At 33.1% G+C, this 72089-nt stretch overlaps 2 protein-coding genes and 1 long non-coding RNA gene across 5 annotated transcripts in view; 1 reads left to right on the top strand and 2 right to left on the bottom strand.

Moving 5' to 3' along the window:
- LOC127718001 (sodium/hydrogen exchanger 9B2-like) overlaps positions 1-10859 on the bottom strand; it is a 17416-nt gene extending 6557 nt beyond the window's left edge. Inside the window, exons 1-6 of the mRNA XM_052223883.1 lie at positions 10779-10859; positions 3712-4167; positions 2631-2721; positions 2101-2283; positions 1225-1400; positions 5-111 (exon numbers count right to left, since the gene is read on the bottom strand). Of these exons, the coding sequence (XP_052079843.1) occupies positions 5-111; positions 1225-1400; positions 2101-2283; positions 2631-2721; positions 3712-4150 (996 nt within the window). The 5' untranslated portion in view covers positions 4151-4167; positions 10779-10859. The remainder of the gene's footprint in view (positions 1-4; positions 112-1224; positions 1401-2100; positions 2284-2630; positions 2722-3711; positions 4168-10778) is intronic.
- A 4867-nt stretch (positions 10860-15726) lies between these two features.
- LOC127718000 (uncharacterized) lies at positions 15727-47769 on the bottom strand. The gene is made up of 17 exons (XM_052223882.1): positions 47568-47769; positions 46068-46276; positions 45624-45701; positions 40401-40545; positions 38980-39082; positions 38223-38316; positions 37136-37213; positions 35750-35901; positions 34216-34253; positions 33468-33573; positions 32234-32398; positions 29806-29950; positions 26865-26981; positions 26352-26403; positions 18075-18806; positions 17150-17298; positions 15727-15970 (listed from the first exon to the last, which is right to left on the bottom strand). The coding sequence occupies exons 1-17, from the start codon at positions 47656-47658 to the stop codon at positions 15740-15742; spliced, it is 2685 nt and encodes an 894-aa protein (XP_052079842.1). The 5' UTR covers positions 47659-47769; the 3' UTR covers positions 15727-15739.
- An 8712-nt stretch (positions 47770-56481) lies between these two features.
- Positions 56482-62797, top strand: LOC127717998 (uncharacterized). 3 transcript variants are annotated; one of them, XR_007989516.1, is made up of 6 exons: positions 56482-57116; positions 57678-57785; positions 58720-58795; positions 59357-59464; positions 59839-60207; positions 62047-62797. It is a non-coding gene; the product is annotated as an uncharacterized LOC127717998 (long non-coding RNA). The 3 variants fall into 3 exon arrangements; XR_007989517.1 differs by lacking the exons at positions 57678-57785; positions 58720-58795; positions 59357-59464 and having other exon boundaries at positions 56482-56856; XR_007989518.1 differs by lacking the exons at positions 56482-57116; positions 57678-57785; positions 58720-58795; positions 59357-59464 and adding an exon at positions 59104-59280.
- The last annotated feature ends 9292 nt before the right edge of the window (positions 62798-72089 follow it).

Below are 72089 nucleotides of genomic sequence, written 5' to 3'. Positions count from 1 at the left end.
TTACGCTGTCTTTCGAAGGAATGTACCATAGAAATACCCCGGCTACAAATCCATACACTATGCCTACAAATACCCCTAAAGGACCTTTCACAATGGTCACAGCTAGATCACCTAAAATAAGAATTAATTGTTTTAACCTTTTTGGTTTATTAATAAGTTATTTAAGGAATGACTGTTATATTTTTTCTGTCTATGAAGAAATAACATAAAAAATGTGGTGCACACTGAATAACCCGCGTAGCGGGTTATTTCAAAGTGTGCACAACATTTTTTATGTTATTTCGAATAGACAGAAAAAATATTACAGTCATTCCTTATTATTTAATTCTAAATTGCATTTTTAACCGGAGTAAATCATGAAAAAACGTTGATGACGTCACGGTCACATGACAAAATTATGTCTATTTGAGCTGATAGACAAAACACTGTCAGCCAATCAGAAGACGCGTTACATCCAAAATTAAATTATTTGTCTACATTTTCATTTTCATTTTTGTATTATTGAGTACTATGCCATAAAAAATATATGGATAAATTCTTTTGGTCATTGTATTTACGCATCTCGTCTATGCGGGTTCCTTGTGACGGTGAATCAAGGAAAATGCGTCGATAGCAGCAAAAACAAAATAAGAAAATGGTTGTCTTATGTCATATGTATTTCTTTTTGTTATTTTTAAAAAAAAAATCGGAGTTGATGGAAGATCGTTGATATTTGATGCTTAACCTATTCTCATTTTGCTATAGAGTTGACTATCTAGAGTTTTAGATATGGTATTGTCAACTATCATCGTTTTATACTGTATGCTCCCTCTAGATATATTTAGGATATTTCTGTCGTTGGGTTGCTGTCTCATTGACGTATGCCCTACACCTCCTTTTATCATCCTATTTATATTCAAGAAAGACAGCGGACGAATTTCTGAATTTAATTGTCGAAATATTCGATATAATGATAGTTTAACTCTCGTTTGGCAAAAGGCTAATGAGTTCGGCTGTTGAGGGCTATCTTTCGTTTAGTATTTCACCCACAACCGACAGTTCAGCCTTCGCTTAAACGGAATCGACACGGACTGTTATTGTATCACGTTTTGCAATTATTTATTGCAAGACCCATACGAAACATGGTAGCGTCGCTGCTTGTACATCTGAATTAAATTTAAGACTTTGATAATTTAGAAAAAATATTAAATATGAACTTATTATTTTGACAGTTGTGGTTCCTACCTTCAGAAAATATAATTCCCATGAAGACAGAAAAACCTGTGACACACAGGACATTGTCAAGTCCTCCAGCAGCCAATAGCATTGTTGGAATTCCCTTTGCAACTCCGTACTGACGATCTTGTAAATTCACGAGGGAGGGTACTGTTACAGCTGGTGACAAAGCTCCCAGAATGCATCTTGAATAAATAAAAAGTAATTCGTTGAATACCAAAATCGAATCATCTTTTTTAAATCAAAGGCAGATATGAATACTAGATATTATTCGAGCATTAGTGTGGTGGAGGTAGAATAGTAATAAATGATCAAGACCCTTAAAAACCTGCAACAACGAAACATTGACGGATTTTTTTTTTGTATAAAAAAACAAAACAAATAAAAATAATTGATAATAACGATGACATTCTCAATGGTATTTGCTTCAAAGGTAATGTGTTCTCTCGAAGAATATAATTATAATATCATATTCATACAAAATTGTAATTGACTTTTACAATTGTTTTAGAATAAAGAGGGCATGCACTTCAGCTAGGACAGTAAAATGCGATACTGGATGACAAAGTATAAGTGAGGGTCTAGATAAGAGGGGCCGGGGGGGGGGGGGGGGGGGGGGGGGGTATTTCCGTCTTGTTTGATTTTTTTTAGTCATTTTTCTGTATTCTTTATGTTTGTGTCCACTTTTTTCTTTTCCTATTTTTTTCTCTCAGTCATTGTTCTCCATTGTTTGCCTGTTCTGTAAACTCCATCTACACCCTCATAAGTTGGAATGAAATTACCGTAGAAATATGATATTCGAATAAAACTCCGAAACAGTGGTAATTTTTTTTCTGCAGCGGTTTCGGATTTTAATTCGAATGAAAACCGTCCATGTTGACCTACCCTAACATGAGGCTCCATATCCATGGAAACCCGAGGATAAAGTGTGATGCTATTCCCACTGTTATTATCTCACAAGTACATGGTAAGAATGCCAATCGTATAACAGCCCATGATAACTTTCGTAACTTCACAATATCTAGACCAAGTCCTGCCCTGGTTAATATGACAGTTAAGGCAATTTTTCTACAAATATATAAGTAAAACATTATTCATATTGATTAGTTTTGACTCATGGAATGAAAACGACTATTATATGTTAAAATTAAATGAATAAGTATGAAATCAATTAATTTAGCTCATTGTAGGCGTTTATCAACTTGAGAAAAATATACTTAATATACTCAAAAGCACTTACAATAAAAATCAGAAAGCAAAAGCACTTAACTCTTAAATAACGGAATAAAAGATAGTGTGAGCATATTATTGTCCTTCAAAATAAGATGTTACACGAAATAAACATATTTATAAGAACACGTATACAGTTTGTATATCAATCTCTACAAATCAATGTTATTTTTATCAAAACTTGCCTGAGTGCACCTGACCATTTAGAGTCGATACTTTCACCAATCGTGTTGACGCCTGGTATATTTCTAAGCAATACTCCAACAATTAACATACCTAAATGCACAATACAGTAAAATCATTATCAACAAAACTATACTGTTAGTATCCTATAAACGAGAGACTGGGATAGAGCGTATTCTTTCATAAGCAATCTACAGTCTTCTTTTTTGTTCAATTTAATTAAGGAATGACTGTAATATTTTTTCTGTCTATGAAGAAATAACATCAAAAATGTGGTGCACACTGAATAACCCGCGTAGCTGGTTATTTTAAAGTGTGCACCATATTTTTTATGTTATTTCGAATAGACAGAAAAAATATTACAGTCATTTCTTATAATTTAATTCTAAATTCCATTTTAAACCTGAGTAAACCATGAAAAAACGTTGATGACGTCACGGTCACATGACAAAATTATGTCTATGAGCTGATAAACAAAACAACGTCAGCCAATTAGAAGACGCGTTACATCCAAAATTAAATTATTTTGGTATAACCAGTATTTTCTTCTGTGCTAAAGTGTAAAGCGCAATGACCATTCATCTTTTTTAAGGGATTCGAGCATATTTTCTTTAAATGCATTATTAATTTTTAATTTCTTGGGGGAAAAAGTTTCAGATTAGAAGTTTAAATGATGTCGCTTTACTTCGACAGTCAAAAATAGACAACATAACTGTCAGATAATTTCAGGTACACTCGGAGACAGTGGCTAGCAATTACCATAGATCGACTAAGATACAATTGTAAGCCATACACTGCCTTTTCTATTCCTTATCCAACTTTGTATTTAAAAAGACCCCTTCATTTCAGTATGCCAATGTCATGTTATTATATATAAAAATTAAGAAGATGTGGTATGATTGCCAATGAGACAACTCCACCAGAGACCAAATGACGTAGAAGTTATTATACATTTTTCTCATACATTTATCAAATTCGTTTTTTTACACAATATGCCATTTTTATTAGTTTTACAAGGATAAAGTTTATTAGGGTTAAATAAAAGGAAATAAATTATAAAAAAAACTTATTTAGTTATCTTACCTAACAAAGGAGGAAGTCGAATAAGAGAAATAAAATAGCCTCCAATAGCACAACCAATAAACAGTATCAATAAAGAAAATAAATTTCCTCCTGGAAGTGCTTGCCCGTGAGTTAACGAATAGATGATAATCCACAACTGGACGCAGACGACAGTAAACTGGAGGTAAGTGGCCACATTTCCATGAAGAGGTAACATGAATGCATGTTTGAATCGCTGTCCTCGTGATGGATTCTCAGGCAGGGGGTTGTGGCTTGTAAGACATGGTATACAGCACGTGGTACATGTATCTTGTATCTGGTCTATTTTACTTGGTGTTTTCTTTGATTCATGGTCTTTTTTGTTCGGAATGTCAACTTCATCTTCATGTCCGTTTGGAATCTTTCCGTTTCCGGTACCATGTTTTACGTCTCGTTGGCGTATATCAGATGTTCCGTTCATTGTTATTGCATTTGTTTCTGAAAAATATGGGTTTCGTGTTAATACTACACTCCTGATGAATGATATTGTCATATGCTGTATTTGCATAGATATTATATGAATACGAAAAAGGACATAGTCCTATATGAGGCTTATGGGTATACGTTTGTGATAGAAACAACCTCAAAACAATAAAAAAAATAAAAAAAGACATCTAGAAGTCAAAAATATAATTATATTATTTTTAAATTGTTCAACTACAGGATGTTTTAATTTTATTATAATTAGACAGGTCTTTTTTATGTATATTACCAGAGACATATGTATTATGTGTCTCTGATATTACGTTTGAGGAAACAACTATATTTTGCTAGGGAGGAGTCTATGTTTGTATAAAAAACAATCTGTCCTTATTTTTGAAGATTATATTGACAAAAAATTGTAAAGTTTCAAAATTCGTTGAAAAATTTGATTCTAAGATTCAAAAAAATAAAAAAAAATTACTAGTATTTCAGATAAAACAATTTGTTAACAAATATGTGTCACTTCAATGTCAATCTAACACAGGATGGACCAATGTGTTAACTAGTATATCGGTCACTTGCCAATCTAACACGGACGGGACCAATGTGTTAACAAGTATCGGTTTCTTACAAGCTTGTCACTCAAACACGGAATGGACGAATTTGTTTACAAATATGGGTCATTTGTTAATCTTTTGTAGAACTCATTGTGGAAAAATTGAAAAATCCCCTGAAATTCCGTGTGACGTTATAATTTAATGTTTATGGGGGCATGAAGATTATTTATAGTACATCGGCGACCGTCAATCACTACACATATAGTATACAATGAATGCTTATAAAATATTCAAAAAAATAAGTGTATGAACTTTACAATGAAAATATACCTCGAGGCATATTGTTGTCTCTTACATGGTGTTATTATAATGTCAACAAAAACAAAAATAAAGCGTACTGGTTTAATTTTGTCATAGTCTTGTGAATGAATACATGTAAAGTTCTAAAAAAAACATATGCATAGTTACAGAGAATATAATATTACGATGAGAACAATTATTGAAAATGCAATGAGCTGAGCGAAATACAAATGATTAATAAATACTATTATAAAATAAGATATTGAACAAAAGACATATATTATTATGGTATTAATATGCATATATTGGTTTTGTTTAACCAGGATCATATATTTTAGCTTAAATAAATAGTATTCACATTGTTAATTTGGCATTATTTTAGGTATTTGTTTCTTTTCAAAAGTACCATGGCATAACATAATAATATTCGTCACCGATTTCAGATGAGTCGAAAAGGTGACACAATCAATCAGTTCTTGGTATAGTTTACCATCTTTTCGGTTCAGTTTGCAAACGGTTATTCCAACATTTACTGACTTACATATAGCAGCTTATATAATAAACATGGTATTTTGCTCTCTTTTCCTTCTTGTAAGCCACACCAGAAATTGATAAGACGTTACTTGACGGTTACATGAGATAAAGTATCTTCCCAATTACCCACTGCATCATGAAATTCGGGTTTAGTTGCATCAGACGTAATATATTATGTTTGCAGAACGCAAATGGACTTATTGTATCTAAAATTTCCAATCCCCACATTTTAGTATATAGGTTCAATTATAATAGCTTTACCAAACATATCGTGTTGACAGTCGAAACATGTGCCTTTTGAACCTTTCTTTGATTTGTGAAAAAGGTTATGTTGAAGGACAGGAAAGCTTTAGTCTTTTTTCTCTTTCACATCAAAATGCAATAGTTTAAACCACCTAGTGAGTGTATATATTCCAGTATAATGTAAAACACAGGTCTCAACTGATATGAATGTTAAAAGTCTTAGCATTGCATACGCTTGTCTTTATTACCCATTAAGTTATAGACCAACCGCCCAGTTTAGAAAATAAACACTTGAGCTACCAATTTAATGTGTTTCCCCTGACAACAGATTCGTACATCGTGGTTTTCTAAATGTACTATGATAAATTCTCTTTAAAGCATCACCCCCTTTTGAAATAAAAAAAATCGTTCGACACTATGTATCCGAGTTTTATAAAATGTATTTGGTCTGCAAAAGAGACTAATCTCTACCCTTTTAACTTTGAGATATACAACTTACTTACCCATGTAACCCCATGCAAGTTTTATTCCTTAAACTACTTTTTTTTAAATTCATCATTTTTCATTCTCCAATGAGATTAAAAAAATCTCGCTTGACCTTGTACGGGTTATCATCCCCGATAAATACATACGTCCAAAATTTGAACCTTAATTTTGGATAAAAGTTCATGGTTCATCATTCTTGACTTTAAACTGTTAAAGTAATCTAACATCACCAAACATGCGTGATATTGATGATATCTCCAATAGTTTATTTATATTTAACTTGCTGTAATTCCTGACGGGTGCCACTAGCGGAGCTGGAACTTCTGACGGGTGCCACTAGCGGAGCTGGAACTTCTGACGGGTGCCACTAGCGGAGCTGGAACTACTTTCACTTCCGGAGAACCTGATTTCACTTGCAGTGTGTGTTGGGATCGTGTTGCTAAAACTTTATATTTCTGTTTAGTGTTTTGTGAACTGGTATTTATCTGTTCGTTTTTTTTTCTTTTTGACATGTCGTCTTTTTCAACCTATGGTTTTTTATTGCCTTTTTTGTATTTTATCCTTCCTCCCTCCCCCTTTTTTAAAAAACTTTCCAACATATAAGTAAAGATAAAAAATATTATAATAGTGTCCTTGGGGGACAGCCTTGGTCTGTTGAAATAAGTGAATCTAATTTCTTCGGGATAAATTCCGTTTACTGAACCCGTTCAATCACGAACGAATAAGCATCAGTACACTCCGGGAATTTAAATTTTTTTTTTTTTAACTATTTGGTCATTTGATTTGAAAATATACCTTTGAAGACCCTATATACGCACCGGTGCATTACAACTGCGCGCAGCTTTTGGTTACATTTGCGCGCATTCATTTTTACAAAAATACATGGATGTGCTGAATGAAATTGCTCATTGTAGTGAGCAAGGAATTATTCCGGGCCATTTGTAGAAATTCAATATGAAAAATATGTAATTTAAAATTATAGATATGTTCAAAATTGATAACTATCGACATATCTATTATGAAGTATCTTTATATTTATCTGTGTTACCTGTAAAATGAATGCGCACAAACGCAAAAGAAATAATCCCCAAATGCACGCAAATGTAATGCGCCCATGCGCACACATAGTGAAGAACAATATTTTGGTTTATATTGCGCAGAAATATACTAGACGTAAGCCAGCATGTTGTTTATATGGTAACAGCATCTTCTAAAACTCTTTAGATAACATAAAAAAATCAGTTATGAATTCGAACTTAAGACAAACCGTCTAACATTCAACTTAAAAAAATAATCGAAGATTAAGGGGTTAAAGTCCATGAGACAGAAGCAAGACAATACAAAAAAAAGAGATAAAAAAAACCAAAAGACATCAAGAGGTTGCAATTAATTTCATTTTGACTAAATTTTTTTTATTTTAGAATAACATTGTAGGTTAAAATATACATGACTTTTTTGTACTAGATTTTGAAATGCCTGTGGTATTTCCTTATTTAAATAATTTAACCACTAGATTGCTGTACAAAAATTGTGACATATTATCAAATAATGCATACAAGTCAAGTATGTTTTATATTTAAGAGTGACAACATTCTGTTACAGAATTCTGAGGTCTGGGTTACAGGGCTTTTTAGTCAGTTTTATTAATGAAAACTGTAAAATTGTAAGAGTTAATATAATTACTTAATATGTAACATATCTTTTCGTTATAATTGCATGTTTAAAATATTAATTATCTGTAGTTTTTGTCTTTTACAAGGTTAAAACACTACTACATTTACTGTCCTAAGGCACGATGGCATGCAACGACATTTAAAATAACACGTGACGTTTAGCCCTTATTCATTTGATGGTACACAATTACTATGTACAACATGACCACAACAACCTTATTGGTGTGTAGTTGAAAATTGCAGTATTTTTCATTTGTTAATGATGTCAAACTTAAGGAAAAATTGTTAAAACTATATTTATAAACCTATAATGGGTTACTTGTATAAATTGTAACGGCTTGGATGGAGAGTTGTCTCATTGGCACTCATACCACATCTTCCTATATCTGTTTGCTTAAAAATATCGTTGTTGGATTAGAATTCTAGATTAGTAATCACAATGCTTAATCAAAAAGAGGAAAGGGGGAAAAGATACCAAGGAGGCACTAAAAATCAAAAGTTGTAGAAAGCCTTAATAAGTATAAGGCATTTATACCAAAGTTTTCTCCATAAGTCCAAACGAAACTAGCTACTTTGCCGGTTGTTTTTTAAACTTTTTATTCATTTTCATTGATCAATGTCTACTCAAAGCAGTTTATTTCAGTTGAAAATGAAGCAACATTCTAGAGCACATTTCTAAAATCGATTTTAAACCTTTAAAGCTATTCCAATTTGTGGTCTATAAAGTTATATAATTGCGAAAACAAAGAACACACCCTATTACCGGTTATCGGTACGGCAGATGCAATAGATTAGGTGTTCTCGATTGCTATTCAAATCTGTTTTACCTATTATATCTGCCGTTCCGAAAGTAATAGGGTGTGGAGAATTTGATAATTGATATAAAACAGCATTTCGTTTTATAATATTTACTAATAGATATGACATGTAAAGGTCCAACACTTAGTGTCCTGGCTGATGATGTTGTTCTCTTTTATTGTATGTATAATTGACAATTTTCATTGTAGCTTTTGACCCTATTGTGATCTATATTTGTAAAAAAGTTAGTATCATTATGTTATAATTGCACATACATGTATGCAATACTGGTAGGGACATCCTATTTTGAATTATCTAATTTCCAAATTTCTAACTTGGAAGTTAGAAATATAAACCTGGAACTGAGAAATGTCAAGTTCTTGAAGCTAAGAAATGTCTCCTTGAAATTGAGAACTGTCAAGTTTGAAATGAATAATTTTAACAACAGAATGTCCCTACCGGTTTTTTCGTACACATGTTATTGATGTAAAAAGTAAATTATAAATCGAAGAAAGATGCATGCAAAATAAAATAGTAACTGGAGTACGAAATACATTGTAATTAGATGCTATTTGATGAAAATATAGAAAACAGAAAAAGATATAGAAAGACAGAACGAATTAAGGAAACCATTTACAAGGGGAGTGGTTTTCATTAAGGACTAATTAAGAAATGAAAAAAACATGGAGGTGATGTCCCCCGGTATGACGTATTAATTTGACATGTGGTAAAAATAATGTCCGAGCAAAACAAATTTATGATGTTTTGTGTCGGATAAGTGAAAAACTAGACAAGAATAGTTGTAACATATCTATCAACCATTTATGGACAAATGTCAAAAATGTCATATACGTGCCAGCCAATTTTACATCGTCTCAGTTTGGGTATTATTTTCATTTCAATAAAAAAAAAACGTTATTTATCTTAATTTAAAAGACAAAAAAATTGACAAAATATCAGATTTTGAAACGGTTCCCACTCCTTAGTGTACTGCAACCAGGGAAGATTCCAAAAGATTTTTAGGAAGGTTGCGGGGCCACGAGGCGAAATCCCCCTTATGACTGAATTTTCAGTCTGACTTTTGCCGGTTGACTACACCATATTTTTGTGGGTCCTTACGGACCCCCTTTTGAAAGTCCTGGTTCCACCACTAACAACCCATAACAGGTTTGGTTTACTGACAAAAATAGAAAAATGTTTGGAAAATTAAGATCGCATGAGATTTTGACAAACATGTGCATACAAGATAAAATTTCCCTGATTAATTCACTAGAAAGATGAAGAAGAGAAAGTGCTTTATTACAAATACAAAAAAACATATACACTCAAATAAAAAGTATGTTTAATTATAAGAAATAACATCGCAGGCAATGGAGATGTACATGTGTGCTTCATTCGACAGTTCCCACAAATATTTGAAGACATACCCTTTTAAAACGAGATAGGTATGTAATTGTCTGGCACGTTAGTGTTCTGATAAGTTTGTATAGGATTTCAAAATTTTTATGTTATTTTTTCACCCTTCAATCCTTGAGATTTTCCTTGGCCATTTCTATTATCGGAATCTGTTCTTCAACTTTATATATAGCATGGAAAGCTTACATTCATTGCAACCGTATTAAAATGCAGAATAAAAATTTTCATGTGTATGTAATTAATTAATAAGTTATTTGATTTCTGCTTCGAACTAATGGTTGCTGCACTATTTACGTGCACCCGTATCACACAAAAAATAAAAAGATGTTCATTTGTATGTAATATATTATGGAATTTGATGACTGCTTCGAACTATTGGTTGCGGCACTATATGTATGTAATGTTAATATGCATACATTAACATATAAACAAAATTAAATAAAACATTTAAATTCATACCTGATTCCGACATTCTGATGCCTCTATTTCAAAACAAACAAAATCCCAACACAATTAAATAAAATATTTAAAGTCGTACCTGTTTCCTCAATTTCGAAGCTTCTATTTCAAAACAAACAAAATTCCAATGCACACTTAAATAAAATATTAAAATTCTTACCTGTTTCCGCAATTCAGATGCCTCTTTTTCAAAACAAACAAAATTCCAACTGACAAAAAAATATATCTTAATGGTCCTGCCTGTCACTCTAACATGTGACAACCGTAAGATGGCAATGCATCAATGGACGTATGTATGTCAAAAGCGTAATTGTTTAGAATACAGAATTTTATGTCTGTTATATTAAGTTGTTCTTTATTTCGTCACTTTACGTTACACAAAACGATAAATAAAAAAGGTGTGACAAGATATAAAATACGATTTATTACAGTGGTCAACCTTGAGTCATATTGATGAGGGACACCTAGAGACGTAACTAGACACGGAACAGAGTAAAGGCACTACATTGGGATTTAAGGATCGCGGATACCACGTCTTAGTAGGACTGTGGGAAGATGTGGGGAACCGCTCTCCATCCAACGAATCTAGTATTGAATTTATTGGCAATGAATAGAAAGCTATAATAACGTGCAGAGGCTGATTTCGGTGGGACCCAGGGGGCCTAGACCCCATTTATGGAGCTACATATATAGTTTATGCATGGCATGTCAACTTGTCCCATTCCTAACGTTTGCTCGTTTATGGCCCCCCTTTTCAAAATCCTGGACTCGTATCTGATGTGTTGGCTTTGCTTCGAAAAATATACAGGTTTCCTACTAACAGCGAAATTCAAAAATAAAGCTTCTTCACAGAGGTATCTTAAATTTTCAGTGTATCATAACATTTGGTTCAACACCGCGCTCCCTCCTCAACGATGCAAATCTCGCAAATAAACATTTAATAAGAAGTTTTAAAATGTAAGCAAGGGGATCTCGAGATATAGGATATATCTAGCTCCCTGAGTTTGAACAAACTAAGAATAAATTCAAAAATGACTATCAAAGAATTAGAATTAACGCCAAACTATTTTTAAAGACGAAACAGAAAAAAAAAAGAAAAAAACTAGAGGCTCTCAAGAACCTGTGTCGCTCACCTGTCTCTACTGTGGTTTTTGAAATAATGCAAAATAAGGTTAAAATCATAATAAATAGTATTAGATACCCTAATAATGATTGAGGCCAAGTTTGGTTTAATTTGGTCAAGTAGTTGAATTAAAAGCAGGTCATCCCATTGTAGTCTTACAATAGTTACTGACGACCCCTTATCATTATATAAATTAGTTTTCAAGTTGTGACCATCTGAAAATGGGTTTTTTTACAATCTTCCCATAAATTTCTATAGTAAACCCCTATGTTCTATTTTTAGCCATGGCGGCCTCAGGGTTGGATGACAGGGTCATCGGATACATGTTTCAATCAAGATACCCTATTGAAAATTGTGGCTAAGTTTAATTCTATTTGGCCCAGTAGATTAAGTGGAGAAGATTTTTGTAAAAGATTACGAAAAATTTAAGCAAAATTGTTAAAAATTGACTATACAGGCAATAACTCCTTAAGGGGTCAATTGACAATTTTGGTCATTCGACTTATTTGTCAATCTTACTTTGCTGAACATTTAACTGTTTACAGTTTTTCTCTATCTATAATAATATTGAAGATAATAACTAAAAACTGCAAAATTTTCTTAAATTACCAATTCAGGGGCAGCAACCCAACAACGGGTTGTCTGATTCGTCTGAAAATTGTAGGGCAAATAGATCTTGACCTGATGAAGAATTTTACCTCAGATATAAGCCAAAATCTACATTTTATCCCTATGTTCTATTTTTAGCCGTTGCTGCCATGTTGGTTTGCAGGCGGGGTCATCGGACACATTTTTAAACTAGATACCCTAGTGATGATTGTGGCCGAGTTTGGTTAAATTTGGCCCAGTAGTTTCAGAGGAGAAGATTTTTGTAAAAGTTAACGGACGATGGCTGACGACGGACGACGGACGACGGACGACGACCGCCAAGTGATGAAAAATGCTCACTTGGCCCATTGGGCCAGGTGAGCTAAAATTACAAGTATTCCACAAGGTTCTAGATTTAGGACATTCATATTCATTGATTCATTAACCTGTTATGCTTTTCCTTAAACATACTACTGATCTATAGAGATTGCCCGAATTTCAACATTCAATGCATCATCTTGCAATTGCCATTCATGGCCTTTAATGATTGACTGCTGGTTAGGAATAAAAATAAAGAGTGCCATAATTTAGGTGCCATAATTTCTTTTTGTATGAATAACACTAAAAAAGTATTTTTCGATTAAAATAAAACTATTTTCGTCCTTACCATGCACTAACCACCACGTACAGTAGTGCATATTCTATACTGGAGGCATGAAGAAAGGTAACTATGCTAGACTATTTTCAAAGCAACAGAAAATAACAAACGTAACAACTTCGACTGGAACCAGCAGAATCTTTTAATCGAAATATAAACTAACTGAATCTTTAAATCGAAATATAATAACACAACCTTCGAAAATCAAGTAATTCCAAAATAAGTTAGGAAGAAGGTCACGGGGTATGCGGTTATGCTGACTGTTGAATTATTTGGTAAGATCTCCCTGTAACTGCTTTATATTTCAAACTTATTTTTTTTATTACAGACTATAGTTTGAATTCCAAAAAAAAAACAATTCCGGTTATAATATAAAACGAATGCTCCATATGGTGTTTCATTATCTTATTCTGATAATACATCTTAAACAGCAAGTTTAAAGCCATTTTTAGCCACTCGTGGTCCCGTCTCGAATGCCGGATGTCGAGCCGGGCCAAACTAAAGAATTGAAAATTGAAATGTGCTTCTTCTACGCTTAGCATGCGGCATTAAGGAATAAGAGCAAAGAGTCTTTGTCCTGGAATCAGACTAATGTGTCCAGTCCAGATATATCTTCCGTTAACATTAAAGATAAAGACAAAACTTATGAAGGTCGATCATGTGCAAAATCTGAAAATGAAAAAAAAAAATATATTTTTGTGTTAGGGAAAGTTAAATCCAGTCACTTTGTATTTGCTTTTGAAATGAATCTTCAGCATACATTGATATATACCTAGGTCAAAGTTGCGTTAAGTCTTTTGACAAGAAAGAATTCAGGATTTTCAAGAGGCTTTTCACTGACGTTATATATCATGAATGTATGTCTCTAATCATTATGTGTAGTTGTTTAATAAACATTGATAAAGAAAGAATGATTTTGACGTTGAAAATATTGTCAAGTTTTATTAGAATGTTATTCTTCGGTCGCTTTTTATATATACGTGTGGTTTTCTTTCTGACTATCTTGTAAGTTTTAAAAACTTTACTTGACACTTTACACCTATGCTTCCTTGAAGAGCTAGTAATATTTAGTGGTTTGAAAAGGACAAATAACATTAACAATAAATTCAAAAAGAAATAACTGACAGAAGATATTTGTTTTAATATGACAAGGACGACTTTTACATGACAAAAAAGTTTTGTGCATCATATAACGTTTATTCTACATTTGAAAAATGGCAGAAAATTGGTTTTCAAAAACAAACCTTTCCGTCATTTTTCACCTTTTCAATGTCATATTCATCTAATGACCTCATATAACATGTATTTCGATTTCAATTCAAATTTCATGGAGTCAAGGTACAAACAGTCACAAAGAAGTTGAAATTGGACAAAATCGGAATGGGTTGAGACCAGCTTCGTCGACAGGATAAGCATCTCTTTCTATGCATGTACAACTATAATATACGAGTACTACATATATTTCTTTCAATTTGCAGATCAGCTACTACTTCGAGCACATAAAGAATCATTTCTTTGCATAATGTTTTATCAATTATTTGTATAATTGACTGTGTGTTGAATAATTGTCACCTGGACTTCTAGCATCCTGCAATAAAAGCTCTGCTTAGGCGGGTACTCGGTTTGATTGTGTAGGATGTTTAAAGACTCATCCACGCAATGTAGGTGTTAAATCCGATGTCTCCTGTATGGAGAATTTCACGCTCTGTTCACGTAAGAGGGACCTTGAAAGAGTTCTTGGCTAGTTGCAAAGCAAATATCTTATCCAGATACCCTCTTTGACAGTAGCAGTACAAATTTCTCTCCCTTTAGCCTGGTCGATTCTCTTTGCAAAACCTTCCCATTACCATAATTACTGAGATTTATAATTGATAAAATATTCTCGTCCTGAATCTGCATGATATATTTACCTCTGATCATTAAGGATGTTCGCTCCTCTTGTTTTTGAATTTTTGCCAGATATTTGGAATCCTATGGTTTTATCCATGTAGTTCCATTAAACATTTTGCCCGCTAACCCCTATTTTTCTTTTCATAATTTTATTACATAGAGTTTAAAAATCCATATTTGAAAATCCTCTAAAATTCTTGTTATTTTTTTAATAGTTTTTGAAAGGAAAAGGGTGCCAATGTTAAATGTATGAAAAGTCTAGAGAGAATCATTTCCCGCCATTTTCAATGGTTTATATATAGAAAACAAGCACACGGACCCTTCATTTTTATCTGCTTTTTTAGTTCCTTTATTTATATACTATCAATTTATAACAGTCTTTTAAAAAGCTAATTATTTTGAGACAGAGTAGCGAACATCCTTAAGCAAATGACAGTATAAAAAAAGAAATTAAACTTCAGAATTTGTTTATTACTTCCTCGTTAAAGTATGTGCAGAATTCCATTCTCTTTTAATGAAAGAAAACAAGAAGAAATGTATATAGATAATTGCTCACATCTACGTCATTTGGTCTATGGTAGATAGTTGTCTTATTGGCAATCATACCAAATCTTCTTATTTTTGATCATCGAAATTGCCATGTCTATCAAGCTTTTTATTCTTTTATACTATTTTATTTGGTTTACTTTCTTCTCAAGCATGCTCTTGGTACATTTTCACTAGCTCGCTATTGACAATGAGTATCATCAAATGATGTGCTATGCACTAAAATGTATACGCGGTAGTATGCATGTCCATATATAAACAGTTTGTAGTGTTTCAAAATATTTGTATATAAAAAATATGGTACATTGTTAGAGATTTAATAAAAATTTACATAATTATAGGCGTCCATATTTGAATCTGCATCTTGATAATGATACTGTGCATTCCAGACAGGTCTAATTCCTCCTTTTGAGATTGTCGACGGGTTATTATATGTATCGTGCAGTGAATAGTGTTCTCTGTGTAACACCCTCTGATGCCATCGTCCTGACATTGTATCATAAGCCATAACTGGAGTTGAGGGGTTGTTGTATGAATAATAATCTGGCTAAAACAAAAGACGATCAGCGTGTAAGTATATAATTTAATTTTGGATGTAACACGTCTTCTGATTGGCTGAAAACGTTTTATCTATCAACTCATGCATAGACATAATTTTGTCATGAGACCGTGACGTCATCAACGTTTTTATCATGATTTACTCCTTTTTAGAGTTAAATTATAAGAAATGACTGTAATATTTTTCTGTCTATTCGAAATAACCTAAAACATGTGGTGCACACTTTTAAATAACCCGCTACGCGAGTTATTCAGTGTGCACCACATGTTTGATGTTATTTCTTCATAGACAGACAAAATATTACAGTCATTTCTTAAATAAAGTAACTTTATAAAGAAAAAACAGTAATGTCAATGATGTCATTATTCTGTTTGTCTCCTGACTTTTTGCAGGAATTTTCCGATTTGGTCTAAATGACCTTTTGTGTCAACTTGTTTTCATTAAAAACTAAACGGTGAACCTACAATGTACGGTGTACGGTTGACTGAATTCAATATGAATGCATGTACAAAATATTAATGTACGTTTTTATATACTTTACCTTCTTTGAATCAATGACTATGTCAACATTATAAGTGAGACAGCAAAAATTTGAAAGCTCATCTATTTTTTATGTTAGTTAATAATATCTCTTCAAACCAGGATACCAGGCTTAAAATTTTCTATGCCAGACGCATATTTCATCTACAAAAAACTCGTTCAGTGATGCTCGAAGAAAAAAAATCAAAAGGCCAAATCAAGTGCGAAGTAGAAGAGCATTAATGCCCCCAAAAATTCCGAAAGTTTTTTTAAGCCACATACATCTTAGTTAACGCTTTTGTTAATAAAAAAAATTGCTTCAGTTTATATCAACCTTCGTCATGTTTTTGTGTATAGGCTAATCTTCGACGTCACACTACTCAATCCAAATCATAACATAGAACGTTGTCTGAGATTTCAGGGGAGGATCCAGCCATTTTTAAAAGGAGGGGATGGGTTTCCAACCCAGGATAAAAGGGGGATCCAACATATGTCCCCATTCAACAGCATTAATCGTCAAACAAAAGGGGGATCCCCCCCCCCCCCCGATCCGCCAATGGACTACCACTGTGTTAAACATTTCCATTATTCAAAATGTGATAATTATGACAAAAGTAATGCATCTGTGTAAGATGAATCAACTCATACCTCTACAGACTTTTTAAAGTCATTTGTACTGCGACTTTGGTTTTTGGAGTGTTTTCCACGTCTTCTATAGTACACTGTTAGACAAACTATAACAATGCCAAGGATGGTTAAACCAAACACTGCAATGCCTACTCCTATCACGACTGGGTCTATAATATGAATAAAAAGTCTATCTTTTGTAAGCTATTCATTCAATCTGTTTTTAAATGTATAATATAAAACGGGAGACAAGGAGTACTGTATTCATGTCTTTTGTTTTTACTTATGTGCTTTGTCTATATATCATTTGTTTAGACACATTTGTTTGTTTTTTATAATGATTAAAATTATAACACAATGTTGACTGCTGTACCCCTATTTTTGACATTTATTCCTATTACGAAGTGTTTGGTTTGTTCACACATTGTTGTCAATATGGAATTTTATGCGACTGTCATCCAAGTGAGAGGTTTAGCTAGCCATAAAACCAGGTTTAATCTACCATTTTCATATAAGGAAATGCATGTACCAAGTCAGGAATATGACAGTTGTTTTCCATTCGATTGATGTGTTTAGGCTTTTGATTTTGCCATTTGATAAGCGACTTTCCGATTTGAATTTTCCTTTGAGATCGGTATTTTTGTTATTTTATTTTTTTGTATTTTTTTTTAATAAATATGTTGTTAACTGTATACTATAAAAAGGGAGACAAGGAGTACAAGTACTAGTAATACAGAGAGAGAGAGAGAGAGAGAGAGAGAGAGAGAGAGAGAGAGAGAGAGAGAGAGAGAGAGAGAGAGAGATTTCATGCATTGCTTTGATTGGAAAGATAAGCAGCCACTTAATAGAGAAAACCAAAATGCACATCAACAGTGTACTTCTTCTTACACGTTTAAAATGACAAGAGTGTGACCATTAAGTAATTAAATTAACGTTGTAAACCTACCTATAATACCATTCGTATTATCTACAACATCAGTTACATTGACAGAAGATGTATCTGGCTGCTGAGTTTTGTCTGTTGACACTAATGTTGCTTTCTGTGTCGGTGTTAATTCTCCTGTTGTAGTTACAGCTTTGGTTGTTCCAACTTTTTGTGCCGTTGTGGTTGGAACAGCTGTTGTAGTTTTAACCCGATTTGTTGTTAATACTGATGTTTTTTCATGTGTCGTTGTTAATCCCGCTATTGTAGTTATACTGTCAGTTGTAGTTACAAAATCTGTTTTTGTTGTTGTGGAGGTGGCTGTTGTAGTTTCGTCGTGCTCTGTTGATGATTTAGGTGTTGTTGCAACATTTAAAGTTGTAAAAGTTTTGGTCGTTATTAATTGAGGGGTTGTAGTATCGGCCTTTGTTGTATGAATTACGGACGTTGTAGTTTTTGGTTGTTTAGATGTTTCCATTGTTGTAATTTTAGTTTCGGAAGTGGTTTCCGGTTTTATAGTTGTTTTCAACGATGTAGTGGTATCAGAGTCCATTGTTGTAACATGTACTGTACTAGTCACATAATTTTGTGTCGAAAGAGACACAGTCGTTGTTTCAGGGAAACATGAACCACAACAAAAGAGAGACACAATAGGCTGAGAAGAACATAGGCTTGGATTGTTAGCATACGCATCTGCGCATGTCCAGCCAAGGTTACTAAATATAATACCTTTCCTGTCACCATACAAACAGTTCTCTGTAATAGAGTTCATTCAGTTTATTACAAAATTACTGTGGTATTGTTCTAGGCAACATGGTGTGTACTTTTACAGCTTTTCGGCTGAATTGACATTTATGCTAAACTAAAGTGTTAATAACTCAAAAGGTAATGTTTTTACTTATCATTTCAAACAATAGCAATCAACTTAACAGACATTGAGATTGATGTATTGGGAATGACATAAGTGGAAGATAGTAATTTCACCTTCAGTTGGAAAACGTTACGTTTCCATAACTAATTATAAATGCTTATTTGTTCATTTGCTGGGATTTAAAACACACCAAAGATACCAGGCTTTTAATTTGGTACGCCATATGTGCGTTTCGTCTACACAAGACTCATCAGTGGCGCTCAAATCAAAAGAAATATAAGGACAAAGTTAATACAAAGTTGAGCATTTAAAATTGAAAATTCCAAAAGGTTATGCCAGTACTGTCAAAGCAATCCATATCCAGGGGTTGAAAATTCTTAGTGTTTTGAGTACTAGTAATTCAATATTTTATTAACAACAATTTTACAGATACTTAAACCACCTTGTGCAATGTTATGTAAGTACTCAGCATTGATGCGCTCAGATGGACGATGAACGAAACCGGAGAGAATGGGAAAACACCATTGTCATGGAGTTTTGACAAATTAGACAAAAAATATAACGTACTGATTGTTCGAGATTTTGTTTAACTACTACTGTTTAACTACTACTGGTGCTTGAAAAAAAAATTGAAACACAAAACTATCAAGTCAAATCAAAATAAAAAATATAATAATTTACATTAATTCACGTATCAATCACCTACATAAAGGCAAAGAAAGTGAACTTTCCTATAATACATTTTTAGAATATGTAAATCCATTGGCAAGTTTCCTCTTACGCAATCATCGAATGTGACTCATCATAGGATTTTCATTTTCCATACGCAACACGAGGATTTCACTATTGTAGCACATGTTTACTCTTCAGGAGCATCCGGATTAACCACAGACATTTGGTGGGGTTTTTGTTACTCAACCTTTAGTTTCGTGTGGTGTTTTGAAAACATTGTTTTATACTTATAATTGAGAAACAGGAACTGCTTACCGGAGAACCTGAGTTCACCCCCAGTTTTTGTTGGTGTTCGTGTTGCTCAATCTTTAGTTTCTGTTCAGACTATTGATTGAGATATAAGAAAGTGTATTAGTTATCCACAGGTGTCATTCGGTTTATCGAGAGAAATGATCGTGAAAGAATAACTAATGGTGGTCCAGCATTGCGATCAGATCGTGAAAGATCTGGTATAGGATCGTGAATGAAATATTATCGAGAAGACACATGCTCCGTCAGTAAATAATCTTATTTAATCAATTATTATGAAAAATATTGGAAGAACAAAACTGTCTGTCAAAATGGTTCAACATTCTGATTAGTATTTTAGATAAATCAAGACTTAAATATACACCATTTTTACAAAACTACAAAAGGTAGATTGCTCTTCGAAGTTCAGAGAAATAAAAATGTAAACAAACATGATTTTTTTTAAATGTTTAATGCATAAACTACTTTTCTCCTAGAAATATCGTTCAATATTACTGTTTGAAATAGTTCTTAAAGTTATTTTGATTTAGTTTATTCAGAAACTGTGCAAAAACGGTAATATTTGTAATAAAATGATATTACGGATCGTGAAAGATCGGGTACCGCATTTGAATGATCGTGAAAAGGATCGTGAAAGATCTATTGCCGCTTATACGTTATTGCAAAAAATCCACGAAAACGCTCGAATCTTTCTTTAAACAAGTGATTATTTATGCTTGTAATCGGTATATCAACAGATTGGATTTACATGACTTATTCCGCTTCACTTTTGTTTGTGAATAGGGTTATAATGGTTCAATGCCATTGGATTTGATTTTTTGATAATACCACACCGACTAGTTTTCTTATAACAATATAAGGGTGTCTGTTCGTCCTGCATAAGTTTTATTTTGTTTGAAAAGTTAAGATTGTCTCATCTGATGCCCATTAATTTTTATGCATAGTCATATCTGTAAAACGAAGATCCTTGCTGATTTTTGTAAAAATTGGGGAAAAAACATTGTTTAAAACAAAAGAGCAGAAAAACAACTGTCATATTCCTGACTTGGCACAGGCATTTTCCTAAGCAAATGGTGGGTTAAATCTGGCTTTCTTGCTTGCTTATACGCCGACTTGTATGACAGTTGTTTAATGTTCCGTAATATTGCCAAATTAGGGGAGCAACACTAACAGAATTAATTGGTTTACGTGGTCATATCTGGCATCCAGTAGCATACATAACAGATATACAACACAGCTTAACTTAACGTTCAATAGATATTAGAAGATGTGGTATGAGTGCCAATGAGACGACTCTCCATCTAAGTCACAATTTGTAAAAGTAAACCAAGGTCAAAGTACGGCCTTCAACACGGAGCCTTGGCTCACACCGAACAAACACACTTACAATCGAATCAAACAAATACGCCAGCCAAAAAGAGATTATGTAGTTGATAATACAGCCAGTATAGTAAAGCATAATTAAGGAGCCCCTTAATTGTCATGTAAATATAAATATGTTCGTTTGCCGGATTTTAAATCTTGCAGGCACCGGTATGAAAACTCGTGCGCACGACTCTCGAACTTGTGTGCATGACTTTCAAACTGGTGCGCATGACTTTCAAACACTTGCTCACGACTGTCAAAAATGGTGTTCACGATCTTCAAGATCTGGCGCGCTTAACTTTGAAACTGGAGTTCATGACTTTTAAACTGTTGCGCATGACTATCAAAATGGTGCGCACGACTTTCAAACTGGCGCGCACGACTTTCAAAGATGGTGTGCAAGACTTTCAAGAACTGGGGCACACGACTTTCAAACTTGTTCGCATAACTTCAAAAACTCTTGTGCACCAGTTTAAAAGTCGAGCGCACCAGATTTTGAAAGTTATGCGCACCAGTTTTTAGATGTCGAGTGCACGACTTTTCAAACAAGTGCACACCAGCTTGAATGTCCGGCAAATGAAATTATTTCTATTTACTTGGCACTTAAGGGGCTCCGTAAGGGTCTCCTCTCATAATGACATATACACTAACCGGATAAAATTCATAAAAATTAAAATATAAGTACAAGGGTATACAAAATGAAATTACGCTATAAAAATCCTCATGTGTCCTTATCGCATCTCTGAATCAAACCACTTAAAGAAGGTTGAAAGTCAAAAATCTGAAAGCTGGATGCATATATACCAAACCACGACAAGAGGCATACGATCAAATTGAACATAATACTATAGTAGTACAAAGACAAATAAAGATAAAACTGCAAAGTAGATAAAATGATAAACAGAGTCAACACCTTAAACCCTGGTTCATTATTGTTTGCGCAGGCACTGATTACGTTTTACAAACTAGATCTGAGTATCAGCTGCAATCTCTTGAAAATCGTAGGAGTTCAGAAATGTATACTTCATAGGCGGATGAAGTTGGTAAATCGCTGCTAAGGTGAGGAAATTTTATAATTTCAAATTTGAAATCATCTCGTTTGTCATACTAGACTCGGGTATTAAAAGATGACCGCTGTAGTCAAATTCGGGGTTTATGTTTAAAAATGATACAGAGGAAGCTGTATATGTGGTGTCTATAATATCTAGTTCATGACTATTAATGGGACCAAATGAGAAAAGTTCGTATTGTTAATGGAAAGAAAATATTCAATACACCTGTGTGTAAAATTAGATGATAGAGCTTATTTGATCAAATATAAAATTAAAAATGTGGTATGATTTCCAATAAGACAACTTTGCACATGAGACCAAAATGACACAGAATTTAACAACTATAGATCAGCATACGGCCTTCAACAATGAGTAAAACCCATACAGCTATAAAAGGCCACGAAATGACATATGTAAAACAATTCAAACGACAAAAAAACTAACGGCCTGATTTATGTACAATGAACGAAAAACAAATATGAAATACACCAACAAACGACAACCACTTAATTACAGACTCCTGAATTGGGACAGGCACGTACATAATGTGGCGGGGTTAAACTTGTTAGCGATCTTCTTTCTAACCTATCGTGCGGGTGCACTCGACTTCAATCTTAATTGACTAGGATTGTCAGTTTTCCTATCGAAGGTCGGTGGTTTTCTCCGGGCACTCCGGCTTCCTCCACCAATAAAAACTGGTCGCCACGAAATAGCCCAAAAGCAGTGCTTAAAGGTGGCGTTAAAACACAGAAAATCAAATCAAATTTTTCTAAACTGGGGCAGTGGTGTACCAGAACAACAATTGAACAAACTATAAAATTCAGTTGAAAAGGGCTAAACTCATCAGATCGATACAAAGCAAAACAAGTAACAAAAACAGAGTGGACTTATACATTTTCATTACTCTTTCGAAAACAAAAGCGCACACATTAAGATATTTACGGGGGAAAACCACAAGACCCCCTCTCGCTTCCTTCGTTTGTGAATGCATTACACACTATGTATACACAATATTGACCTTTCGATCATTTACGCTGCTGTAGGTCTTGCTATCTTGGATGCCTAGTTACGCGTAGCATTGCCTCATAAATGAAAACAGGTCTAAATATGGGTAAAAATATATATATCACCAACAAAAATTAAAGCAATGATTTACGTTCTTAGAAAGTAATTACACACTTCAACCAATTACAAGTATATCAATTGGTAATCAAATGCTGTTTTCTAATCATTAAGTCTGGTCACGCCTTATCTTTCACGATCCAAATAATGCGTTGAATGATCTTTCACGATCAATTTTGATTAAAAATCAACAAAAATAGACTTTTTCAAAAATAATATGAACTTTTTCAAGTAATAACATAAATATATTTTACTGGACTATCTGACATATAAAGATTTAGTTTTAAATATATCATGATATATTGGAATGTGACTATTATCGTTACAAAACGTGATTTTTTTCTTAATGATTTTCATAGGATTGTGTGTCGCCTTTTGTGTTTTCTTAAAAAGTACTGCATTTTTTCATTTATTAGGTGCACAGTTTTATTGAGGAAGTTGAATCATTTTGACAGACATAATTATTTTTTCTTATTTGTTTCACCTTTTGAAACTACAGCAGATTGTTTCATAGATTTTGAAGTAGAATTACACTTAATTGCATTCACGATCCGATACCAGGTCTTTCACGATCAATTCTCTCGATAAACAGAATGACACCCGTGTTATCATTTATGATAGATATTTGTTGTAGTTATATTTTTTTTTTTTTTGACGTGAAAAAAAACTAGCAACTGAACAGTAAAAGAAGTTGGCGGCGTTATAATAGCATCAACGCAGAAAACCCTCCAACAATGTCTTTTTCAGTTAAATCAAGTATTTGAAATCAACGAATCCTTTTTGTCATACTTAAGGTTGACGATAACATCATTGCCATTACATTTTTGTTCTCCGCATTTCTCCTCATTTTCGTTTGGTTGTTTATATGTCGCGCGTGGGAGAACCTCCCAAGCGCGATATATAAACAACCGAACAAAAATGAGGAGCAAGTGCGGAGAGCTAATATTAATTAGATTGATTTAACATTGCATAGTGATAAAAGAAATAAAACTGGTCTTGCATAATCGACATGGCAGTTTATTGAATGCACTAAACTGCTGCATGCCGTTCTGTTTTTTCTCGAATTGCAATGGTCTCGATCATCCAAATGCTTTATGAATCTAGTTTTTTCTTTGCAAAGACAGTTGTCAAAGTAACAGAGACTAGAATTGTAATAATTGATGGACTAAAAAAATAATAACCATACATTCTTCATACGAAAATTATCATAAATGATCACGGTAGTTAAAGTATATACATCAGTGAATAATAAGATATATAAAAGGATAATAAAAAAAACAATAAATTACGCAGGTAATTACATATATGTTATATTTTAAGTAAACTTCGGAACGTATTTGATTTTTTTTATTAATGGTAATGAATAAAAGGAGATGTAGATTATTACGTCAACGAGACAGTATCCTAACAACAATATACCAACAAGACATTCATGGAACAATTTAGTCTTCGACAATAGATAGGTGTTGATACAATATGCCAAGCTCTAAATCGTCCCAAGCTCTAAAATTGTTAAGCAGATACTATCGTCCCCTACAACCAATTTCTCCAAATGATAACAAAAGTATATAAAAATGATATGAGACAACTACTGATCAAGTTAATGACTTGGGACAGGTCGTAAATTTTTACAACAGATTCAAGTAAAATACATTCATATCTTGCAATTGGTATTTGAAACATCCGTTTTAGCTTCGAAGTTCAACATTATTTCATACGACTATGAAATTCAAATTCTGAGAAATTGTCATCGCTGTTTTATTTATTCATGGATTAGTGTGATTATAAATTTTCATTCCTTTTTTGCACATGCTTGCAAGCAGTCATTAAAGATACCAGGCTTAATACTTTGTACGCCGGACGCCCTTGTCGTTCACAACGTCACCTGCATATGGGATATACATTTCCCAACTCGGTATTCAAGAGCTTATACAACTGCTATAACCAGACTTTATAAAACATCACCAGTGTCTGAGCAGAAAGTTGATGAACCACGGTTATGTCAAAGAACGGTTCGTCCTTTTTCTAAAAAGGTTCATCGAAAGATACCAAGACCTTGTTGATAAATATTTCGTATCAAATTTGCCAAATAATACATGATGGTCTTGAAGTATAGATTCTAACTACGAATGATCAACTTTTGGTGTCGCCTTCTAGTTAATACAAATGAAGATAAATTATCCTGTATACTTTATAAACTATTATACATTGATTGTAACAATTATGGTATTGGAAATAAATGGATGTTATTTATTAAGAAAATATTTGATGAATGTGGCATGTCAAATGTATGGCATTGCCAAGATTATTTTAACAAAAAATGGATAAAATTAAGTATTGAGCAAAAGCTAAAAGACCAATTTCGACAAGACTGGTTTGCAGATTTACATCAATCCTCGAAAAGTTTATGTTATAGAATTTACAAGACCGAATTTAAATTTGAAAAGTATTTATCGATTTTGCTTTTTAATTTTTTATATACTTTGTGTAAATTTAGATGCGAAACACAATATGTATTATATATGAACTGTTATTTTCTCTGTAGCTATGTACTAGTTTATGAGAATAAAATCATTCATTCATTCATTCACTGTTTAGTCCATTTTGGTATATACTTTTGGCGTGGCTTGGTATTTATGCATCCCGACATTGTGTTATTGTTTAATGGTCATTTTTGTATTCTTGTCTTTCATGTTTGCTTATGCACATTGTCTATAGAGTGTCTATATGCCATTTTTTTTTCTTTGTATTTCTATGTAGACTTTTGTTAGTCTTTTTGTCGTTTTTGTTTTGTTGCCATTGTTTTGTCGGTCTCTCTCCGACTTATGAGTTTTGATTGTCCCTTTTCTAACTTCCGCCTCGCTTATATTTAAGTTGCATCCCTTTTATTGTTCGAGGAATTGACCTTACCGTTCCCTATGGGGGCTTTAACATCCTGGGTACACACGCCAGAAACACACCACTACAAATGTATGACAAAATTGTTATTTTAATTTAATATGTAAACTATGACACTGCTTGTCCAATTAAGTTGTATTCTAATTGCAGTCTTAAATACAAATACCATTGAACTTTTCGTCCTCTATAGAATATTGCTTTACAAATGAAACTGCAAAGCATTAATCTCTTAACAAAGTTTGTGTGTAGCTATTTTATTAGAAAATATCAAATCAACAATTATAAAGGTAACTAAATACAGAATACAATTATAAATGGATTTAAAATAGAATTGTTTTAATACACATATGACAGATTAATAATAAACCTAGAAGAAATAAGGCAAATGAAGTCATGAAATTTGTCTTTATCATTCTTTATCACATGAAGATACCGAGTTTAAAGAAAAGAATTGTGAAATATCACTAATGCCTTTTAATAAAAAAAAAGGTCCAGCTAAGATTAACTAAGTTTTTATTTACGCACCTTTTGATTGCCGCAATGAGTTCCTTCCCCTGCAATCGATGACTGACATTGGGAAATGTCTGGTTTGTAACACCAAAGAATATTACATATGGTCGAAAAATCGCCGTTATATTGTTCCTTTAATTATAAAAATATGGAAATAAATTCCCAGTAATTTATTTTATAACAGCAGCAAAGATTTCTATTAAAGGTCTATCTCATTTACAATTTTCTAAGGTATATATGTTACAGTGAATTTGTATAATCAGTGATTATGTAGAATCCCTAAAATTTTCAGGGATTATGTAGAATCACTGGTTAGTTTAGGGGTTATATATAATCACTAAAATTTTCAGGGATTATGTATAATCACTAGAAAAAAAGTCAGGGATTATACAGAATAACTGAAATGAAGAATTAGTTTCATTTATATAGAAAATGAATAAAAGTTAAATAATTCATTCTTTAAAATCATATTAAAACATCATTATAAACATATAGATTGTAAAATGTAAAGCACAAAATGTTAAAATGATAACCTCGAATACAGTAAAATGTTATGCACAACATATCAAAATGTTAGGAACAATATACTAAATTATTAAGCACAACATATTAAAATATTAAGCACAATATTTTAAAAAACAAACATTACATTCACTCTGTGGTTAAAATTAAAAAAAAATTAGTAACTTTCTTAAACTATCCTGGATTTGTACCAAACTTGGACAGAAACTTGTTTATGATCAAAAGCTAGTATCTAGAAGGAAATTTAAAAACAAATTATTTCCTGTTTATCCGTACATTACTTATAAATGGACTTAGTTTTTTTTCAGCTAACATTCAGTCTGCAGTTAAAGTTACAGCAAAAGTAGGCGGAACCCTTACGAATTTTTCTATACATTTAGTTTCTTCAGTTCTCTCAGTTTGAATTTCTTGTTCATTTGAACACAAAATACACACAGATGTTTCATAACCTTCCTCACCATTTGTTTTACTACAAATAAAATGAACTGTGGATTTACAGTTTAAACATTTTTTGTCATATAAATGATCTTTGAAAACCATAATGAACTTGAAATTAAATAAGTTGCATATCATCGTCAGATATTTAAGATTTGTTGTTTTTTTTAGATCCATGCCCACCAGCCCCAACCTTATGTTAATGTGTAATGATGTAAAGAGTGTTATCTATATGAAATATAATAGATGGTAGGAGCCCTTAAACAATTTAAATACTTACTGTTCACTTAAACTTTCAAGGAATAAGAAAACACAAATGACAAGTTATCTTTATCTAATTTTTATCAAACACAGGATCTTTTAATTATTGATAATCCCTGAAATCATACTAGGGAATTTGTAGAATAATTATATTAATGTTCAGTGATTATGTAAAATCACTGGTCATTTTCAGGGATTATATATAATCACTAATGATTTTGGTGATTCTACATAATCTCTGAAAAATCAGGGATTCTACATAATCCCTGATTATACAAATTCACTGTAACATATATATATATAGTGATTGTAACTTCTCCAGTAGAGTTATAGGATGGAACGACTGAAATTGACATCACGTAGGATTAACATTCACATCACCAATTAGTTGACCAATCCAATATACTTGGTTATGTCAACTCATGAGAGATGTTTTCGCTGTCTTTGACATATGGACACCGACATAGTTTTCTGATCTGTTTTTATCGTTAATTCCCTTTTCTGAATTTCATTTTAAGAATAAAACGAGGGAAAAGTTAACTCCAATCATGTCTTCTAATAAAAGAAAGGCGAAAGATACTACTCATGAATCGAAGACATACTGACAACGCCAAAATAAGCTTCACACGTGACAGTCAAAGTCACTGATATAAGAATGCGCCTTTCAAACTATAAACAAGAAGTGGTTGTACAGTTACTCCTTTTTATAAAAGTCAGAGCATTGTTTCGTTGAAGCATATTTGATGAAACATTAGTTTGATATCAGTAAAACTACTTGATATTATGATGACAGTATTACAGGATTCGCCAGGTTCCGTGTCCGATGTGGTTTAAGTATAAGTAGTTCATCAACAGTGATTACTAGTGATCATACTGATGTTGTGAGTTCGAACCTCTCTTCGTCAAGGTGTGTTAAACCTCGGTCTAAATTGACTATGATGACCAGTTTTCCAGCCACAGTTCAGTGGTTCTTTCAAGGTATTCCAATTTCCTCCACCACCAAAATTACCGTCGTGATATAGCTAAATGTGCTAAACATGGCGAAAAATACCAACACTGATTCAACCATATTACAGGAATTATTATGCTATTGATGATATATAATACGTAAAACAGTTTATTATATTCGGTTTTGAGCGTTCCTGATTAAGGTAAATCCTGAAAAGAGCTTCAAAGGCATTAAATTTAGAAACTGTTGTTTTCGTTTTATTTTTTAATTGATAAATAGGTGTATGCCTTGTTTTCTGTAGAATTTGAAAGATCCTCTTTTTTTAAGACATTTAAAATTGCGATATAGCCGTTTTGCGCTGATGTGTCGTAAAGTGAATAACAACCAATAAAGGTTTCCTGTAATCAGTTAAATCATGGAAGTAAAATCAATATAATACATCCATGGTTAAATGAAGGTTTTATTTAGCTGGTTTTTTTTCGATTTTAGTTTCAAGTTAAATGCTCTCCAACTGTTTGATAATAATTTGAATAATTTTGGTTAGGCAAGACGACGAGGAAATCAATTAAACTGCAACCCATTTCACAAAATATATTACGAGAAAAAACTCATGAACATTTAAGTATAACTTACGATCAATTTTAGTCGTAGGATTTTTTTTGAAAAGAGCCACTGTTGTGTATCAAGTAATTATATTTTTATTTACCCTGCACAAGCATGATCCATCTCCGTGCAAGTAAGTGTTATACATACCGACTATCTGCATCATATAATTGTGTATTTATTTACCCTGCACAAGTATGAGCCATCTCCGTGCAGCTGTACACATTGACTATCTGCATTATATACTTGTCCTGCCAGAAACTGGTCGTAAGGAGACTGGGCTGTCGGGTCGAAACTTGTACTTAATGTCTTCATACAATTGTTATTAGCCCTATGGATATGAAGAGCGCCATATTTATTTTGACAATCATACATTTTTTCTAATTATATTTCATTTTTTTATTTATAAGTCGAAAACAAAATTGTATCACATTTCAGAAATGTTCTGCACTATAAATCATAATAAATAGTTAGTTATATGCACAGATGTAAGAAAACGAACAAAAATGGTTATGACATTCATATAAAAATAAGAGGATGTGGAATGATTGCCAATGAGACAAATCTCCACCAGAGACCAAATGACATAGACATTAACACCTATAGGTCACCGTACGGCCTTCAACAATGAACAAACCCGAAACCGCATAGTCAGCAATAAAAGGCCACGAAATGACAAGTGTCAAACAATTCCAAAGAGAAAACTAACGGCCTGGTTTATGTACAAAACAATGAACGAAAAACAAATATGATCTACAGCAACAAATTAATGTAATCCCTTCCCCTAACCTGGGACAGTGGCGTAAAAGTACAACATGAGGAATGAACTGTAAAAATCAGTTAAAAAGAAAAAATGCATTATTGATACCGTCCCTACCAGGCATGGGGCGAATTACATTGCAATGTAATGCATTATATTACAATTACTTTGACCAAACCATGCATTATATTACAATTACAATTACATGCATTTATCAAAGTAATGCATTATATTACAATTACTTTTGCAAAGTAATGCCTTGAATTACACATTACATTTGAAAATTTTATTAACTGACTAGAAAAATTAAACATTTTATAAAACAACTAGAAGTCACAAAAGATTCTAGCATATGCAGTAACTGTTCCATGAATTGAATATAAGTATACATGTAAAAAGTCTATTTAATTCGACTTTTACAATTTTAATTATTTTAACTTAATGTTGACTTTACTTTTATAAATATACTTTTTGTTGTTTTTTTTTTTTTTTAATTTTAAACGAAATATTTAATTACTGTGAATTACTTCCCTAATTATAAAATAAACATAGACATTAATTAATGAAAAATTGTCTAAATGGTGAAAATATTGATTGTAAAACAAACTAATTAGTGTTTATAACAAAGTTTAATTATCTTTTATTTAAGCAAGACAAGATATTCTTTGACCTTATGACAACACTACAGTTATGTTTTTCAAATATCAATCTTTTTATGCAGGAAAATGTATGAAATAAGATGAAATAAAGAATATATTATAATGATTAACATATTCTTAGTTAATCAAGAAATCTTAAATTTGGTTAGTTAAAACTCCAACAATATGTTAAAGATGTAGTATGTGAAAAATGTAATGCCATGTAATGCATGAAATTACACAACTTTTTGCTAAAGTAATGCATTATATTACAATTACATGTAATGCACAAATTTGATTACACATTACATGCAATTACTTGGAAAAATGTAATGCATTACCATGCATTACAATTACAAATTTGCATTACCTCATGCCTGGTCCCTACTAAAGTAGATTGATACTGTCATAGTACACTGATTTTACAAGTCCTTGATGGTATCAACCCCGTAGAGTTTTTTTTTCTGCTTTGTAAATCTAAAGATGCGGGTTGACTAAAATTGACCGTACACCAATAATGTATATTTAACTTAAACTTCATTTGATTTCCGTTAGGCACTATATTCGATTTTGAATCTTATTTGGAGAGAAGAACCACTAAAATTCGTCAGTGGTTATTTTGTTTTTGTTATTAGTATATGATACAATTGTTTAATCTGTCAGTTATTGAATTATTGATGGTAGATCCAAGTGTGTGTGTGTGTGTGTTTTCTAATCTATTCCATTAATTTATATGGTCATATCTTTTAAATTAAATGTTTACCAAACTTTGAATTCTTCGAAAATCTAAGGATTAATTTTTCTACATCATGAATATATATTTGGCAAAACCTTTTGGAAGTTTTGGTCCCCAGTGCTCTTCAATTTCGTACTTTATTTGGCCTTTTAACTTTTTTGATCCAAACGTCACTCATGAGTCTTTCAAAGACGAAACGCTCGTCTGGCGTAAACAATTACAATCCTGGCATCTTTGTTAGTTTTTTTTAGACTTTTCTTGGCGAGAAACGTACATGGAACATTATATGTCTTTTAATTTTTTGTATCTTTCGGTTGATTTCTTATTGACATATTTTATTCGCTATCAAGTTATAGTAAGACACATACCAAATGAATGTTTCTATTTCAAGCATGAATTATCACAAGTTAACAAATTTGACGCCCAGTAAGTAGTCTGTCGCTGCAGTCTGTCTCGCCTCTAATACTACTTAAAACTTACGAATCAAGTTGATCGATGTATGAGGTAAAATATTCTGTAGAACACGAAGAGAAAATCCAAGGATGTGCTGCAGTGGCCCCTTGTTGTGGCATACTAGATGCTGCCATTATATATGCGTCAGATGGACTACACAGGTTTCCAGAGCCGTCATGGCTAGCGCTCAAACTACAAAAATTCAATTATATAAGCATTAATAAAAATATATTTTCTGTATGCTTATACATTTAATACATGTCTACTTTTTCATTTACGTGCATATTATATATTTTTACTAAAAAAAACAGATAATTCAGATTTTAAGTAACTTTGTGAAATATCTTTTTTCCTTCTCCAATGTTTTTGACATCCTTTTTAAACCCAACAGCACACTTTAAATCAAACAGCAATCCATGGTCTTAAGCGAAGTCTGAAGCAAGGTTAAATCCAAAAATTTTACAATGCATTGGGTTGAAAATTCAACCAAATGATTCAATTGCATAACAAAAACAACAAACATTTCAGTTTTGTCCTAGGGTTTACCGTTATGAAGTTCAATTCCCGCTTAAAATTTAAACAATATATGAGCAACCGGGCAAAGACGTTTTGGGCTTTGTGTACGCTTCAGATGAGAATAAAATTTTACACACAGTCGATATTAAGATTAGAAACGTGATTGATTGTTGGTGTTTAACGCCACTTTCAGCACTATTGGCTATATCTTTGCGGTCAGTTTTAATTGGTGGAGGTAGTCAATGCCCGGAAAGAAAACTGCTAATCCTAGTCAAGTAAGATAGGAATCGATCGCACCTGCCACGTGCGGGGTTCAATCTCACAGTCTCAGGGTTGATAGGCTAGTGATTCTGTAGATGAACTACTTAGACCCCTCGGCCACCGAGGCCCCTGGTGACTATCTTGTTTAGTACTGAAGAAACCACATATCAATAAATTCGGAATGGCGGCATGATCTCTTATCTACAGTTAGGTACATGTGGATTAAGAAATTGACGCTCAGATCCATCGATACAAAAATATTGCATTATAATCAACAATATACGTGTCTGTAATATTCTATGTACAATCTAAATGGATGAAAACGGATAAATCTTGTTTTTAAGTATTGCAGAATTTGATTAGAATGCCTATCCTAATAATCGTAATGTTCAATGTAAATATTTCGCTTAAAACTATCATGGAACTTATGTATAGAAAATGAAATAATCTAGCCTATCATCAAAGAAAGATTTATAGGGCTTACCAGTGTCCCAATTCATGTGCTGCTGTAGTAATGACAACAAAATCAAATGCTTCCTCTACTATAGATTGACTGTTCTCCGAACATACAGCACTAGTGAAAGCGAGACCTATAAAATCAATCACAACTCATTGTAGATTTGGTAATGACCATGTCCCAAATGAACCGCTATTTAATAATATAAAACCCGTGCTGTTGGTACAGTCGACTTGTGTTGTTTTTTTTAACCATCTTGAATTTACTTTCACTGTCTAATAAAGCCTTTTTTTATGTTATCAAAAGTTATATAGAGATTTCTTAAACGAGTACATGTACCCGTTATCTCCAATTTTCGAATAATTAAAACGGGTAATTCTTGATAATTTGAACCGTTGCATAAAATTTGAAATAGACACAGCGCTGAAAGCGTCGTACAGATACATTTCATATTCTAAAAAGAAAATGGTATAACCCGAATAATTCAGTCCCTCCCCGTGATCGATTTTCCCATTCGCAGGATCTGCCTATCCGTCCGGAGAACCAAAGATCACTCCTAATAGGGTTCGTGTTTGTGTGTCGGTCTTTAGCTTTGTATACAGTTTGTCTCTTGGTATTATTGCCCATTTTAAGCAAGAATGGATAAGATAAATAAGGACACGTTGATCAAGTCATGATAATAAATGCCTTCACGTATCTTAAAATTTGCATTTTAAAAGGTCAACATTAAAATCTTCAAATACCCTTTTGTATTATTAGATTGTAAAAGTCTTACCGGCATTCCCTGTCAATCCAGAAGCTGTCAGATCATATCTTAAAATTAAATTGATATAGTTTGATGGTTTTTATGGCTGACACAAAACTTTTTCATCTTGGAGATCACTGCTGTTTGATTTAAGTTCTCAAACGAAATTCTTGCAATGTAAAGATATAATTAGACTTCAATACATGTAGTGAGTCTTTTTACGTTGTAATGTTACACTATTATTTCAGGTTAGGGTGAAGGTTGCGCCTGTTTAAACGTTTAAACCTGCTGTATTTGTTTGCACCTGTCCTAAGTCAGGAACCTGTTTCAGTGGTTGTCGTTTGTTGATGTGGTTCTTAAGTGTTTCGCGTTTCTCTTTTTTTTTTATAGATTAGATCTTTTATTTTCCTGTTTGAATTGTTTTACACTAGTCATTTTGGGGCTCTTTATATCTCGCTGTTCGATGTGAGCCAAGGCTCCGTGTTGAAGGCCGTACTTTGACCTCTAATTGTTTACTTTTAACACATTGTGACTTGGATGGAGAGTTGTCTCATTGACACTCATACCACATCTTCTTTTTTCTATTTAGGAACTTATAAACATTATCTTCTTTTGGGCCCTGGTAATAAAAGAAGGATATATAATATGATTGCCAAAATGAGACAACTATTTACCAGAGTCCAAATGACGTAGATTTAAGCAACTATAGGTCATCGTTCGACAACAAGCAAAACCTAAACGGTATAGACAGCTATAAAAGGCCTCGGCAAATCAAAATTTGAAACAATTCAAACGTAGATACATTAATGTGTAGTTAGATATTGGGCTATCATATCACATCTATTTGATATTCAATCTTTTTTTGAAATAAAAAGCATCCAAATAATTACTGTTATTGGGGAAACGATTGCATTCATGCAAGTGAAACCCTTAATGTGACAGCTTGCTTGGTAGTTTTCCAGACTGAATCACTACTTTTGAGATAAACAAAACATAGTGAACTGAGGACAACATTCTATACATCCTATCCATGAACATATCAATCAGTTTAAGTGAAATATATACTCGGATATTCAAATTGCAAAATGCAGTGTATGTGTTGTCAAGAAAACAGACATAAATTGTGCACGGTGCATGAATTTAGTATCTGTTCATGATGTCATTGTTGAAAAAAAGTTATATATAAAATTGTAGTTATTTTCCTTTGCCCATAATTGTAGTTGAACCAATTCATACTTAGCGCTTCCAATGCTTAAAACAAAACAATGTTTAATTTTTAGTTCCCACCACAAATAAAAAGCAATCTTTATACTTCAGTTCTCACAAGCACTTTATTTTTACTGGCATATACAGTTAATTTAACGAATTAATCCTAGTCAAGTATAAGGCTTTTTTAAAGTTCCTTAAGATGATAATCTCAAGAAGTTTTCACAAGAGTAACTGCTCTGGGCTATTGGTTGCGCGTAATGATCCAGAACGAGCTTTCGAAAATTGTTTAAATGATGATTGCAAATCTGGAAAATAGATATTTTCCTTATAAAATATAGACTGCTATCATATTTACCGGGTAAACAGCATTGCATGATCGTGATCTGGTAATCCGGTTTGTAGCTTTACCCATGCCTGGAAATTCCCTAAAGCAACAGTTGAATCGACTCTGTTCGGAGTAAATGACGTATCTTTAATATTCTCTGTCCATGGAGCGTCACCTGGTGTCTACAAATAAACAAACATTACATAAACTCAATTAAATGAAGTACTTCTTGTGATTTGTTTGCTGTGATACTCCTTTAAGTCGAATAGTTAGCCGATTTTTAAATCTCGAAAATCGAGTTAGAATAAACAGTCATGGTAAGAAACAAACACTGATGGAATCGCATGAACTTCAAAAGAAGCAAAACCGGGTTCGGCGACAGGATAAGCGTCTCCTGCTATGAATTTAACCACCGCCATGCGAATAGGACACAATTCGTAAAATTACAGATCAAACGACTTAACTGGTATCTAAAGATCTAATACTGTGGAAACACATCGCTAGTGAGTAGAGGAACAGACACCTCGTATCGATCAACCAATTGATCTACCAAATCGTAAAGGTGATCGTAAAACGTATGAATATACCACTCTTTTATTCCTATTGAAGAAAAAGCTGACCTGACTTTTCATGTGAAAATGAAATTTCTCAGAAATTTCACTGTACTCTAAATACCTAACGGTCGATAAAAAATTTGGTAAATGTTCACCCAACGCCATATTAGTACTACAGTATAAAAATCGTATTTAGTACATTTTTTTCTATAGGCAACTTTTAATAAACGATGGTTGTCTTGTGAAATTTTTCATGTTCCAATATTAACCAGTTATCAAATAAAGTTATATATTGTTATTCAAAAGTAAACCCGTTGACGACATTTGTTTCAAACATACCCAGTTGTACATTTATCTACATGTATGTACTTGTGATTACAACACAAAGGACGGTACGAATGTATCCCGATTTGGCATATCGAATATGGCACCTTTTTGTATTCGAACAAGTACATGTATAAAACAAATAGTATGTACTTAGGTTTCTATCTTACATTGCATCTAACGGCTCAAAGAAAAAACTCTTTAAAGCCAAAAAATATGGACATCTTGGAAATAATAAAAGCAATGAAGTATAAAAATCTGTAATATACTGTAATACTATAATTTTCGCAGATACTTCTCTTCGTGTTTAGCCCTTTCTTAACTATTTTGCAAAAATGTTTAACCCTTTCTAACATATTTTGCAACGATAAGTTTACGCAATTATCTAAGGCTTTTATATTTATATACGACAAGATCCAAGTATACCATATTCGCGTTGATTCATCTTCGCGATATTAGTTTACAGTGACTCGTAGAAATAAACTGTCCGACAAAATGAGTTGGTTGACAATACTCAAATCTTAAATATACAATGTACCTGAGAAATAATAATTCCAGTAAATAAAACAGATATTGTGTAAGATGATGTTTGGATATTTTTATACATGGCGTCCATCTGAAACAATATAATAAAAATACAAAAATTGCTAAGAGAAGTGTAAGCCTGAAATTGAGCCCATTCAACATATGTAATTCGCCGTTTCAAAATCTAATCCCTTCTAGGTAATATTTTTAAACGCGTACACCAAACATTATAAATGGCTAACAACGGTCTAAACAATGAAAAAATCAACCAATAAAGTGGCGTTGTTTGTATTTTGGGGGAACAAACAACGAAAACACCCAAATGTCATTGGAATCTAAACGGCGAATGAAAACGAAAACATTCACAAATAATTCACCGAAACTGAAAGATAAGACATCGAAGTGTCAAAATCCAATTTTGATAGCATAATGTAGCATTCAATCAACTCTAACACTAAATCGCGAATAATGTATATATGATCCATTCATCCTATTTCGACTCTTAACAATTCAAGAGTCTATCCTTAATTGAGGTAAATTATATGGCCTTCCAAATACCGTTTCGATTCCTAACATCACTGACGAAACATTAAATGTCTAAATCCGGATATGGTGTACTTATTTTTGCTTTTTTGTTTGCGGTATACCATCTTTTCCGCAATTTTTTTTTTTGTTTGGTATTAAATTAATAGTAAGAATCCATTTTGTTACATCTGGTGATCGGTTTATTTGGCAATCGCCAATGGCAGTCAGTAAGGTTTAAGAACATCCGTTGTTCGACCTGCTAGTCAAATGCGTTTTGTTAAAATATACTTTTTCACTTTTTTGGTCTTTTGGAAAATGTTGTGTGTGCTGTATTTAGACCCCTCTACCTAGAAATTCATATCAGTTGAAACCCAGCGGATCCCTGTCGTCCACCTTGCAAAGTTTCTCGTCCTGAATATGTTTGAAATAACTGCCACAGGACGATAAGCAAAAAATAATTACTAGTAATCAGTCTTCCTTAAGTATTTTATCTTATCTATATTATTATATAAGAAGCACAAATGTTAATTTAATATATGTGAATCTACAAAAAACAGACCTCATACAACGCTTACCCCGTTGAGAACAAAAGCATAATACTGTCGAACTGTTGTCAGGGCGTCTGTTTCCTTTTCCTGTATTGTAGATTTGTCACTCTTAGCGTACCAACTGAAAAAAGTTACAATAGATATAAGAAAATGTGGTACGAGTGCCAATGAGACAACTGTCCATTCAAGTCACAATTTGTAAAAGTAAACCATTATAGGTAAAGAACGGCCTTCAACACGGTATACCCAAATGTGGTACATTGTACATTTTGTATCAGAACACAAAAAGGTTTTTCAATCATACAACCCAAACGAAAACAGTTTCACACCCATGCTCCCAAATTTTTAAAAGCTATGGCAATGAAATATTTTGTCTATGGAAAAATAATCATTTGGAGAAAAAAAATGATAAGATAAGTGGTACACAGTATGATCAGATACTGAAAATTTTGTCGTAAGGAAATACGGAATCAAAGCGTAAACCACCAACACAGATCACTGGATATAACAAAGTCATGATAATCTATCATTTATATCATTATTAAAGCGCTCTTTTTTTAGCAACACTTTTAACTCAGCTTCTGCGCAAAATCTAATCACAAACGTCGTCTTATACATTCAATTGATGCTAACTGAATGGCATTTACATTCTAAGGGTTTGATGCATTTGAATGTGTCATTAGCTCTTTGCACTATGGTAAAGTTTGGTAAAAAAAAATTTAAATAGACTTTTTACGATACATGATTACATTAAAGTATAAAATATTAGCTCCATAAAACTTACTAACTATAAATAGCATAATCGCAAATTATTAGTAACTCAATCTGATGACTTCCAGTGGCTCTTTTTCGTCTGTGGTATTTTGTCTGATGTTTGAAACTGTCACCTATAGTTCAATTAGTAAATCAATGTTGTGGTATAGAATAGACAAAAGCAGAATTACAGAAATGTCAGTAGCCACTAAACAGACAAGACAAACACAGCAGTATGCCAAGAAATCTTTCGAAAGACACGAACAACTCAGTATAGATATATATATATATAGAACAACTAATTCGGGCACGGTCTGAAAGAACATACAAGAAAGCAGTACATGCTTTAAAGTTAACAAAATAATTCCTACGCATAACTGTTTTTTTTTATAAATAAGTAAAATATTTAGATAATTTGTGTATTAAATGAAGGGACTTGGGACCACTGTAGAGCCCTTGTTGAAAGTCTCTTTTGAATAATACAAAAATCATGAAAATGAAATAAGAAGGCCTATTTTGCCTGTTTCTCAGATAAGAAGTACTTATTGTACTACCAAACTTCCGTGAACTAGTAACTCTAATATGCAGTTAAAGGTATGCTCATTTTTTAGCACAAGCCATGATAATGTATTGTTTTGACATGAAATGGCTGTCACTTTATCTTAACTTAAGAAAAATAGCTTTAAATGCCTGAAATTGCAGAATTTTACATATAAATCAATTGAGTTATATATACATACATGAATTAATGATTTTATATTCCTATAACTTAAAATAAGTTTAAGTTGTAAGATTTCTTTTTATTAAAAAGAGAAATCACCAGTTAGGGCGCTACCATTTGATTTTTATGGGGGGGGGGGGGGGGGCTAGGATGAAATTTAAGAAGAAAGGCAGAACAGGAGTTTTGAGATAAAAAAAAAAAAGGCAGGGTGAGACACTTTGCAAAGAAAAAAGGCAGGATAACAATTTATGTAAAAAAAAAGAAAAAATGCAGGACAAAATTTTTCATCCTAGCCCCCCCCCCCCCCACATGAAAATCAAATGGCAGCTCCCTTAGTTGATTGTAACACAAGTATTCTCCTGATTGTGCAAGCCATAACTGATCAAATAATCAATAACATCTTAATTGTTGTGCACAACAGTTTGTTTATGTTGAATTTTCTAATTCTAAATTGTTTTGTTTTCCTACCGAAGGTCGGTGGGTTTCTGCGGGCACTTCGGCTTCCTCCACCAATATAAACTAACAGCCACGAAATAGAACCATAGTGCTGAAAGTGGCGTTAAACACCAATCAATCAATCAATCAATCAAACAAACAATCAATCGATATTTTGTTTTGATTTAGCAAAATTTCTCAGGCATTTCAATTAAGAAGAATTTGAGTTTGCAAGCATCAAATCAACAGACAGTGTTTAAAACAAAGTGAAACTGAAGTGAAATGAAAATATTTACCTATTTTGAAAACGTCATCAAATTGTACATTTCTTTTACGTTCTTTTATAAGTTGAACATTTTTATATCTTCCATCAAATGTATTGTTTCTTTGTGGAGAAGTCTGCATAATATATTCCTCCCCTGCAAAGCTGAACGTTCCAAACTGAAATCACATATAAAATCCAATTACGCCCAATAAAGAGAGGCGAACGATACATGTGTACCAAAGGGATAGTCAAATTCATATATAGAAAAACAATCTGACAATGCCATGGCAACAAACGAAAAACGACCAAAAGACAAACAACAATATACAAAACACAACATAGAAAAACTAAAGATTGAGCAACACGAACCCCATCAAAAACCGGGGATGATCTCAGATGTTCCAGAAAGGTAAGCAGATCCTGTTCCACATGTGGTTCAAGTTTTGAACATTTGTTTTTCTAATATAAAGTTATGCATTAGTTGGTACATGATTTTTGATATGGGGACTTGCTGCTTTATACACTAAAATTTCAGTAGACACAAATAAAAAACAAGATTCAAAGTAAGTAGTATGCCAATTTATACTATTTCGTAAGACGCGAACAACTCGATATAACTTATGATCAATTTAAGTTGTTAATATATCTTTTTATTGAAAAGAGCCATTGATCTCCCACTCAAAAAACAAAACAACAAATAACAAAACAAACTAGAGTCAGGAGCCTGTTGTTCGGTGGTTGTCGTTTGTTGGTGTGGTTCATAGGTGTTTCTCGTTTCTCGTTTTTTATATAGATTAGACCGTTGGTTTTCCTGTTTGAATTGTTTTACACTAGTCATTTTGGGCCCTTTATAGCTTGCTGTTTGGTGTGAGCCAAGGCTTCGTGTTGAAGGCCGTACTTTGACCTATAATTGTGAACTATGTATACACTGTGACTTGGATGGAGAGTTGTCTCATTGGCACTCATACCACATCTTCTTATTTCTATAGAGTCTCTAAATAGCCTGTGTCGCCAATCTAGGTCTATGTGCATATTCAACAAAGGACACTCTCCAATATTGTAGAAGAGTAAAGAATTCATGACAAAAATCTCTTTTGTTTTTATTTTGAATTGCGTATCGTTTTGTCTGTTTGTTTTCTCTCTCTCATCTTTAGTTTTTGCTCAAAACACAAAGAACACTCATTTAAGGGCAATCACTCCTATAAAGAGTGACAGTCTACTAACTATATCAGCAAAATGTGACTTGTTTGTAGATCTTGCCTTGCTGATCATTTGTGATATTCAAAGTTTCTATTTATCTATTATAATTTTTATCATATAAGGCAAAAAGCAAAAACATAAGTAAAATCGTTATTAAAGGGCAATAACTCCAATAAGGAGTCGTCAGACGATTTCCATCATGTTTGTTTTAATTGTAGATCTTGTCTTGCTGATCGTTTTTGCTTATTTAAGTTTCTATCTATCTATATAATTTTTATGATATAAAGCAAAAACGCAAATAATTGGTTAAATCGTCATCAAAGGGCAACAACTCTAATAAGGAGTCGACCATCACACGTATTTGTAGAACTTGTCTTGCTGATCATTTTTGCATTTTAAAGTTTCTCTCTGTCTATTATTGTTTTCAAGAAAAAAGGCAAAAATGAAAAAAGTGGTAAAATTTGTCATTTTAGGGCAATAACTCCTATAAGAAATCGTCTGGCAGTTTTGACGTATAGAAACAATTGGTAGAGCTGAACATTCTGAACGTTTGTGCCACAGTAAGATTTTCTCTATTTATAACGGTTTTCAAAATAATGGACAAAACTTGCATTTAACCCCTAATAGTGTGTTCTATTTTTAGCCGTCGGCCATCTTGGTTGGCAAGCGGGGTTATCGGACACATTTTTAAACTAGATACCCAAATGATGATTGTGGCCAAGTTTGGTAAAATTTGGCCCAGTAGTTTCAGAGGAGAAGATTTTTGTAAAAGTTTATGACGACGGATGACGACGGACGCCAAGTGATGAGAAAAGCTCACTTGGACCTTTGGATCAGGTGAGCTAAAAATGAAGAAACAATATACTTACAGGACATAAGAGTAACATTTGTTAACCATGCTCGTTTTTCAGTAATCTGGACAATGTTTTATTAAAAAAAAGCCCCCCCCCCCCCCTCCAAAACATGCGCAGGTTAAAGCAAAAGGCAACACTAAAAATTAAACCTAAAGCAAATTAACCCCTTTAAAATGTCTGATAATGTTGTCTTTATTTACTGTTTTTCGCTAGCTACCTGGCACGTGAAGAGGGATCGCAACGTCCTTTTACAACTAAACCTTTCCTAAAGTAAAATTTCGAGAATAAATTTGTCAGTACTTTTACAGAAAGATGAACTTGGTTTTTTGTAGTTAACCTTCATGAATTGTTATGAAACGTGGACAGAAGCTTTTTCATGATAATTAAAAATAGCATCAGAAGAAAATTGTTATAATTTTGCTATATTTTATTTTATTTTTTTTTTCATTTCCGTGCGTTACTGATAAATTGACTTTGTTTTTGGCAGTCAACATTACACGTTTACACGGATAGCAGCAAATGCAGGCAAAACACAGCGTTTTCGGAATCCTTTTCGATTTTTTCTTGTTTTGGTTGCCTAGGTGTTGTCCTTGAGCATCTATTCATTATCCGCGTTTTTGTTTTTGATTTCAAAGAAATATGTTGCATAAGGAAAACCACGATCGTTGACTTTTTAAACTGATTCAAATTCAAAGTGAATTTAATTCAGATAGTGAAATATTCTATCATTTTCTGTACCTAATAAGCTACAAAAATGTAATACATTTAAACGGTAAAAGGCTTGTATACCTATGATCAAATTCAATTATACTGACTGTCCATGGGTTTTAATTGACAAAAAGTCGGAAACAAGGTTACTTCGTGCGTTTATTAGGGTTAACATTATTTACAGAGCTTATAGAATTTTTCCCACAAAACATTTTTGGTTGATAAATCTGCATTGTAAATATCAACACCCACAAACTATGTTCGTGTTAGACTGTCGTGTAAGACAACGTTTTTAGTCATTTCATTTTCAATTTATTCATATCGTCGTTGATATTGGGCTTTGCCTTTGATATTTAATACACTGTTATTTAAATAAGAAACATTGAAAGAGAAATTTGTAAACATTTCTATTAACCTCAAACACGTTTTTTTTTTATGTACTTCAAACTATAAAAAAAAATTGGAAACGAAATATTTATATGCAAAATTTACATATCGTCATATAATACATTTGTACCCGTATTTATTTTTAAAGTGAGCGAAATGAATTATCTTAAATCGATTTTTGAATACACGTATAGTCTTCTAAATGGTATATTCCAGCTGTGTCTGTGGTGTAGAATTTAGAGTCATCCACCATGTGACATTGTACTTAGTATCTAACTCAGTCTATCATGTAATACATTGAAATATAATTCAAAATTACATATATCAAATCTCTGTGGCAGTGATTTTCAAAAAATTTATTTCAATTACTCGGAGTATGTCCGTTAGATTTGAAATTAGAAAAAAAAAAAAAAGAATTGGAGTATATTTTTGATGGGACCAGTTTTTGCTTCTGTTTGCTGAAAACGATCAGGGAAGGCCAATTTCTTTGTAAATAAATAAATGAAAAAGAAAAACAAAAGGGGTGGTCGCTAATGAAGGTTTTCCTTGAATAAACACAATTCCGAAAAAAAAAAACCGAAACATTGCGTACATAGCACAGTATCAATATAAGGCCAGACATGTGATTCGCATCAAAATGGGTGGATATTAGATCAATTTCTATGAAATTACATAATTTAATTGCATATGAATGGAATATTTCTTTTGGCTGTTCGGGATGTATAAATACGCAGTTCCGTAAGGTCAGAAAGGGAACGTTTAATCTGAAACTTCGAGTGAGGAGATCTATGAAAAACTCTCTTGCACCAATCATTTGTGGAGTTATTACATACCATCACTTTCGAAATCTCCTGGCCTCCATTTCGATCGAACCACTCTACATAAATTCCCTATTGATAGTTAATTTATTATCGTCCAAAATATTTATAAAATATTTACAACTGGACCACTATTGTTTAAATATATAAACATCTAGTACATTTCATCGCGATTCGTTTGAAAATCTATAAAATAGATGTATTGCATAATCGCTTTCAGTTTTGAGTAGAGGCTTTTCCTCCCCCGCTTCATACAATCTGGGAGCAGTATTTGTATGGCCAGAATAGACATACAATTTACACAAGCTGCAGAAGTTATTTAAAAAAGTTGCATGTGTATAATACTCAAAATCGCAAGATGTCAAGTAGACAATATAAAAATAAGAAGATGTGGTATGATTGCCAATGAGACAACTCTCCACAAGAGACCAAATGACACAGAAATAAACAACTATCATAGGTCATCGTACGGCCTTCAACAATGAGTAAAACCCGCATAGTCAGCTATAAAAGGCACCGAAATGGCAAATGTAAAACAATTCAAACGAGAAAACTAACAACCATTTGATAAAGATATGAATTGTTGATGGGAAAATTTGCCAAAATATTGGAACTGACTGTTCAAACATTAAATCACGTCTTGAAATTCCGAGAGAAAACATGAAAACAAATCCTATATGCCGGCGCCTTTCAAAACATTATGCTTTTGTTCATAATATTCGTTTTTTGCGGTTGTTTCGATATCGCCTGGAGTGCAGTTTCTAAATCGTACATTGGAAATACAGTACAAATGTAACAAATACATTAACTGCGAGTACATTCATAATATAAGAAAATAAGATGTGATGTCCCAGGTTCGGGGATGGTTCAGCGTTTAACATTGTTACTTTGAGATGAAGAACAGCAATAAAAGCGCTGTCCCTTTGCTTATTGTGTGTCTTTTTGCTCTGCATGTATTGATTTTGTGTCATGGATGGATACCCCATATCCTTTGTTTTTCTATATTTAACCCCACCTTATTCTTTATGTTTCTTTCCAATTTAGGTGCCGTTGGTTGCTGTCTGCCTTATTTGTTTTTCGTTTGTTGTTTTTAGCATTACGCAAGGTTAGTTTTCTCGTTTATTGATATGCTTTGGCCGTCTACAGCTTGCTATACAATATCGGTTGTGCTTATTGAATGCCGTGCAGTGCCTTAAAATTGTTATCATACTCGTCTTTTGGTCTTTGGTTGATAATTGTCTAATGGCAAATTAACATACCAAAGTTTCTTATCTTAAATATTTTTACCATGCTTTGTTTTCCTTGTAGATCTGTTTGAACCACAAATGATGCATCATTCTTTACGTCTTGATAAAAAATGGAATCCTAAAAAAGAAAGGCATATATATTCAACATTGTAAAAATCATTTGTTTTGCTGGTTAGAAGGGCATAGACGAGGAAATTTATTTTCTATAATATCTGTTTCTTGTTTTGCAGGTTCAAAGGACATAGACTTAGAAATTTTGTTTGCTCGACGTAAAATTGACTTTCCATTCTATGAAAGGAACAGACAAAAAACAACACTGATTATAATCAGAACATTCATTCCATATTTAGTATAAACAAACGTACCAATAAATGAAATCAGGCACGGAGTTCCGTCCGAAAAAAACTACATAGTACTGTCTAAAGAAAACCTTAATAAATAAAAAAAATAATAAAAAGGATAAAATATGAAAAATATATAATACCTCTTTTTCACGTCCATTGTATTTTTTCGTTGAACCATGTTTCATGGTATAGATTGGAACATTCGTATCAATCTTGTCATTGCGTACAAGGTGAAGCTTAACGTTTGACCTTTCTACTTCAAAGTCAAGGTCATATGTTTCTATATGGTTTAAGTTGTCTGTAGACCTTCTAGGTCGATGTTCATTTGATATTTCAATATCTATTACGTCTAAAAATAAAAAAAATACAATTTGAACATAAAAGACATTAAAATCGTTTTTACTGTTTATCTAATCATTAGCATTAAAATGTAGTTGCTTACTGATGAGCTTACAAATTCTATTGCTTTCTGCATGTTTGTTTTATTGGCCATATCATGTTTCAGTATCAGATATACAAATATTTAGGACCCATGCAAAATTTCGTTTAGGGATCCATAGGTGGCCGGTTGTAAGCAAAATGTCTGTCCCAATAAAAAGTGCCCTAAATTTTTAATTTGTATTCTAAATACCCGGCATTCATCCCAGTCTATCTATTTGGCAGAAGCTACTTACTTGCTGTTTAATTGTTAAATTTTTTCTCGTCCTCAACATTCGTAGAGTGTTGTCATTTGACGTTAAGCAAACCACAATCAATCGATTAACTGATTGATTAAAGACAAGTATTTACTACGGACATATCTTTAATCTTAGCGATACATTCTTATTATTGAAAATAACACTTTATAAACATGCGTCCAAAGCGCTTTTCTTGATTGACCTTCATCAGGAACGCTCTAACCTAAACATATGAAAGCCCCGGATGTATAAATACGTAAAAACGTTTGGAGCTATATGACCAACACAGGCATAAAAAGAATAGGAAAATCCATATAAGGTCAAATTTGCCTGCGTGATAAAAATTTGTATAAACAAAAAGTTCAGAAATAAAATATTGATTCATTAAATGCATCAATTTTCATTAGTGCCTTGTATATAAACATAAAATTTTCCTACTGCAACCATTTCGGGAAAAGGGGGATAATTTGTCTCAACTAGAGAAAGATCTATCAATCTGTTGTATGCTTGATTGTTGTTTGCTTACCGTCTAGTGGCACATTTTTCATGTATATTCAGGAGAAATTTACTATTCATAAAATGATAGGTTCGGAAAGTTGGCGGTTGATAAATCTTTAATATGTTTGATTGTTGATTGCTAAGCGTCTAGTGGCAAATATCTGAGGTATATTAAATATAACAATAGATAAAATAATAAGATCGGCAAAGTGGGCGGTTGACCAGGATAAATTTGCAATAATTTTCTAGAGATATCTTTATTCTGTAAAACTGTGTTTCATTCTTACCGTGATATTAAATTTGAATTTTGTAACAATAGATTAAATAATAGGATCGGCAAATTGGGCGGTTGTCCAGGATAAATTTGCAATATGAATTCACTAGAACGGATTAATTTTCTACAGAGATATTTTTATTCATAAAACTTTATTTAAAAAAGTCTGTAAAAATGTGTTTCAGTCTTACCGTGATATTGAATTTTGTCTTTAAATGGGAGTTTTAGGAAACATTGGCTCCTCGCAATTAACAGTACACCTATGATGATTAAGATTTGCATTTCGTCTCTATAACTCCATACGAACAGTACGGATGGTTTACACGTTATACATGCTGAATCTATCGTACCGATGCTTTATGAATTATACCCAATTTAAAGCTTAACACTTGTTTGTGTTATGACCCTTATATAAACTTGCATATGAAAGCATTTATCTATTAAATTTTATTGAGATTTCTATTGCGTTCGATGAAGTCAGGGGTGACTGATTTCAATGTTAAAGTTCATACCGTGACTGTTTAATAATTCATAAATATTTTATAAGATAGATTGAGATCTTTATGGTTTTGGGATTGAAAAAATTAAGAGTTAATGAATAATTCATTGTACTTCTTACAAAACTCGAAACGATTGATTGAATTGATATTGTATTTAACGTCCAGTTTAATACCAACAAAAAAGAAGAAATAAACAAAATGTGTTACAGTCTAATGATAAAATATACAGAATCAACTTCAGTCTGGCGTCTCATTTGTAGAAATTAACTGGGTTTCGACAAATGTCGAAATGAATGGTCATACGAAACTCTTTATCTTTATCTTTATTTTTTTTCTCAATAAACCATCATTTTGACAAGGTATAGAGAAATACATATGTACAATATATACAATATATAATAAAATACAATTAGTACAAGACATTTGATCAACAATAATAGGGGTAGCTTCACACTAGATTAAGCCTGGAGTACACACAGAATTATTTATGTTAAGTAAGTTTTCAAAGTTTAATAAGCTTTGTTTTCTTTTTTGATGACATCAATAATTTATACTTTAAGATATTTGGTCTGGTGTAACTATATTTTTGTATGTTAATTTTTCTCTCCTGTTCAAAAAATGGACATTCCAAGATAAAGTGAAATTCATCCCCGATTTCATTTTTTCTACACAGATTACAGTTTCTGTTTTGTCTGTTGGTGTTATACCATCTACCAGCTCCAATAGGTAATTTATGATTTGTTGTTCTAAATCTGCAAAATTCCACAACATTTTTGTTATCTAAAATATCTAAGTAAACTTCCGAACAAAACTTATCTTTAAATACTCTGTAATTTACAGCTTTGGGTGATTCTTCTAACGATAAGTGCCAATTCTGTTCAAATTGATCTTTAAGGTTTCTACTAACTGTCAGACGCAGCCAATTCAAATTCATAAAAGTTTGGGTGTTCCAAATATATGTTAAGCCACATTCATTTAGAATATTTTTTATGTGATCTAACCATAAAAACCGATCTCCGTTCACATATGACAATTGATAACATAAGTTATAAACAATTTTTGACAATTTTGACTCTTTTCCAGAAAGAAGTTTAGCCCAGAATGATATCATTCTATTTTCTATGTCAATTTCTAGAGGATATCTTCCAAGTTCACCATATATCATATACGATGGTGTAGAAGATTTTAAATGTAGCAGCAATTTACAAAATTTTAAGTGGACTTTTTCGATTATTTCGTTATTGCTGAATCCCCATACTTCGCACCCATACAGTAAAATAGGTTTTATCATTTTATCAAATAATTCGAGCTGTGTTTTGATTGCGAGGCCGTGATTTCTGCCTAATTTTAGAACCTCATAAAAAGCCTTAGTAGCTTTGTTGGCTATGGACTGTTTCGCTCTCTTAAAGTTCCCATTCCTGGCCAATTCTATCCCTAAATAATTTAAACTGTTCACTATTTCTAGTTCTATTCCGTTTAAGTTAAAACTTAGGTTCCTTGGAAGTGTTCCTCTAGAAAAAACCATGATTTTACTTTTATCAGCATTAACTTTCAGTTTCCATATAGAACAATAATCTTGAAATGAGTCAAGTTGCCTTTGGAGATCTGCAGGTGATTCTGCCATTAGCACAGTATCATCAGCATATAAAATTACAAATAATTTTAAATATGTATTAAGTTTGAGTTCAATTTCGTTAGAAATCGTTTTCAGTCCGTTTAAGTTACAGTTTGATAAGTATGACTCAAGGTCGTTCATAAATAAGGCAAAAAGAAAAGGGGACAAATTTTCCCCTTGTCGTACACCGTTACTACAAGGGAAAAATTCTGACTTACAATCATTATAAGAAATACAGGACTTTGTACCATTATACATATTTACAATTTAAATTTATATTATACATGTTACCATTCATATTATTCACTAGCAACTTATACCATAGTCCATCCCGCCAAACTTTATCGAAAGCTTTTTCAAAATCAATAAATGCGCAAAACATTTTTTTCTTCTTGTTTTTTAGAATTTCAAAAAAGTTGAAAATTATGAATAAATTATCAATTGTTGAATAGCCCTTACGAAATCCACATTGATTTTCATTCAAGATAAGAAAGTCGTTTGAAAACTCAGTTAATCGCTCACTCAAAATTGCAGTAAAGAGTTTCCCAAGGCAACTCAGAATTGTTATTGGTCTATAATTTTTTGGGTCCATTTTGTCACCCTTGTTCTTGAAAATCGGTTTAATATTTCCAATAAGCCAACTATCCGGGACAACACCTATTACGAAAATAATATTAAATAGTTGCTCGTAAATGCCTATGAATATATTTTCTGTAGACTTAATATATTCATTTACGATTAAATCCTCCCCTGGGGATTTATTGTTTTTTAATTTTTTAATACATTTTTTAATTTCGTCTTTTGAAATGTTCCTATTTATACTTTCATTCAGACGATTAATATCTCTAAGAAAAAAATGAGGACCTTTGATTTTGAAATAATTAAAAAGCAATTAAGATACCATCATAATGAAGGAGAATGTGTCACAAATCAAGAGCTTATGGGGTTATTTAGAATTTGAGATCATTAACGCAACAGAATTTTTGAAATTACTGAATCAAAAATTTCAAAAGAACTTCTTAACTTATTGCTCCAAAAGCGCATCGGTAGATACCAACATTTGGTGAAAAAATTAATTGTCACACGAATGACAAGGTAAATGCATTCTTGCTGTAGTCCTTGACAAGTAGTGCTTGGCGGATTCGGATGTATAAACACGTAGCCACTTTAGCTGTGATAATCATATAGTGTAGCCGGAACAGTCAAATACAAGTGAAAATATGGTTTGTGTGTAGTGTAACCATACAACTGTTCCGGCTAAAGAAGGGAGCTCGGTAGTCAAAACTATTCCATTTTCACGTATCTTTAATTCTTTTCCTCTATTATAGTTAATTACTAAAACTTTTCTAAGGTATTCACTCTCGTAGTACGTCGGCAATTTCGAGCAGTCTCCGGTGCAAAGCTCACATCCGCTCCGTACTTCGTAGTGTAGTGTACTGAATATACGGAACGGAAACGAGCGCTGTACGGAGATTGGTACTCCGGCTTCCTCAGGCAATAAAATCTGACGGCCATAATATAATCAAGTGTGCTGAAATTCGCGTCATACACAATCAATCTATCAATAAAACATATATTGGGCTTATAGTTGATTATGCCATACGCGCATTTCATATACAAAAGATTTATAAGTGGCGCTCAAACAAACCAACCGGAAGGACAAATCGAAAATGTAGTTGAAGAGCAGTGAAAATTACATATTCAAAAAGTGATGCCAAATCTGGCTATTAAAGACTTTCTATACCCGCAGAAGAAAAACCTTATTGTTCATCTTTTAAGTACAGAAAATGAACGTTTCACGTAGTCGATGGTTACTAGTTTGGTATGGAAAGCCAACGGGGTCAGAATTCTTAATTCGTAAATTGTCAATTTGTAACTTGTAACTGTGAAGTTTTAAAATTCTTAATTCGTAAATTGTCAATTTGTAACTTGTATCTTTGTAATTTCAAAATTCTTAATTCGTAAATTGTCAATTTGTAACTTGTAACTGTGAAATTTCAAAATTCTCAATTTGTAAATTGTCAATTTGTAACTCGTATCTTTGAAATTTCAAAATTCTTAATTCGTAAATTGTCAATTTGTAACTTGTAACTGTATAATTTCTAAATTCTTTATTCGTAAATTGTCAATTTGTATATTGATGTTTTGTAACTTGAAACATGTCGTTAAATGTCGATTCGTTAAATGTCATCGTTGTATTATGCTACGGATCATTATGACGACAGACGGCGCTCTGTTTCTTTTTCTGTGTATAAGCCTCCTGTAAGTAGGAGCAACTCCACATGGAGTATATACCCTTTGTAATTTAAATCCGTGAATTATGTACAGCACATATATATAAAAGAAAACAAATAGAAAAATAAAATTTTTATTTTTATATGGCATGTATACAGGAACCCAGTTTTATTTTGTTTTCTGAAGACGACAGGTTGCGTTTCGTTCGAGAACGGGAACTATATAAAATATAACCCGAATAATTCAGTCCCTCCGCGTAATCGATCTTTCCTACTTCCGAGGTTAATGAAGTAGTCCTAGATCAGCGGAATATAACGACTGAATTACTCGGGTAAATAGATATAAGGAGATGTGGTAATAAACCGTATGATTGCCAATGAGACAACTATCCACCAAAGTTCAAATAAAGTCGATGTAAGCAATTATAGGCAACTGTACGGCCTTCAAGAATGAGAAAAACCCATACCATATAGTCGGCTATAAAAGGCTACATCATTACTGGAAAACCCAGGAAATAAACAGTTTCTATTAATCCTAAAATGCTATTATCGGTCCATTTTATTCTGACTGAGGGGGAAGGACTGACAGATACATATATATATATATAAATGAATATATAACAAGTCTAAAAGGGTACAACATCACCAAAAAATAACAATAAAATGAACAAATGTTAAATATATCGGATAACAGATATCCTTCATCAGTATGAATATGATGTAAAATGAAACTATTCTGATTATAAAACTATAACAATCTTGAAATTTATACAATAAAACAGTTAAACCCGAACAACCTAGAGACGCTTGTACAATTCTAAATTTGTTTGTAAACATGACGTAGGTTATATAGCTATTGACAACAGAGTCTGCAAAAATATGCATTAAATACAAATAGTAATGTGCGATATGAACGGGTACAATTCTAAAATTTAAAAGGTGACGACAGTTACGATGTTACAACAACGATTTCGTGGAAATACATTCTCAATAAACAGCACTGACCGATCAAAACTTGAATATTATTTCAAATTTGACAACGGTAGAATATTTATAACACAGGCTGCGTATTTAAACATCCCAAATAAATAGCAGTTTGATATTGATTAGAAAAAAATAAAAGTAAATATTTGAACGTGACTGCGAATTTATACATCCCTCCCAAATGAATAGAACCCTGTAATTTAAACTGGTATAATTCAAAAATTCCTTAAAACTGTAAGAGTCCAGTACGGAGGCCTAAAATACTGGAAACAAGTGATGGTAGGAAAATGAGTGATGGTAGGGAAAATGAGTGACTCATTCTATGTTTTTTCATTTATGACCTCTGGAGAAACTGTCCTTAGCTTTCTTATCCAAAACCTTTCCGGAGCAAGTCTGTCGACCCTTGACCAACCCTCATTGTGGTCTATGATTGTGATGGTAAGGTTTTTGAGATCAGCTTGGGCGTGCCCAGGTGATCTCAAATGACGACTTACGTTGAGGTCGGGCTTGCATGTGTTGTCACTTCGATGACCATTCATGCGTTTGTTGAATGGCTGTTCTGTCTCGCCAACATACTGCATGCCACATCGACACTGAAGAAGGTATACAACATTCTGGGTTTTGCAAGTTACATCGAGAATATAGTGTACACAGACCCCTTGGAGTGGCAAGTAAATGTTTGAGTATTCAGTATTTGTTGGCAAGTCAGACATCGTCTGTTACCACACGACTTGCACCAGCCTGCAGTTGAACAGCTTTTATTAGAGGAGACGTCAGCTCTCACAAATAAGTCTTTAAAAAATATACATGCCTGATAAACTTTTCTGGTCTAGAAGGAATTGCCGCCACCTGAATTTTCGTTCTATAAAAATTTACAAAATGTGTTGCAAACAAAAAGTCCGATAAGGTGTTCTCCAAATATTCCCGATTCCCTCCCTACACTCCGGCTTCACGCCCCGTACTCGCGGTATCCCGCCCCCTTGCCACCCCTCCTCACAGTTTGCCACCTTTTTGCTCTCCAAAATGAGCCTTGACAGACCCCCCTTCCAACCACAAATCATGTGAACAGATTTTCATGGAGAAATAAAATTATTGTGAACAGATTGGCGAGATTTGTTTCTGTGAGGTCTTCTCTCTGACCAGCCAGTAGAAGTACTTTTCAAAAAATAATTCTCGCCGGCAAGTTATTCTTGTAACACCATTTTTAGCGCCTTTCTTGTCCGAAAATTTATACCTAGATTGGAAGACATAACATCTAACAGATTGCAGATATTTGCTCTCTAAAATGAGCTGTCATATATGAAGATTTTCATGGAGAAATAAAATAAGGGTAAGCGGATTGGCGAGAATTGCTTCTGTAATGCAAATGGCGAGATGGGGAGACCTTCTCTCTGACCATTCAAGGGGTTAGGGTATCACTTTGGTTAAAATTAGGGATAGGTGTGTAATAAAAAAAGAAACAGTTTCATAGTTTAACGATCATGGTCATTGACAAAGGGGACACCACCAGGACATCACACTGTTAAACTCCTAGTATATGTTATGTCTTGTCGAGCCAGTAATCATTCTCTATCTGTATCTGTAGGAATACGTTGTGGATACCAATACTGGCTTTAATACAACGGTAGAGAGAGCGCCGTCGATTTATTGACGGTGCGCGAAAGCAGTTTCTGAAGCACTCAACGCTCGGTGTTCGTACTACAGTGTCTTCAAGGTGAAGAAATATTCGTCTGGTTCTATAGAAGGGACCAGCCACTCAACCACCTCTCATAGAAATATTTGCTTCTGGCTTGAGCGTCTTGTCTGTATGTCTTGTAGTTCCAGTTTGCCGAGCATGTTTGAGAAACAACCATCTCCTCTGGATTTGTAGTCTCCTGTTATAAATCTTGCAGCTTGTCGCTGTATTCTTTCAAGCTTGTTGATGTTCGTAGATGTGTAGAGGTCCCATACTATTGCTCCATACTCCATTATTGACCTGACCAGTGAAATATTTGCGGTTTTCTTGCATTCTGGTAGGCAATATCTCAAATTCCTTATCAGGAATTCTAGTGTTGAGTTTGCCTTCTTGGATACTTTGGAAATATGAGTAATCCATTTTAGGTCCTCGTTAAGTTTTCTGGTAAGTCAAATTCCTTTAGACTTTATAACAAAATATTGCATATTCAATACATTTTTAATATATAGTATACATTAACTATTGTAAGTGACTCATTTAAAATAATACTTTTTTGCTCATTCAAAATTGTTTTGCAAAGTACAAACATGATATTTCATGTATTTAGTATGAAATTTTTGACCCGGTCAAATATTAAGAAGAAATTTCTTGCCAAGTGACAGTCATATATTTGCAAAGTTGAAAAGGGGATACATCTGTATATACCTTAATAAAGGAAGTGACACACCCCTCCCAGGTGTGGTGACCAGTACAGTAGACATACATGTATATTCGAGACCACTTCTATATATTCCGAGTCCCTGTATATATGCCATATAAAACAAACAATGTATTTATCTATTTGTTTTCTTTTATATGTATGTGCTGTACATAATTGACTTAAATTACTTAGGGTATATACTCCATATGGAGGTGCTCCTACTTACAGGAGGATTATACATCGAAGAAGAAACCTATGCCATCTGTCGTCATAATGATCCTTAGCATAATACAACGATGACATCTAACGAATCGACATTTAACGAATCGACATGTTTCAAGTTACAAAACATCAATATACGAATTTCAGCGTGTCTATGGCAAATATTAAAGTGACGTGGTTACAAAGGAAGAATGGCAAAATAAGAAATAGTATTCGAATGTTAGATTTAATGAATTATAAAGTCGCAAATTAAGAATCTCAAAGTTACAAATGTTGAATTTCAAAGTTGCAAAGTATAGATTTTCAATATACGAATTTTGAAATTTCACAGTTACAAATTGCCAATAGACAATTTACGAATTAAGAATTTTGAAATTACACAGTTACAAGTTACAAGTTACAAATTAACAATTTACGAATTAAGAATTTTTAAATTATATAGTTACAAATTGACAATTTGCAAATTAAGAATTTTGACCCCGTTGGCTTTCCATAGTTTGGTGATACTCTTGGGGACATTTTCATCAACCAGCAGTGGTAACGTCCCAGGTCAGGTTTTTCGTGTCGTAAATATAAGACTATACAATTGGTGTTTTGTCTAAGAATATAAGTAGAAACATAGCCAGAAATTCGTTTTAACAAAATTTCCATTTAAGAATGTTAATTCATAGGATTCTACCATGTAATTCTTTATTTTTGTTGAGATACCGAACTATGTACTTTTTGTTCAGAAATCAGAGTAAATATTTATCACATTTTTTAGGAATGTAATGTTATACAAAATTTCGAGCTATCCATGATAAGCCTGACTCAAGCTAGCGAACAATTGTAGCGAACAATTAGCTAGCGAACAATTAGGAGGTATAACTAAAAACCACAATATCACATAAGTATATCACGTTTTTCGAGCTAGCGAACAATTATGAGAATACATACAATCTTAAACAAAAACGAAAAAACTAACTTAAAACAAAAGGGAAACAATACTTCATATATAAAGAATACAAAGCTTTTCTTTCCTAACTAAATAAATCCACATAAGGCATTCAATATACAGCTGGATTACAATGACCATAAGTTAACACATTGACACAATGCATTTTTAGGGAATGGGGGTACACTTTACGTTGTTTGGTCCGATTAATAGAGATTGTGACAGGATACGACTATATAGGTGTTTAAGAGGAGATAGTGCCGCATCGTTTAAGAAAATCTCCAGAGTGGTTTATGTTCAAAAATCTGAAGTTACGGTTAAAAAACTGAAAATTTTATTGTGAAATTGACAAAATGAGATAAGGGAGGTAGGGCACTAAAAGAAAAATTTGGACCATTTTAAAGAGATTGTGACGGGCAACGACTATATAGGTGTTGTAGAGGAGACATTGGCGCATCGTTTAAGAAAATCTCCAGAGTGGTTTATGTTCGAAAATCTGAAGTTACGGTTAAAAAACTGAAATTGTGAAATTGACAAAATGAGATTAGGAGGATAGGCCAATTTTAGTTAATTTTGGACCAATTTCAAGAGATTGTGACGGGCAACGACTATACAGGTGTTGTAGAGGAGACAATGGTGCATCGTTTAAGAAAATCTCCAGAGTGGTTTATGTTCGAAAATCTGAAGTCACGGTTAAAAAACTGAAATTGTGAAATTGACAAAATGAGATTGGGGGTTAGGCCAATTTAAGTTAATTTTGGACCAATTTCAAGAGATTGTGACGGGCAACGACTATATAGGTGTTGTAGAGGAGACATTGGCGCATCGTTTAAGAAAATCTCCAGAGTGGTTTATGTTCGAAAATCTGAAGCTACGGTTAAAAAACTGAAATTGTGAAATTAACAAAATGAGATTAGGGGGGTAGGGCAATTTAAGTTAATTTTGGTCCAATTTCAAGAGATTGTGACGGGCAACGACTATAAAGGTGTTGTAGAGGAGACATTGGCTCATCGTTTAAGAAAATCTTCAGTGTGGTTTATGTTCGAAAATCTGAAGTTACGGTTAAAAAACTGAAAATTTTATTGTGAAATTGACAAAATGAGATTAGGGGGGTAGGGTACTAAAAGAAATATTTGGACCATTTTAAAGAGATTGTGACGGGCAACGACTATATAGGTGTTGTAGAAGTGACATTGGCGCATCGTTTAAGAAAATCTCCAGAGTGGTTTATGTTCGAAAATCTGAAGTTACGGTTAAAAAACTGAAATTGTGAAATTGACAAAATGAGATTAGGAGGGTAGGCCAATTTAAGTTAATTTTGGACCAATTTCAAGAGATTGTGACGGACAACGACTATACAGGTGTTGTAGAGGAGACAATGGTGCATCGTTTAAGAAAATCTCCAGAGTGGTTTATGTTCGAAAATCTGAAGTTAAGGTTAAAAAACTGAAATTGTGAAATTGACAAAATGAGATTGGGGGTTAGGCCAATTTAAGTTAATTTTGGACCAATTTCAAGAGATTGTGACGGGCAACGACTATATAGGTGTTGTAGAGGAGACATTGGCGCATTGTTTAAGATAATCTCCAGAGTGGTTAATGTTCGAAAATCTGAAGTTACGGTTAAAAAACTGAAATTCTGAAATTAACAAAATGAGATTAGAGGGGTAGGGCAATTTAAGTTAATTTTGGACCAATTTCAAGAGATTGTGACGGGCAACGACTATATAGGTGTTGTAGAGGAGACATTGGCGCATCGTTTAAGAAAATCTCCATAGTAGTTTATGTTCGAAAATCTGAAGTTACGGTTAAAAAACTGAAAATTTTATTGTGAAATTGACAAAATGAGATAAGGGGGTAGGGTACTAAAATAAATATTTGGACCATTTAAAGAGATTGTGACCGACAACGACTATATAGGTGTTGTAGAGGAGAAATTGGCGCATCGTTTAAGAAAATCTCCAGAGTGGTTTATGTTCGAAAATCTGAAGTTACGGTTAAAAAACTGAAATTGTGAAATTGACATAATGAGATTAGGGGGGTAGGGCAACTTAAGTTAATTTTGTACCAATTTAAAGAGATTGTGACGGGCAACTACTATATAGGTGTTGTAGAGGAGACATTGGCGCATCGTTTAGGAAAATCTGCAGAGTGGTTTATGTTCGAAAATCTGAAGTTACGGTTAAAAAACTGAAATTGTGAAATTGACAAAATGAGATTAGGGGGTAGGCCAATTTACGTTAATTTTGGACCAATTTTAAGAGATTGTGACGGGCAACAACTATATAGGTGTTGAAGAGGAGACATTGGCGCATCATTTAAGAAAATCTCCAGAGTGGTTTATGTTCGAAAATCTGAAGTTACGGTTAAAAAACTGAAAGTTTTATTGTGAAATTGACAAAATGAGATTAGGGGGGTAGGGCACTAAAAGAAAAATTTGGACCATTTTAAAGAGATTGTGACGGGCAACGACTATATAGGTGTTGTAGAGGAGACATTGGCGCATCGTTTAAGAAAATCTCCAGAGTGGTTTATGTTCGAAAATCTGAAGTTACGGTTAAAAAACTGAAATTGTGAAATTAACAAAATGAGATTAGGGGGGTAGGGCAATTTAAGTTAATTTTGGTCCAATTTCAAGAGATTGTGACGGGCAACGACTATAAAGGTGTTGTAGAGGAGACATTGGCTCATCGTTTAAGAAAATCTTCAGTGTGGTTTATGTTCGAAAATCTGAAGTTACGGTTAAAAAACTGAAAATTTTATTGTGAAATTGACAAAATGAGATTAGGGGGGTAGGGTACTAAAAGAAATATTTGGACCATTTTAAAGAGATTGTGACGGGCAACGACTATATAGGTGTTGTAGAAATGACATTGGCGCATCGTTTAAGAAAATCTCCAGAGTGGTTTATGTTCGAAAATCTGAAGTTACGGTTAAAAAACTGAAATTGTGAAATTGACAAAATGAGATTAGGAGGGTAGGCCAATTTAAGTTAATTTTGGACCAATTTCAAGAGATTGTGACGGGCAACGACTATACAGGTGTTGTAGAGGAGACAATGGTGCATCGTTTAAGAAAATCTCCAGAGTGGTTTATGTTCGAAAATCTGAAGTTAAGGTTAAAAAACTGAAATTGTGAAATTGACAAAATGAGATTGGGGGTTAGGCCAATTTAAGTTAATTTTGGACCAATTTCAAGAGATTGTGACGGGCAACGACTATATAGGTGTTGTAGAGGAGACATTGGCGCATTGTTTAAGATAATCTGCAGAGTGGTTAATGTTCGAAAATCTGAAGTTACGGTTAAAAAACTGAAATTCTGAAATTAACAAAATGAGATTAGAGGGGTAGGGCAATTTAAGTTAATTTTGGACCAATTTCAAGAGATTGTGACGGGCAACGACTATATAGGTGTTGTAGAGGAGACATTGGCGCATCGTTTAAGAAAATCTCCATAGTAGTTTATGTTCGAAAATCTGAAGTTACGGTTAAAAAACTGAAAATTTTATTGTGAAATTGACAAAATGAAATAAGGGGGTAGGGTACTAAAATAAATATTTGGACCATTTAAAGAGATTGTGACCGACAACGACTATATAGGTGTTGTAGAGGAGACATTGGCGCATCGTTTAAGAAAATCTCCAGAGTGGTTTATGTTCGAAAATCTGAAGTTACGGTTAAAAAACTGAAATTGTGAAATTGACATAATGAGATTAGGGGGGTAGGGCAACTTAAGTTAATTTTGTACCAATTTAAAGAGATTGTGACGGGCAACGACTATATAGGTGTTGTAGAGGAGACATTGGCGCATCGTTTAGGAAAATCTGCAGAGTGGTTTATGTTCGAAAATCTGAAGTTACGGTTAAAAAACTGAAATTGTGAAATTGACAAAATGAGATTAGGGGGTAGGCCAATTTACGTTAATTTTGGACCAATTTTAAGAGATTGTGACGGGCAACAACTATATAGGTGTTGAAGAGGAGACATTGGCGCATCATTTAGGAAAATCTCCAGAGTGGTTTATGTTCGAAAATCTGAAGTTACGGTTAAAAAACTGAAAATTTTATTGTGAAATTGACAAAATGAGATTAGGGGGGTAGGGCACTAAAAGAAAAATTTGGACCATTTTAAAGAGAATGTGACGGGTAACGACTATATAGGTGTTGTAGAGGAAACATTGGCGCATCGTTTAAGAAAATCTCCAGAGTGGTTTATGTTCGAAAATCTGAAGTTAAGGTTAAAAAACTGAAATTGTGAAATTAACAAAATGAGATTAGGGGGGTAGGGCAATTTAAGTTAATTTTGGTCCAATTTCAAGAGATTGTGACGGGCAACGACTATAAAGGTGTTGTAGAGGAGACATTGGCTCATCGTTTAAGAAAATCTTCAGAGTGGTTTATGTTCGAAAATCTGAAGTTACGGTTAAAAAACTGAAATTGTGAAATTGACAAAATGAGATTAGGGGGTAGGCCAATTTAAGTTAATTTTGGACCAATTTAAATAGATTGTGACGGGCAACAACTATATAGGTGTTGTAGAGGAGACATTGGCGCATCATTTAGGAAAATCTCCAGAGTGGTTTATGTTCGAAAATCTGAAGTTACGGTTAAAAAACTGAAAATTTTATTGTGAAATTGACAAAATGAGATTAGGGGGGTAGGGCACTAAAAGAAAAATTTGGACCATTTTAAAGAGATTGTGACGGGCAACGACTATATAGGTGTTGTAGAGGAAACATTGGCGCATCGTTTAAGAAAATCTCCAGAGTGGTTTATGTTCGAAAATCTGAAGTTAAGGTTAAAAAACTGAAATTGTGAAATTAACAAAATGAGATTAGGGGGGGTCAGGGCAATTTAAGTTAATTTTGGACCAATTTCAAGAGATTGTGACGAGCAACGACTATATAGGTGTTGTAGAGGAGACAATGGCGCATCGTTTAAGAAAATCTTCAAAGTGGTTTATGTTCGAAAATCTGAAGTTACGGTTAAAAAACTGAAAATTTTATTGTGAAATTGACAAAATGAGATTAGGGGGGTAGGGCACTAAAAGAAAAATTTGGACCAATTTCAAGAGATTGTGACGGGCAACGACTATATAGGTGTTGTAGAGGAGACATTGGGGCATCGTTTAAGAAAATCTCCAGAGTGGTTTATGTTCGAAAATCTGAAGTGACGGTTAAAAAACTGAAATTGTGAAATTGACAAAATGAGATTAGGGGGGTAGGGTATTTAAAGAAAAATTTGGACAATTTTAAAGAGATTGTGACGGGCAACGACTAGATAGGTGTTGTAGAGGAGACATTGGCGCATCGTTTTAGAAAATCTCTGAAAAAACTGAAATTGTGAAATTGACAAAATGAGATTAGGGGGGTAGGCCAATTTAAGTTAATTTTGTACCAATTTCCAGAGATTGTGACGGGCAACGACTATACAGGTGTTGTAGAGGAGACATTGGCGCATCGTTTAAGAAAATGTCAAGAGTGGTTTATGTTCGAAAATCTGAAGTTACGGTTAAAAAACTGAAAATTTTATTGTGAAATTGACAAAATGAGATTAGGGGGATAGGGTACTAACAGAAAAATTTGGACCATTTTAAAGAGATTGTGACGGGCAACGACTATATGAGTGTTGTAGGGGAGACATTGGCGCATCGTTTAAGAAAATCTCCAGAGTGGTTTATGTTCGAAAATCTGAAGTTACGGTTAAAAAACTGAAATTGTGAAATTGACAAAATGAGATTAGGGGATAGGCCAATTTAAGCTAATTTTGGACCAATTTCAAGAGATTGTGACGGGCAACGACTATATAGGTGTTGTAGAGGAGACATTGGCGCATCGTTTAGGAAAATCTCCAGAGTGGTTTATGTTCGAAAATCTGTAGTTACGGTTAAAAAACTGAAAATTTTATTGTGAAATTGACAAAATGAGATTAGGGGGGTAGGGCACTAAAAGAAAAATTTGGAGCATTTTAAAGAGATTGTGACGGGCAACGACTATATAGGTGTTGTAGAGGAGACATTAGCGCATCGTTTAAGAAAATCTCCAGAGTGGTTTATGTTCGAAAATCTGAAGTTACGGTTAAAAAACTGAAAATTTTATTGTGAAATTGACAAAATGAGATTAGGGGGGTAGGGTACTAAAAGAAATATTTGGACCATTTTAAAGAGATTGTGACGGGCAACGACTATATAGGTGTTGTAGAGGAGACATTGGCGCATCGTTTAAGAAAATCTCCAGAGTGGTTTATGTTCGAAAATCTGAAGTTACGGTTAAAAAACTGAAATTGTGAAATTGACAAAATGAGATTAGGGGATAGGCCAATTTAAGCTAATTTTGGACCAATTTCAAGAGATTGTGACGAGCAACGACTATATAGGTGTTGTAGAGGAGACATTGGCGCATCGTTTAGGAAAATCTCCAGAGTGGTTTATGTTCGAAAATCTGTAGTTACGGTTAAAAAACTGAAATTGTGAAATTGACAAAAACGGAAAAATTGATGAAATTTTCGTTTCCGTTCTCTAACTTCAGTTTGCCTCAACCAAATGTTATGAAACTTAGACACAATGCTTATTAACACAAAACGGTCTCAACTGTATGTAGAAGTTGACTCATGCATATTTAAAATCTTGAAAAATAGACCAACACTCATCCTTCATGTTTAAAATTAATTATTTCCCAATTATTCAAAGTGACAATTTATATACCTTCAGATATTTATTGACATGTACAATATATTTCAGATCACTTGAAGTAGTATTGGCAGTAATTTTAAAGTGATCATTTGATTAAGCATTTGAATGGGCTTGATAGTGCTTTTTTTTTCGATATCTCACTTTTTGAAGTAGTCATTCAAAATTCGTAATTTGTCTAAATAAACATATCTTTAATAAATAAATATCACAAAATAATAAAGAAAAAACATACGGAAACAGAAGAGGGCAAGTGGCCGAAAATTGTTTATTTATTACAATAACAAAAATAGACATAATTTGAAGGTCACAATTATGAAATGCTTACGTTTTCCCTTTTCTTTAGATTACTACGTATTCGTGAACATATACATGCAAACAAATAAATATTTTCCTCTCATTCTACGTTTAGAATTAACAATGGGAATGGAATTAAATGAGGTTTTTCTAAAGATTTAATTATGTATATTTCTGTTAATATTTGAAATGGATGTTCTTATTATTTAGTTACTTTTTGTTGGGTTGCTTAATGATTGACATTTGCACTTCATTTGGTTTTATTTGTACCGAATGAATACTCATTCATTTTACAATAACAATAACAATAGGTCTTGACAGATACAAGTTCTTAATTACTTCATTTAATTTAAGGATGAAAATGCAAAGGGATACTGAATTGCACATAACTATTACATCTTATTTACTTTTGTTTTAATGAGTTTGGACTGATGGGCATAAATCCTTCATTTGAAACAATTAAACTTGTTATAAAATATTGTAAGAGGAAATCTGTCACTGAAACCAATTAATCCACCTTAAAATTTGATGGTTCTCCCATTAAAATTCTAACCTTAGAGATTTGGTAATTGTTTTAAATGGCTTTCTATAATCATTATCATGATAATCTATCATGTGTCTCTAGATTTCAAATCATGTTTTATTAAAGAAACAGGGAAGGGGGGGGGGGGGGGACACATTGAATGAAAAGTGATATTACATGTTTAATATAACATAACAAAATAACAAAACATTTAACATAAATAGTTTAAGAAAGGTCGTAATGGAATTGTAGCAAACTTTGCACACTTTTAAATGAGTTTGTAAATCAACAAAAAATACTCCGGCGATATGGTCATTATTTTTCATAACAATTCTTTCGGTGGAATTTTGATAAAGTCGTGTATTTCTTCCTGAAAAGGTTCTGTTTCGTACACATCGCTATGTGTGATTTCTCGAAATTTCTACATTTTCTGCTATTTATCCGTAGCAAGTTAACTTCTCCAGCTAAAATTTTACCGCTGGTAAATAATTTGTTATTTGTCTCATAATTGTTAAATTCATATAATGGCACTCATACATATAAGTTTTATAACATCCAGAATCAATTTCAAACCTTCGTTCAGTTTAATAAAGGAAATAAAATACGAAACATTCTTACACACTTTTCAAATATTCACAAATTGAACCTTATATACCCGTATATATAATGTTTTGGTGAAACACTTATATTTTCTTTCCTCCTTCATATTCAACTGACTTGCCGATTGCAGCCTGCAACCAACAGTCCGCTCCGGTATCACTTGGTCCAACTCTTTATTGGAATGATTGAAATCTACATTGTAATCACAAGTCAATTTATCTACAAAACTACTTTTGAAATAACAAATGTTTTTTTTTCAATTCTTAATTTTCATCCTTATGATACTTTACTTCAGAACTTGTTCCTGTATTGTTATGAATTTCAGTTAATGGCCAATTTCTTAGTGAAGATTCGTCTAAATTCCATTTAATAGATACATTTAATAACGCTTACCGTTACCTTGATGGCATTTCTGCTTCAAATAATAAAGAATTCCCTAATCATACTGCTGAAATTTACCCCAGATAACTTACTTTAAATAAAAGTAATACTTGTATAAACAGCAATACTTTTGCTTTTATGCAGATTTTGACATATGATGACATTTCAGTTTCATACGAACAAATTCGTAAGGGTTCCGTGGAACCCAGTGTCTCGCCTACTTTTGCTGTTAGTCGCAGGCTCAACAAAAATGGAGAAATAATTATTACAAATTTTCCTCTAGATACTATCTTCTGATTGTAAGAAGCTTCTGTTCAAGTTTGGAAGGAATCCAGGATGGTTTATGAATCTAATAAATGTTTTAAAAACTTTAACTGCAGACTTATGTAATGTTAACTCGAAGAAAAACTAAGTCCATTTATAACTAATATACGGAAAAACAGGAATTTTTTTTTTACAAAATTTCCTTCTAGATACTAGCTTTTGATCATAAACAAGCTTCTGTCCAAGTTTGGTACAAATCCAGGATAGCCTTTAAGAAAGTTATTAAAAGTTTGAAAACTTTAACCACAGAGTGAATGTAATGTTAACTGGCAGAAAAACTAAGTCCATTTATAAGTAAAATACGGATAAACAGGATTATTTTTTTAACAAAATTAACTTTTGAATACTATCTTATGATCATAAACAAGCTTCTGTCCAAGTATGGTACAAATCCAGGATAGTTTAAGAAAGTTATTAAAAGTTTGAAAAACTTTAACCACAGAGTGAATGTTATGTTAACTGGCAGAAAAACTAAGTCCATTTATGAGTAAAATACGGATAAACAGGATTTTTTTTTACAAAATTTTCTTCTGGATACTATCTTATAATTATAATCAAGCTTCTGTCCAAGGTTGGTACAAATCCAGGATAGTTTAAGAAAGTTATTAAAATTTGAAAAACTTTAACCACAGAGTGAATGTAATGTTAACCGCCAGAAAAACTAAGTCCATTTATGAGTAAAATACGGATAAACAGGATTTTTTTTTACAAAATTTACTTCTGGATACTATCTTATGATCATAAACAAGCTTCTGTCCAAGTTTATTAGAAATCTAGGATAGTTTAAGAAAGTTATTAAAATTTCAAAAACTTTAACCACAGAGTGAATATTTGTGGACGCCGCCGACGACGCCGGACGACGATGACAACAACGCCGACGACGGAATGTAGGATCGCTATGTCTCGCTTTGCCGACAAAAGTCGCAGACTCGACAAAAATCAAAAGAAAACTTCACGACGACAAAATAGACGATTTTGTGCCCTGGATCGTTTTAAAGCGTGAATTGATCGGTCTTTTTCGAGTGTTATCATGTTTTTTTCGTGTGAATATGGTGTAAAATGTTAACAAACAGACTTCATCTCTTTTCGTAAGACGGGAAATAAAAGTTTAAAAAAAACGTCCAAGGTAAAAACATCAATTGAAGTTATACACGTTGAATATAAAATTATCCTTAGAATGCTCTTTTTGAATATTCAAAAATGTGTAATAAAGCCATCTGTAGGGTGTAGGTAGGTGAAATTCTAACATAAAAACCGATCTTAAATTGATACTTTAAGTCAGAAGAGCATACGTTATGGAACAAAATAACATCTGGTTGAGACAAATTGGAGTTAAAGAGAACGGAAATGAAAATTTCAGCAATTTTTACTATTTGTAAAGTAGTATAACTCTAGAACGGTAAAAGTGACGCCACCAAAATTAAAATTTGATCTGTGTTTTGTGGTAATAAGCATCGTTTGTTGATGTGGTTCATAAGTGTATCTCGTTTCTCGTTTTTATATAGATTAGACCGTTGGTTTTCCCGTTTGAATGGTTTTACACTAGTAATTTTTGGGGCCCTTTACAGCTTGCTGTTCGGTGTGAGCTAAGGCTCCATGTTGAAGACCGTACTTTGACCTATAATTGTTTACTTTTATAAATTTTGACTTGGATGGAGAGTTGTCTCATTGGCACTCATACCACATCTTCTTATATCTATATATTGTGTATAAGTTTTATGAAAATTGGTTGAGGCAAACTAAAGTTAGAGAACGGAAACCAATTTAGGGACGTATGGACACAGGGACGTTCAGACGGACAAGGGTAAAGCTTAATGCCCCTCCGCTACGGCGGGGCATAATAAGCTAAAAATATTGATAGGTTATAGAATTCCTTTTTGTGATATGTATATGATTTTTTTTTAAATGGGGCGAAAAGGATGACTCGGACTTTTACATTATATTTAGCATTAACATTATTTGGGACGTACAGACGCACGGACGTAAAGACGGACAAGGGTAAATCTTAATACCCCTCCGCTACGGCGGGGGCATAATAATCTAAAAATATTGATAGGTTATAGAATTCCTTTTTGTGATATTTTTTTTCACTAGAATTATTTCACACGCGAGTAAATGTAAATATATTTATTTTCTAAAAAAATATAAGTTCGATATCGCACAGCTAATGCTTCTAAAATCTAGAAACAACTGATTAACATAAAAGTTGACAAACACTAAAATTGGAACAGGTGCAACCTAGTTCACGAGAAAGATAATAAACCGTTATTAGCTACCACAGACGAACATCTATCAACTCTTGCCATAAACTTGCGTATCGTCCCCATAACATTTATGAATTTGACAGATGCTGAGTTCGGACAGAGAAAACAATAAACATTGATATAAACATCTATTACAATTTTAAATTCAAATCAAAGTTGTGTTTTAAATTTCGTTTTTGTATTACTGTTCTCTCATATTTTCCATTATTTTGTAAAAAAAAATTGAAATTGTCTACGTCAAATAATTTGACAAAGTTTATCAGAAGTTTAGCTATTACCCTATTATACTCAACGAAGCTCGGAGATAAATGTACGTTCACCCGTTAGAACGTTTAACGACCGTTGACTCGAAAAAAGGGAAGGGGTGTGGTTTGGTAATTCAACAAGATAATTCCAAAGCTTTCAGACAAATTACTTCTTTATTTCAGCAATCACTTCTTTTTTATTAGTAAAATAAAATTAATAGGACTGTATTATATTTCTTTCCATTTTTGGGGACCATTATTATCAATAATGTTGTGTGCAGTATACAAATATGTAATAATGTGCACGTTTACAATAATCCATGTTTTATGTGGATGGCGAAGGAGTATGCAAAAAGAATATAAAATGACATTGTCAAAGTTTTAGTATGGAAAGCCAACGGGGTCAAAATTCTTACTTCGTAACTTGTCAATTTGTAACTTGTAACTGTGTGATTTCAAAATTGTTTATTGGTCAATTTGTATATTTATGTTTTGTAACTTATCGATTCGTTAAATGTCGATTTGTAAATTGTCAATTTGTATATTGATGTTTTGTAACTTGTCGATTCGTAAATTTTATATAATGTTGTTTGTGCTGTATTTAGACCCCTCTATAACGAAATATGTGTTACATGCACACGTATAAAATTGCGGTTTTTATCCAACGCAATCATAGGTTTGGACGTTGTTTTCAATTTAGACGTGTTTAATGTTATATATATAGGCCTATGTATTAACATTCATTTGTACATGCCTACTAAACTTTTCTGGTCAAGAAGCTAAGAAGTTATTGACGGTGCCGAGAGCAGTATCTAAAGCTGTCAACGCTCGGTGTGCGCACTACAGTGTCTTCAAGGGGGTACCACTCGATTACCGTTTTTACGAAAAATGAGTTGGAATGTGGGATTTTGATCGTTAAAATCTCAAAACACTTTGTGTAGTTCTTGATCTGTTTTTCCACAATATTTTTTGACTGATAATTGTCAAATCCCTAGGCAGCAATTGTTCTTTTTGGACGAGCTTTTTTCTTAAAAATTTTTCAGGTTCTATAGCAAGAACCAGCCCCTCAACCACCTCGTACAGAAATATTCGCTTATGGCTTAAGCGTTTTGTCTGTTTGTCTTTGAAGAGCGTGTTTGAGACGCAACCATCTTCTCTGGGTTTGTAGCCTCCTCGTTATAAATCTCGCAGTTTGTCGCTGTATTCTTTCAAGCTTGTTGATGTTCGTAGATTTGTAGGGGTCCCATATACTATTGTTTCATACTCCAATATTGACAAGTGAAATATATGCGGTTTTCTTGCATTCGGCTGGTGGGCAATATCTCAAATTCCTTATCAGGAACCCTAGTCACGGTTGAGTTTGCATTCTTGGTTACGATGAAAATATGGGTAGTCCATTTTAGGTCCTTGATAAATTTTTTGGTTCCTTTAGATTTTATTACAAAATATTACATATCTAATACAGTTTTAATATATAGTATACATCAATTAAGTGACTCATTTAAAATAACACTTCATTCAATTTGTTTTGCAAAGTACATGATATAAAACATTTTTATCTTCATTACTCAAGAGCTAATTAAGTAAAGATTTTTCATCAATTTCAGTGCTTTTTGTATTCAAAAATCATTAGATATAAATACATTCTTTTCCAATATCTTAATTATAATATTAAGGAATGGCCATTTCTCCCATCATACATTTAGGGGGGGGGGCTAGGATCAAAAATTTTGTCCTGCCTTTTTATTTTTCACACTATTCGGTCCTGCCTTTTTTTATTAGTTTATCCTGACTTTTCTTTACATAAATTGTCATCCTGCCTTTTTTTTTGGCAAAGTGTCTCATCCTGCCTTTTTTCAACTCAAAACTCCTGTCCTGCCTTTTTTTCAAATTTCATCCTAGCCCCCCCCCCCCCATAAAAATCAAATGGTAGCTCCTTAAGTATGAACTTTCCAGCTTAGTCTTTTATTTCATGTATTTAGTCTAATTTTGACCCGGTCAAATATTAAGAAGAAATTTCCTGCCAAGTGACAGTAACATATTTGCGAAGTTGATAAGTGAGCCCATTCCAGCGACACATCAGTATATACCTAAATACAGGAAGTGACACACCCCTTCCAGGTGTGTTGACCAGTCCGGAAGACATACATGTTTATTCGAGGTCACCTCTATATAAAACCGAGTCCCTGGTATATATGCCATATAAACCAAACAATGTGTTTATCTATTTATTTTCTTTTATTTGTATATGCTGTACATAATTGATTTATAAAATTACTTAGGTATATACTCCACATGGAACTGCTCATACTTACAGGAGGCTTATACACCGAAGAGGAAACCGAGCGCCATCTGTCGTCATAATGATCGTTGGCATAATACAACTATCAGAACGACAATTAACAAATCGACATTTAACGAATCGACAAGTTACAAAACATCAACATACAAATTGACAATTTACAAATCAACATTTAACGAATCGACAAGTTACAAAATAACAATATATATACAAATTGACAATTTACGAATCGACAGTAACGAATCGACAAGTTACAAAACATCAATATACAAATTGACAATTTGCCAATAAAGAATTTTGAAATCACACAGTTACAAGTTACAAATTAACAATTTACGAATTACGAATTTTCAAATTACAAAGATACAAGTTACAAATTGACAATTTACGAAGTAATAATTTTGAAATTACAAAGATACAAGTTACAAATTGAGAAGTTACGAAATAAGAATTTTGACCCCGTTGGCTTTCCATATTTTAGGACCCTGTTATTTCAGTATAAAAAATTACTTACTTCATTGTCGTGTTTGTGGACTACCGACTCAAGAGAAAGTGTGTTGTAAACGGTGTATACATACTGTCGGATAAATTTCGCGGGCAAAAATATTGTTGTACTTTTTTATACAAGTATAAAAGTAACATCATTCCATTATACAAGGTAATCCCCCCTCCTTATTTTTTTTTACCTAACTTCAGATTTTCGAACATAAACCACTCTGGAGATTTTCTTAAACGATGCGCCAATGTCTCCTCTACAACACCCATATAGTCGTTGCCCGTCACAATCTCTTTAAATTGGTCCAAAATTAACTTAAATTGCCCTACCCCCCTAATCTCATTTTGTCAATTTCACAATTTCAGTTTTCTTTAACCGTAACTTCAGATTTTCGAACATAAACCACTCTGGAGATTTTCTTAAACGATGCGCCAATGTCTCCTCTACAACACCTATATAGTCGTTGCCCGTCACAATCTCTTGAAATTGGTACAAAATTAACTTAATTTTGCCTATTCCCCAAATCTCATTTTGTCAATTTCACAATTTCAGTTTTTTAACCGTAACTTCAGATTTTCGAACATAAACCACTCTGGAGATTTTCTTAAACGATGCGCCAATGTCTCCTCTACAACACCTATATAGTCGTTGTCCGTCACAATCTCTTTAAAATGGTCCAAATGTTTCTTTTAGTGTCCTACCCCCCTAATCTCATTTTGTCAATTTCACAATAAAAGTTTCAGTTTTTTAACCGTAACTTCAGATTTTCAAACATAAACCACTCTGGACATTTTCTTAAACAATGCGCAAATGTCTTTACTACAACACCTATATAGTCGTTGCCCGTCACGATTTCTTTAAAATGGTGCATTTTTTTTCTTTTAGTGCCCTACCCCCCTAATCTCATTTTGTCAATTTCACAATAAAAGTTTCAGTTTTTTAACCGTAACTTCAGATTTTCAAACATAAACCACTCTGGAGATTTTCTTAAACGATGCGCCAATGTCTCCTCTACAACACCTATATAGTCGTTGCCCGTCACAATCTCTTTAAAATGGTCCAAATTTTTCTTTTAGTGCCCTACCCCCCTAATCTCATTTTGTCAATTTCACAATAAAATTTTCAGTTTTTTAACCGTAACTCCAGATTTTCGAACATAAACCACTCTGGAGATTTTCTTAAACGATGCGCCATTGTCTCCTCTACAACACCTATATAGTCATTGCCCGTCACAATCTCTTTAAATTGGTCCAAAATTAACTTAAATTGGCCTACCCCTAATCTCATTTTGTTAATATCACAATTTCAGTTTTTTAACCGTAACTTCAGATTTTCGAACATAAACCACTCTGGAGATTTTCTTAAACGATGCGCCATTGTCTCCTCTACAACACCTATATAGTCATTGCCCGTCACAATCTCTTTAAATTGGTCCAAAATTAACTTAAAGTGCCCTACCCCTAATCTCATTTTGTCAATATCACAATTTCAGTTTTTTAACCGTAACTTCAGATTTTCGAACATAAACCACTCTACTAGTACTTGACTACTTGACTACAGATTTTCTTAAACGATGCGCCAATGTCTCCTCTACAACACCTATATAGTCGTTGCCCGTCATAAATCTTTTTAAAATGGTCCAAAATTAACTTAAATTGGCCTACCCCTAATCTCATTTTGTTAATATCACAATTTCAGTTTTTTAACCGTAACTTCAGATTTTCGAACATAA

Source organism: Mytilus californianus, unplaced genomic scaffold (genome assembly GCF_021869535.1).
Source record: "Mytilus californianus isolate M0D057914Y unplaced genomic scaffold, xbMytCali1.0.p SCAF_10, whole genome shotgun sequence".
NCBI classification, from domain to species: domain Eukaryota; kingdom Metazoa; phylum Mollusca; class Bivalvia; order Mytilida; family Mytilidae; genus Mytilus; species Mytilus californianus.
The sequence above is the reverse complement of the archived record's forward strand: the minus strand, read 5'-3'. Positions and strand labels throughout refer to the sequence as shown.

Bases quoted from the DNA above. Each gene is read 5' to 3' on its own strand.
- LOC127718000 (XM_052223882.1), bottom strand. From the start codon at position 47,658: ATGCAAATCTTAATCATCATAGGTGTACTGTTAATTGCGAGGAGCCAA. The intron at 39,083-40,400 runs GTAAATATTTTC...ATTGAACTATAG, and splicing joins TGATGACGTTTTCAAAATAG to GTGACAGTTTCAAACATCAG. The intron at 38,317-38,979 runs GTAAGTTTTATG...AACTTTTTTCAG, and splicing joins GATTATGCTATTTATAGTTA to TTGGTACGCTAAGAGTGACA.